At 38.2% G+C, this 66,208-nt stretch overlaps 1 protein-coding gene across 5 annotated transcripts; it reads right to left on the minus strand.

The window, feature by feature from the left end:
• Positions 1–2,430: 2,430 nt before the first annotated feature.
• On the minus strand, positions 2,431–57,087 carry TRMT11 (tRNA methyltransferase 11 homolog). Of its 5 annotated transcripts, XM_072764928.1 has the most exons (14): positions 56,950–57,087; positions 49,987–50,052; positions 48,151–48,224; positions 45,752–45,816; positions 44,550–44,631; positions 44,368–44,460; positions 43,983–44,117; positions 43,095–43,251; positions 35,336–35,416; positions 32,540–32,704; positions 31,350–31,422; positions 31,096–31,227; positions 21,655–21,775; positions 2,431–3,000 (listed from the first exon to the last, which is right to left on the minus strand). In XM_072764928.1, the coding sequence occupies exons 4-14, from the start codon at positions 45,760–45,762 to the stop codon at positions 2,869–2,871; spliced, it is 1,182 nt and encodes a 393-aa protein (XP_072621029.1). In that variant the 5' UTR covers positions 45,763–45,816; positions 48,151–48,224; positions 49,987–50,052; positions 56,950–57,087; the 3' UTR covers positions 2,431–2,868. The 5 variants fall into 5 exon arrangements, with proteins under 5 accessions (XP_072621029.1, XP_025869152.1, XP_072621004.1 ...); XM_026013367.2 differs by lacking the exon at positions 45,752–45,816 and having other exon boundaries at positions 56,950–57,082; XM_072764903.1 differs by lacking the exon at positions 45,752–45,816 and having other exon boundaries at positions 2,431–4,415; positions 56,950–57,082.
• Positions 57,088–66,208: the final 9,121 nt, after the last annotated feature.

A 66,208-nucleotide genomic window follows, 5' to 3' on the forward strand; every position in this document is an offset into this window, starting at 1 on the left:
TTCCATTGTGCTTTTCTAGGGAGACTAAAATGGTGTAGAAATATCATTTCCAAAAAAAAAGTCACATTCAATTTCCAACACATAAACATTATATTTAATTCCATATTTTTTTGGATTAGCAATACCTGATAATACTTCCAGCATAGGATGTCAGCAGTTTTTCTAACTCAAAACAACTGAGGTCTTTGATTCAAGAGCCAGATTTGCTTATATTGGCATCTAGATAATACAACCTTAATATCTAATTTCCTGATGTTAAAAAAAAGTCAAACCCCTGCTTCTTTAATTTAATTATAATAAGAGTATAAAACATATTACCTCAAAAGCTGTTTCTAAATCTCAAACTTTTAAAGCATATTTTTCATCCAATAATATAAACACATTCACTACAATGCATCTGGTATGTTAACTCATACTCGACTTCTCCTACCAAACTTAAAATAAGGTTTAGTTGTAATCGTTTTTCTTAAATATGAAGGGAATCTCCAATTTTTGAGTTTTCTTCATAAGGAAATAGTGGTAACACCAACTTACCTCCCAGAATTTTAAGAGTCTAAAATGTTTTATTGCTTAATCTTTGTATTTAAAGAATTAGTCATAAGGAAGTTAGTGGCAAACTGGCCAAAACCTAGGTCACCATGGGCAGGAAGTGGCTGAGAAACTTGTAGCAGATTTTAATTTTTTTTTTTTTTTTTTTTTTTTGGTTTTAATCTGCTTGCTGGCCACTCTGGCTAAACACACCAAAGACCATCTACTCCACTATTTCCTCCCAGATATTACAGCAAAAACAAATCCCTACCAGAACGGGTAGGAAAGAGGTTACGTCTGATGAAATACCACCAAGGTACCCATCTGGATTATATGGATATTTAATATATGCCAAAAACAAAATGATAGATTTTGTCATATTATAAACATGAAATAGGCCAGCTAACGGACCACCTAGGGTTCACACACAGATAATACTATAAATTCATACTACGGTACTATCCAAAATGCAGGCAGTTTGCTAGGTAATATTCCTGCTGAAAGGTGCATGAGAAACACACACACGACCACAACACTCCTGGAAATGATCTGCTCTAACTTCTGCCAAAAGTAATAAGATCCTGATGCCAGAAAATAAAGCCTCTTTTTACAGAATAAGAGTTGAGACCTCTGCTCTAAAATCAAAACTGAAAAAAAAAAAAAAAATAAAGTCAAAACTGGTTGAAAGTGATCAGGCTTCTTTTTCACTTCTGCGTACCAACTTTAAAATAACTGCACACATTTATACTCTGAGCCTACCTAGTGACATTTAAAGAACAGGAGACTGAACTTGATGATAAAGAGGATAAAGAATCAAAGATCAGAAGACCTCAGTTGGTAGTAGTAAGAAATAATTTGAAAATTAAAAATTTTTTTTTAAATGTTGGATGATTTTTAAGGACAAAGTGACTCAAATTAACGTTGCAACTTTTCCACAACTATGTGGACTAATTTTTTGTGATAAGTAAAAAAAAAAACCCAAAACAAAAACAGAGCAAGGCTGAAAATCTCATATTCCAAATTTAGTCAGCTACAAAGTTGCAAACTCACCCTCCATATAACCTCAAAAAAATTTTAAATAAGATGGTTTACAACAGAAATACTGAAAATAAATTATCCTTGAATACTTTTAGATTTTCCCCAGTGTACCACAAATCACATCCAGAAACCCAAACAAAACAATCAGTGAAATGTCTGAGATCTGCTGCTGAAATCCAGGCTTGCAGGATCAGAAAAGGAGAGAGAACTACACAGACGGCTCTCTCTCTCCTTGCTTGGGCAGCACTGGTCTTTTGGAGGTCCTAAGCCATGCAGACCCAAACTGGGAGTGCATAAAAGCCAGCAGTAACACTAAAACAATAATAAGAGCATAAATAAAAATAGGCTATGGTTAGAGGGAGAGGATCCATTTACGGCCGCCCTGCTGAGGTACATTTGACCACCGAGAGCAGGAAAGCTATTAGCATCCTGAATTAATGGGTAGAGTGGTTTTCAAACAAGATATTTTCATGATGGACACAGTGTAGACTCAGCAAAGTTTCTCCTTCAAGAAAAATACAGCTTCTATTTCAAAGAGCTCTGATTAGGCTTAATACCATTAGGGAACCATCAAGGACTTGTGTTGTTGTTACTGCTTTTAATATCGGTTACTTTCTAAACCAAAACTTGTGGGTAGTTAACTGGACCAACAGTCAAGGTCTAGGAATGCAGGAGCAAGTCCAAGGTACAGACAGGCTTCAGATGTGGACAGGCCTCAAGGAGTTGGGGAGCTTTTCAGGTTGCCAGGTCCTAGCCTTTCTCCTCCTCACAATTATCACCGTCATTACATACTAGTCTGGAACTTAAAAATGAAAATTCATTTCCTTCATCACCTCCCCCTGAAAAGCACTGAATACAACACAGTTTTAGGAATCTTCAGTAAGCTTTATTAGTGGTACTGTACATCTGTTACAATCAGAAACCAAATTAAACGAACCTACCGAATGAGTAAATTCTTAACCAAGGTTAGTTAGTTGCTTAAAACATATTCGGCAGGTTATCTGTTTTAAAAAGTCAACAATATCAGTTCCCCTTGCAAATTAATTAAAAAAATATAACTGTTTTCAATTTCCATAATACTTGGAAGTGCAAATATAAATTAAATAAGTCTCAAAGACCACATACAACAAAATCATCTATAAACAAAGCTAAATGTAAAAGAATTATTCAATTTACTTTGTAGCTTTTATTTCACTATATAAAGTTATTTAAAACTATGTTTTCTGTATCATACATGGAAGTTCACATCCAGATGTCTTTTCCATTAAATCCACCCTTTTTCCACTGTCAAAATCTTAATTTTCACTCTTGGCTAGATTTCTCTTCCTTGGCAATTCTTTTAGTAACGCCACTGAAATACTTCTCACGGAAGGAATTATGACCTTGATATGGGAGAAAGTGATCACTTAATAGATGTGAATACTGGTCCCGGTCCTGGTTGGTTGGGAAACACAGAAAAGAAAGATGTTTGAGTTATTTCTTTAGTTAGCTAGAAACCAAGGCAGTCATTCGATTGAAGCAAAATCCCGCCCTCTGGTGCACATTTGTTTTTCTTTCTTATCTGAATCAGAACTACCCCATCACTCTATATCTGTATCATGCTTGAGTATCCAAAAGTGTTTTCATCTGCTTCACCTCATGTGATTCACACAAAAATCTTCTGCACAGAGAGAACAAACATTTCTGTTGGAAAAAAGAGATCAGAGAGGGCAAAGAGAATCACCCCAGGCAACCCAAGTTGAGACAATCACATGCATCTTCAGATTCACAGTTCAGCACAAACTGAAATCACCTGCAACAAGAATCATCACACAAGGGAGCTTCTACTCCAAAATATGTAACGACAAGTGATTGCACTTGTATGAGGTCATACAGAGATAAAACTGTGGAGGTATATCCGCATTCAATTCATGAAATAAACTATTCTTGGCAACTTGCAGTAACCACAGCAGACGAAGATAAAAGCTAAACAAGTGGTTTCCACAATTTTAGGCTTCAGAGACAGGGAAGGCCTAGGGCTCAGACTGATGTTTGGACACTGGAAATGTAAGTCTGGGGGGAGAATGTTCTATTTCAGCTAAGAAAATTGAGGGCTAACGAGCTTCTCATTCTCAATTTCACCAGCGGTCTCAAACTGTGATAAGAATCTAATCAGAAATAAAATCTCCCTTCCTATGTACTTCTGTGAATTCAGACTTCATTGCATGTAAATTGATGTGGTTTTGAGAAAAGAGGTGAAGACACAATTAGAAAATACAAAGCCTAATTTTTTATCACGGTTTCAGTATCAGAGTATCTACACATATATCTGGAATGCAATATCTTTAAAATATTTTTACATTTTTCCTTACTCCTGTATGAGATGAATATTTTGTCCTTTTCTTCATATCTGATAAAAGCACAGGTGTAGCCAAAATAAGATTATGCCAGCTGACTTATTTATTCAGAAACAATTTCACCACACAATTATTTTTTTAAAAAATCACGCAAAATCCAAACGATTAAACATGCCCAGATTTCCTGATTTGCTACAAGAAAAGAAAAAAATGTCTTCCCTGTGGCCCCCGCCTGCCATTCCATCCATGCAAGAGCCCGTGTTCCACTTCACTTATCCACACGATTCTACTTCCCACCCCTAGGGGTTTTTGTTGGTGCATCGCTCTTGCTCTCTTTGCTGTGAAGGCTTCATTGTCTTGTGAGTTTCTCTATTATCCTTGTCATGGTCTCGGGAAGAGGCAAGACAGCCGCGTTGTCAGCCCACCATGTGGACTGGAACCCCTTCCCATGCTCCTGCTGCCCGTGCTAGCTCTCCATGTGATGAGTACTTCAGCCAGCTCTGAAGGGAATTACTGAAAAGAAAAATACAACCCTAGAATATTCTAAGGAGTAACAACATCCATTCCTCAGCACAAGCAGAAAAAAACTTCCACGCCTGAGGCACCTTAACTGCACGACCCAATAGCAGGTATAGGGCCACTGGTGCCAGCCAGTGTTCCAAGTACTTTACATACACTGACTCAGTTGATCCTGACAATGACAGTGTAAGAACAGTACAGTAATTGTCTCCATTTTACAGATAAGGAAACTGAGGCACAGAAAGGTTAGCCAACTTGCCCGTTGCACAACTCTTGAGTAAAGAAGCCAAGATACAAATACATCTCCAGAGACCGAGATCTTAACCTTTATGCTGTACTGCTTCTTACCATCGTGCCATTAAAAAAATAAGCCAAAAATAAATTTAAAAAAATAAACCTGAGAATAAAGGTAGAGCATCAGATTTAAAAAAATATCACTTAAACTTTATGACACTAAGCATATCATACACTCCCGTAGATGCGTGAAAACATGTGAACGATTACTATATAATCTCCAAAAGGTAAAAGATACATCTTATCTGGTCAATCCTTAAAGAACACCAAATGAAAGGTGGCACTTACTAGGTATTTATTATGGGCCCCAGACTATACGGATGTTTTATATAAACTCATCAGCTCTAAGCCATCGGCACACTACTGGCACTCCCTACGGATGAGGCCCCGGAGAACTAGCTGGTGAGTGGCAGAGCTAGGATTCAAACACAAACACAGGTCTACTCTCAACTGCAACGTACCGAGGTTTTCTCCCAAAAGAGCTAACTTCTCCCTCAACTCAGGAAGGAGTATTTCTGGGGATCCAGATGGTTAGCGAGGCTTTGACAGCTGAGCTGCCTCCCCACAAAGCAACACAACTAGATGAGAAGTACTACTAACTTAGTTCCGGCAACTATGAGGATTATTTCAGTGACACAGAGTTTTTATACCAGGAGGACATGCAGGGAGCCACAAGGATGCCTGAGGGATATCACAGTCCTGGAGTAGGGTCAACTTCAGGAGGGCACTGTTCCCGGGACAGCATTCCAACTTCCATCAAAGTCTGAGGGGGCCTCTGAAAGGAAGGGGTATGCCCTCCTCTACTCCCCGGGGTATCCTAATTGCTTCGAACCACGTGAGGTCTCCAGAAACCATGTCCACTTTCTGAGCTACCTAAGCTTCACCCTGGCAGACGTCACTACTTGGGGGTATGGGAAAGCTCAGTTAAGATGCCCACCTCTCTCCTCATAGCCCCGCGAGTCACTCTCCGCCTACTCGTGGAAATCAGAAGCCAGGGGCCGATACCCGGCGGTCACACCGAGTCAGACCTCAAACCTTCCACTCTGCATCCCCAGTGTCTCAAGGCCACTTCTCTTGGCCCACCACTCAGTACTGCAGTGTTAGCTCCCCGGCTCTCCTTGCCTTTTTCCCCCCTGAACGGTCAGTGGCCCTGCCTTCAGCGACTCCCTCTCCAGCCTATTTTCCATATTGAGACCAAACTCAACCTGTTCAAACACGAATCTAATGTGCCGGCTTTCATGTCTGGCTAAAATCCAAATGGCTTCAGACTCTCCCCGACTCTGAGGCTTTCCCCTCCATGTCTGCGAGTCAGATTCACCTACACATCAGTCTCTGGATGTCCTCCCGGGTTCCTCCTCCACACGGGAGGAATCACAACACGGGTAGGTGATAAGGGCCTTCCCAGCTCTGCCTCCTGTCCTCAATTCTCTTCTTCTCGTGACTCCTCCAGGCTGGGCATGATCACCTCCATGTCAAAATGCATTGTGGACTACTTTAGGGAATGTTCTAGAGCTGCGGTGGTGAGGAGGAGAGGATAGAATCCAGCGTGCAGGCTTAGGGTAAGACGGCTGAGGACGGGCTGGAGACCGACTCAGGCTCAGCTGCTAGTGGGCCTAGACCACCTATGCTGCCAATTGCACAGCTCACCCAGTGAAGCCCAAGTAGGGAACAAAAGCTGGAGCACAGTGGGAGATAGGCTTCCTCACAGACCAAAGAGACAGCTGAACAAAATTGCTGGTCTTTGACCTAAAGGACATAAATAGGACAAACTGGTGATAAAAAGCAGAGAATATGACGATCAGAGTAAGAGACTGGAAATGAACAGCAGGAGCCTGGAAAACCCAAAAGTAATAACTAAAACCTATGGTAATTAATGGTCATCAAGAAAACACGAACTACTGGGGCCCCTGGGTGGCTCAGTCAGTTAAGCATCTGCCTTCGGCTCAGGTCATGATTCTGGGGTCCTGGGATTGAGTCCCGAGTCAGGGTCCCCGCTCAGTGGGGAGTGGGCTTCTCCCTCTCCTTCTGCCCCTCCTCCCCACCACCTGCTCATGTTCTCTTCATTGCTCGCTCCAATAAGTAAAATCTAAAAAAAAAAAGAGAGGAGACATAGAAAACATGTACTACCTTGTCATATTTGAGTAGTTTAGACCTCAAGACTTCCTCAGAATAGAGGAAAAGCAAAATAAGCCCCTACCAGCCTATGTTCAGTGTGGTAGAGGGACCCAGTGGCTACTGGAAAAAGTTAGGAAACGCTATAATCTTAGAGATGCAATCTCTGGGAAGAAAAAAATATCCTATTTTCTTTATCTCTCAGAGAGTACAGAATAATCAGTGTGAGGTGTATGTTTGGGTCCTGTGCTGGAATGCCTTCTTCTACAAGGCTGACTGTGAACTAAGACAGTTGTAACAAAAACTCCCGGAAAACCCAAAAGCTCCAAATCTCTTGTGCAGTAAGAGATCTGGCAAGAGCTACTCCACTACTTTGCAGAAGGTAAAGAGCGGAAGTCCTGCTCTAGCTCTCGGGTAAGGGAGACACTCTAAGGATGTCAGCTACTATTTTCATCTAAGCTGAAATCTCATGGTTCATATAACATGTTCCACGTGAAACATTCAATATTATCTACAGTCTACCACATATGATCACACACGTCATACGTGTAAATATCATACACCTATGAATGCACATTTAAAATATATCCCTTCCGTATGAAATCTATTTGCAACTATTCAGAATCTGTTACCTTGATGCTGAAGAAAATTGCAAACTTGATATGCTTTTTTTCTTTTTTTCTCTTTCATCCTATCTTTAGTTTATCAGGGCTCACACTTGAGACAGTGATATTCAACTCTACATATTTTTCATCACCTTTTCGTGACTCTTCTCTATTCACATTCCCTGCTCATCTGAACCAAGAATATCTGCAGATATTTTTTCCAACTCCGTATCTCAAAGGCCAAAGTGTTTACTTAAAAGGAGAAGAGTATCCTCAAGCAACACAACCCTTGGCGTCCCTCATACTCAAGTTTGCCTAGTGTTTGCTGGTTTCCCTAATACTTCCAAATCTGCCTATCGCTATCAATCATTATATCACTTATGCATCACAAAACCTGCATTCTGCCAATTTTTAGTAAGCAAGAAAATACTTCGTGGAAAATAAAAACACACAAGGAATTAGGAAGTGCTTAGAGAGAAAACTATGGTAGTGAATGATTACAGATGATCTTTCCCAGATTTCATGACTACTAGTTAAATTTTGGAGCATGTTAGTAGTTGAGATAGGAATAAAATATTAAGATTATTAATTACACTATTTTTTAGATACTCACCATTTTAAGAATTTTATTACCGAAGTATAGTGCATATACAGTGTTATATTAATTTCAGATGTACAACATAGTGATTCAACAATCTCATACATTACTCAATGCTCCCCACAATAAGGGTCTGTCACCATCAGTCACCACACAATACAGCATTACTGACTATACTTTCTACGCTGTACCTATCTTCATTGCCATCATTTATTTATTTTGTAACTGGAAGTTTGTACCTCTTAATCTCCTTCACCTATTTTGCTCATCCCTCCTACCCACTTCCCCTATTAACCACCAGTTTGTTCTCTGTGTTTAAGAGTCTGTTTGTTCATTTGTTTTTTAGATTCCACAGCTAAGTGAAATCATATAGTGTTTGTCTTTCTCTGACTTATTTCACTTAGCATAATACCCTCTGGGTTCATCCTTTTTATGGCTGAGTAGTATTTCATTGTACATATACACCGTATCTTTTTTATTCATTCATCTATTGACAGATTCCCAGGTTGCTTCCATGTCTTGGCTATTGAAAATAATGCTGCAATAAACAGAAGGGTGCATATATCTTTTCAAATTCATGTTTTATTCTCTTTGAGTAAATATCCAATAGTGGAATTACTGGATCATATGGTATTCCTATTTTTAATTTTGTGAGGAACCTCCATACCGTCATCCACAGTGGTTGCACCAATTTACATTCCCACCAACAGTGCATGAGGGTTCCTGTTTCTCCACATCCTTGCCAACACTTGCTATTTCTTGCCATTTTGATACTAGCCATTCTGACTGGTGTGAAGTAACATCTCATTATGGTTTTGATTTGCATTTCCCTGATGATGAGTGATGTTGAGCATCTTCTCATGTGTCTGTTGGCCATTTGCATTGCATGTCTTCTTTGGAAAAATGTCTATTCAGGTCCTCTGTCCATTTCTTAATTAGGCTGCTTTTTTTCTGGCATTGAGCTATAGAAGTTCTTTATATATTTTGGTTATTAATTCCTTATTGAACATACCACCATTTTTTATGCAAGTTTCTGCAAGAAAATCTGTACTAGTCTCAGATGGCTACATAATGGAATTATACTGCTTTCAAACCTATCACTTAACCTTGTAAGACAAACAGCATAAATATGACAAGAAATATACAGGTTCTGATTCAAGGAAGCAACTTATATTTACAACCATATGTTTTACAAAAGTCAATTATCTTCTGCATCTTTTCCTAACATATCATTATCTAAATTTTGCAGATATAGAAATGGACACTGAACGAGTTAAAATAATCTGCCACAGATCACACAGCCAATGAGTAGCATTTGCAGAACTACAGCCCAGATGAGACTTCAAAACCCATGCTTTTTCCATCACACTTCTTTTTTTAGTAGAAATTATATCGAAGCAATAGCTAAAGAGTTAACTTCCTACATGACAGATTAGTGGGTCACTCAAAATGGAGTTTGACAGTTAGAGGATATTCCTCACAAAACAGGAACATTACGGTAGCACATATTTCTGATCTAAGCTTTTAGACAGAACCCCCTTAACCACTGTCCCACCCAGCCAATTTCCTGTCCTATCAGTACTGCTAATTCTAAACATAAACCACTCGAGGAATTTTAACAGACTTGCCAAAAAAAACCAAAGGAAGCCTTACAATCGGTGGTGTACTTTTATGTGTACACTGCCCTCTGCTGACTGAAGTAGATAAAGCCTTCTCCGTAGGATTTGCTGATGTGAGTTGATGGTTTAAAGGACCGCGGACCACATATCTGACACCGTACCTCACCGTTTGTCAGTCCTGCTTGCTGTAAACATCTAGTCACAGAGCACCAAAATGACCAGGATGGCCACTTTCCTACAGGCAACATTAGCACTTATTCACACCATTTCATTTTTTAAAGAATAATATGGAAATAAACAAATACATATCTACCTTGGTGACTCTAAAGTATTATCATTGGCATCCATGTCCAATCTAGAACTGCAAATTATTCTCTAATCAAAGAAAGAAAAAGGACATAAGCTGGATCTTGTTCAAGCTATTCCTCATTCAAGCTAATTATTTTTACAACTCTACAACAAAAAAGAGTAAGAAAAAGAATAAAAAAGACATTAAAAGGAAAGTACTCCAGCCCCTTATAATTTAGTAATTTTTAACCTCCATGGGAATAAATTTTCAAGAAAAAAAACAAAACTGTATGTTTTGCAGTAACATTTTAAATGGATACTTTAAATGGAACTAATGATATCCCAAATTATACTGTGAGCATACATACATGTATGAGTGCTTCTCAAACTGAGCATCATAAACTGCTCAGACTTTAAAGGAACTATATAGATTCTTCACTGAGAACTCCACATAGGTGAAACTATCCTCATTACTGCTTTCTCTCAGAAACTTGTCATTCTTTGTTATCTCCTCCTTAAACAGATGGAAGGTGTTACGATTTTCCACGATACGGTGATTCGGCTGCCTTTTTGGTTTGCTTCTCATGAGAAATGAGGCTGAGGTATCATGGGATTCAAATGTTTTTGTTTAACACTGATTTCTGAGGATTGATGTCAGGGTAATGACAAAATTCCGTGTACTTTCAAACAGAAAACTTGCAGCAAACCGTAACTATTTGTTCCTACTCTTCCTTCAAATAGATGGTTTAAATATTGTTGAATTTGATTGTTTTTATTCAAGGAGGACCCCAAATAATCCCTGAACAATTACTATTCATTCTGTAAGTATTTGTTGAGTTGAGCAAAACCGTCAAGATCTGTGAATTCACAGGGCTTATATGCTAGTGGAAGACAAGACATTAAAGAATATATACCCAAACATGTACTTATTAATTGTGATTAAACACTGGGAAGAAAGAGTTACCATAAGAAAATGAAACACTCGGCTAGACAGGGTGAAGAGTATGAACAAAAAGGCTTCCCTAAGAAGTAATATTTATCTGAGGGCTAAAAGAGGAATTAAACTCACAAAAAGAGAAGGGAAGAAAACACTGTAGGGAACACAACAAGAGAGGAAACACAACGTGAGAAGACTATAAGGCTAGACAGAGAGGATGACACTCCAGGAACCTCAGACAGGCCAGTGTGGCTACGACTTGGTAAACAAAAGCAAAGGTGACACACAATGAAATGGAAGACACAGGACAGAAGTAAACCAGGCTGGCCTTGAAGCTTATGTGAAGGAGCCTGCATTTCATTCAAAATTCCACAGAAAGTTGCTGATGAATTTTAAGCAGGAGAGCTTCACTCGGTACCTATAGTATTCTAGACTCAGATGTACTACCAATGTGCCATGAGACCACAGGCAAGAGCTCACCTACACACATTCTTAAAGACACTCTGGCTACTAGATAGGAAACACAATGGCAGGAGAAACTGCAGAAGCAGGGAAAGCAGCTGGGAGACTCCAACAGCAGTAGCCCAGGAAAGGAGCACTGCCCCACGTGCTCCAGGCAGAACAAGGAAAGGAGAAAAACATGTGCAAGAAAACCATCACCCACTCAGGTATCTCAAGCCAGATTTCTGGAAGTTACTTAACTCCTTCACCCTCAGCCCAGTTATCCAATCAGTCAAGTCCTGTCATGTCTACCTCTCCCAAAAACTCTCAATTCTATTAATTCCTCTACAACCTCCAATTCTACCTTTCTTAGTTTACAGCTTCATCATCTTTGCATGACCATGCCAGGAGCGTTCACATTCATATCACATGTCTTTCCACAACACAAACTGGCCTGCATAAAACACGAACTGTTGCCACTCTCCTAACGATACCCCCTCATGGTTTGCCATCACCAAAAGGATAAACTTAAAGTTCTTTGGTATGTAAAGACCTTCAACCTAGGCATTTTTTTGGTGTTCAGCTTCGATTCCAACCATTCCTCCCCCAAAATACTTAGCATTTCAGTGATGCTAAAATGTTTAGGGACCCATGAATGCTCCACAACCCCTTTCATGCCTCTTTTCCTTTGCTTGAAATATTGGCTTCCTCTTGACCTTGACCACTATTTTCTCAGGTAGACACTCTCTGATGTTCACATAGCACCTTGCACAGATCACTACAGAACCAAACACGAGGCTGGACTGGTTTGGGTGACCATTTCTCTCACTCAGCAAGGTCTCTAAGGATAAAGACTATAACTTGGTCTGTTTAGCCTCAACACCTTACACAAATGGTCCCATAAACACATGCTGAGTGATGAAAGCCAGGGCTTTCTCCTCAGTGAACATGTAAACAAGTCAGGGAAAGAAAACATACAAAAATATGAGAAGTACATGAATGTAACAATCATTAAAAGATACAGTTTTAGGGGATCCCTGGGTGACTCAGCAGTTGAGCGTCTGCCTTCAGCTCAAGATGTGATCCTGGGGTCCTGTGATCGAGTCCCGCATCAGGCTCCCCACAGGGAACCTGCTTCTCCCTCTGCCTGGGTCTCTGCCTCTCTCTCTCTGCATTTCTCATGAATAAATAAATAAAATCTTAAAAACAAAAAAAGATACAGCTTTCTCAATTCTCATAGTGCCTTTTATAAAATTTCACCCGTCCTCAAGACCTTACATTAAAATGTTTATTCACTCCCAGGAAACATTTACAGCCTTCTTAACAGACTATAAGGGAGTCATCAGGTATGTTTCCTCAACTTCCTTCCCCCTTACCCCATCCACTTCTACAGACTGGATCCCCCCAACCCTAGCCTCTACTATAAACAAGCCTCCGCTTTACCTCTTATACCACCTCCATTCACATTCTGACTAAAGCCAAAGTTCTCTCTCACTGTGTCCTTTTACTACCAAAAGAGTTACTTTTATACAATTCCCCCAAAATATCTTTTCATCAATGTATAACATGTATACCTTTTATAACAATGTATAAAATTACCATTTAAAAATAAAGAGGATTTCCCCAAGGGAAGTGTCAGTTTGGAGATGAAGCTGTAGAAGTCTACAACCATTCATAAGTATTCCGAATGGCTTCTATTATAATTATATGTCAGGTTTAAGTTGTCCTTTTTTTCTTTTTTCTTTCTTTTTTCTTTTTTTTTTTTTTTTTACTTACTGACAGTTCCTGATAATGAGATAATGATTTCTTCTACTTCACTAGTATTAACCTGAAGTCATTTATATTCTCAGAGTGACAGTAGTTTATACAAAACAGCAGTTTCATTGCAAACAACTGAGTACAAATGGCTTATGAAACTTATTCTGTGATAAGTGAAAACCAATGATGCTATCATCACAGCAAAAGTCACCAAACTAACAATGCTCATCTAACTTTATCAAGAAAGACTCACTTGTGTATTGTTGAAATGGATTAAAGCTATGATATACATTCTTACATAAGGTGAGAGGAAGAAGGCAAAGAGATGGAAGAGTAAAACAGTGGATAGATTCTCCTTGTAATCAGTTGAGAATGAAATGAAAGGTAAATGACAGTGCTGAATATAAGGGGCCTCAGTTCAGCGTCAGGGTAATTACCCATGTCCAGCTTTTGTTTAAAAATCCTGCTCCCCTTATCAAACCTTCCCACTGTTCTACATCTGGTACTGGACAGTAGCTATAGAAACCACTTGTGCTAAAGTTATACAACTATAAACAGCACTAGGCCATTTCCAAACCAAGGACAAGCAGGTCAAAAGTCTGGCATCCAATACGATGAAGAGAAACCTCTAGCATTATTCTTAATGGTAACAAGGTAAGGGTAGAAATCTTTATCCCTAAATTAGGTATTCGTATATAATCTGTACTTTAAAAAAAAATTTTTTAAATATATTAAAATCTTCACTGAGTTTTGAAAATGAATAACATTTAGTGGTTCAACTTTGACATCAGGCACTCAGCACATAATTTCTAACTGTAAAAAGACCATCATGGATATTCATGCTATCATGATGATACAGAACTAGAAGTACTTCCTACATGCTCTCCACTAGAAATACATGAACTTCATAAAATTCAAAACTTAATCTCAAATATTAAAAGAATACAGGGCTAACACACCAGATAAAAATGTAATACAACTTATTAGTTAATATGTCCAAATATTTAATTAAAACTAAGTAAGTAAGTAAGTAGCAAAGGATGAATATAACAGACCAAAATATGCACCAGCATACATATTCTTTTGCTTTAATTTGGAGACTATTCTTCTAGTTGACTTTTCTAAGCTGTCACAATCAGCTTTAATTAAAAGAAAAATTAACAAAAATACACATGGATTTCCATAAAGATCTGATACAAGCAAATTACTTGGTTTACAGATCAATTCAATAGCAACAATACTAGAAAGGAAAGCAAGAAAGTTATCACTATAACAGTCAGATTACTGGTTATACCTGCAGGAAGAAGTGTTTATGATCAGAAACAGCCACCAAAAGGGGTGCTTCTGAGGTACTGTAATCCTAACCTTGGTGGTGGTTACACAGATGTTCACTTCATAATTATTCATTAAGCTATACACTTATGGGTTTTTAAAAATTTTTATTTATTTATTTATTTATTTATTTATTTATTTATTTATTTATTTAATTTCTGCCTGCCTGCCTGCCTGCCTGGGAGACATAGAGACAGAGAGAAGCAGAGAGAGAGAGAGAGAAGCAGAGACACAGGCAGAAGGAGAAGCAGGCTTCATGCAAGGAGCCTGACATGGGACTCAATCCCGGGTCTCCAGGATCTCACCCTGGGCTGAAGGCGGCGCTAAACTGCTGAGCCACCAGGGCTGCCCTACACTTATGTTTTAGGCAGAAAAAATATATGCTTAAAAACTTCAGGGCTGTATTCTTGGTAGGTCATGGTGGGAGAAGACATATATGTTCATGTTTGGATTTGACAAGTACCAGAAAGATAATTCTAAGTTAACCAAATCATAAATAAAGAAAAAAAAAAAAAAAAAAAAACAAGTAGGAAATCTGCCATTCAAGAATTTTAAAAGAAGCTCCAGAGGATCATGCAGACTCCATATTTAAACTTCCCATTTCCCTAAACCATTCATACTTTGCAACTCCCAGATCATACCTTGTATTTTGCAACTGACCTCTAAGATTCTATAATATGACATGAGTACATTAAAGACTGTTTTATTATCACAGCTCAAAAATACAATCATTATAGCTAGAGCATAATAACAGATGCTCTGTCACCTTCAGAGAACTGCATTTTTCCTGCAAATAAAAGAGATATGTACTAGAATCCAGATATCTTAAATGATTACCTTCCTGGAGCAGGTAGGCGATAAACGCTTGCTTCTTCTTGGTTTACCAGAAACAATAATTTAAAACCATTATGAACAGTATTAACTTACAAAATACCCAGTTTGTTTGGCAAAATCGGTTAGTTGCAGATGTATAAAAGAAAAAGTCAGGGATCCCTGGGTGGCGCAGCGGTTTGGCGCCTGCCTTTGGCCCAGGGCGCGATCCTGGAGACCCGGGATCGAGTCCCACATCGGGCTCCCGGTGCATGGAGCCTGCTTCTCCCTCTGCCTGTGTCTCTGCCTCTCTCACTCTTTCTCTGTGACTATAATACATAAATAATAAATAAAAATTAAAAAAAAATTTTAAAAAAGGAAAAAAGAAAAAGTCAAATGATGACCCTTTAAGATGTAAATTCAAGGAAAAGTACCATTAACAGCTAAAGCAAGCCATTCAGGACAAGGTAACCTGAGATAAGTAGATAACACAGTTCTTAAAACTTAATTCAACATGATATGCTGCATCACCAGGCTCCTATCTACTCTTTCTACTCTTATAAGCCTTTTTCAAAGATCTCAGGTCAAAACATAATTTATAGATAATACAAATGGTTTCCTTCTGACTTACTACACAAGTAATTTTTTAAATGATTCTTTCTGGGTCTCTGTCTCTCATATATACACATTTTGATGGTAATGAATACCGAATACCGTACTCTATTAGGACCTCCATTAAAGCCCATATCTAATTACCATGTTCTTACTTAGTGTCACCCCAGTCTTACTTTTCTCACTGATAAATAAAGTAGCATCTCCATGAAGTTGCATCTCCTGCCCACTAAGCATGTTATATGACTGAAATACTTCACACCTCATCTCTAATCTTTCATAGCTCTAATAAAAAGGAAAATATCCACTGTCCTGGCATGAGATAGGCAAAAAACAAAATATTTCAGAAAGAAAGGTCAGCCAGGGGAAACCACCTTTAATTCAAATAGTTGCCAAAACAAGTAGCAGCATTAATCCTGAGAAGAGATAAAACATAACAAAATAGGCACAAGCATTATGTCACCAAACCACCAGTTTATGATTAGCAACGCTATCATTCTACCATGTAAACTATTTATCACAAAGACTAATTTCTTCTACTTCAAGTCATCCATAAGTCATTTTCTCAAACAAGTGACCTTGGAGTCTCTTCTCTCCCTTCCTCATTTAAAACATGTTACAATGTTAATGGTTCTTTCTCCGCAGCCTGGGCGGCTCAGCGGTTTAGTGCTGCCTTCAGCCCAGGGCGTGATCCTGGAGACCAGGATGGAGTCCCACATCGGGCTCCCTGCGTGGAGCCTGCATCTCTCTCTCTCTGTGTCTCTCATGAATAAATAAACAAAATCTTTAAAAAAAAAATGGTTTTTTTCTCTCTCCACAGCTTCAAAATCTTTTGGTCCTTAAGTCAAATCCCTCAGCTTTGGTCACCTTCTATTCTGATTAATGAAGCATTCATCAGCTTCATATTAGTGGACTCTTTATTCAGTCCAAATTTTAAAAAATTAACATTAATTCTCATCACCTGCCACTATGACCTCCCAATATTCTCTATTTTAAATCATCTGAACCATATTGGCTGGCTGTAAAAAATAATTACAACTGACTTCATAACTTTAGTCTAAATTAGTGCCCATATAATACCAGAATTCAACTTACCTAGACTTCAGCACTTCTCAAATCACTCTAAGGTAGCATGTCAGATAAGCCACAAAACAAACAGCACATGATGGATGGCCTGTGTAGTGCAATGGCAACCTAAGATACATTTTTTTTTTTTTACACTTAAACATACTACAGAATCACCTTTAAAAGCTGCATGAATGTTTAAAAAAAAAAAAAGATTTTAAGGAAATCTCAAAAATGACTACTTTGGGTACTCTTTTGTCCAAGTGCATGATTGGAAAAGGCGGACAGTACCGTTTTAGGTGATTTTCACCAAAGATGTAACTATTACACTCATATTCTGATATGTTCTGGACAACTCTGGAAATCAGCATTTTTTTCCCAACAAACTTCATATGAGAAAAATGTTTTATAAGAGTAACCACTGTGACCACAACTATATATAGCAGCATCAACTACATGTTATATCAACAGGAAAAATGAATTCAAGTAAAACAAATCCCATTCTACCATGGCCCCATGAACAATGAGGAAAAATGATTTTTAAAAGAAACTAGAAATATGCCACTCAAGAATATCTGCCTTTTAACCTTGGCATATTCCAAAGGCAGAAACTGTCTTGGTAAAGAGGCAACATGATGCATTAAAAAAAAGGTCAAAGAAAGAGTTTCAAGTACAAAGAAGAGTTTGGTCTCTACTCAGCTACTTCCTAGTCTCTAAAATTAGCAAAATAACACAACAAGATAGGCATGAAAGCTTTGTAACAATAAGCAGCATCAAAGCATTAATCATCATTCCCTTCTCTTTCACACTCTATCAATAGGGAATAATGGCTCCTCTTATAAGGCATTTTCATTAATAGGGGTAGCAAAAATTCTCTTCTTTACTACTAATGCTCAATAAGCAAGTCTAAAAACTAGAGCAATAGTAAAAAGACACAAAATTTTATAAAATACCTACATTCTTTATACAGTTTTCCCATTTATAACTTAAGGTTACATTTTACATGGTGAGAGGGAGAACACTTTATAACAATGAATCAAGTGGGCCAAAAGTCATACTGAATTTAAACCTAACAAGTGACAAACCAAAAATGCAGAGAGATAGTACACCAGAGTGTAAAAATCTACAATTAATAGTCTTCCATTGCCAAAGTCAACAACGCTGAACAAGGCCAAGAGTAATTTGTTAGGGGCGTATGAGAACTGTTTGACAATTCTGTGTCATCACTTGCATTATAAAGGACTGAGATCTTGCTGCAATTATATACAGTCCTCTCCATACAAACAGAAGGTAGAAATGAGGTGATTAATTCAAAACCAAACATGATTAATTTAACATGACGAAGTATTTTCGGTTACAGTATACTGCATACTGGTTAGAACTCACTGATTAAATTTGAACTTATATAAAGTGAAGACTTTCAAAAAATTATTTGAGCACTAGAGTTTTTCCTTATTTTTAAATCAATTTGAAAAGGACCAAAGTAAAATAATAAAAACAAACAAGAATTAACATTCTCTTTATAGGTTTAAAAATATCAAAAACTAAAAATAAAATAAAAAATACCTAAGGTGTGTGCCCTTACTTAGCATTTTTATGCTATCCAAATATCTGCCTAGTGAAATATAATAAATATTATAAACCTGGAAAAAGTACCAGAAAAAAGATTTTTCTTAAATAAATTAAAGGAAAGCAAATGCAAAAATTGTTGACAACAGGTTTCAATTCTGCCATTAAGATAGAAATGACTGCTTTAGTATGTGGCCCCGTTAATTACTGGAGTCCTTTCTCTATATTTTCTTCGAACATGACAACCATCATATGGTGCAAGTACTATTTATGGAGGCCACAAAATAAAGAATTCTGATGTCATTCATTTTACTAATATAAGACAACTACAAAATCTACAGGTACTATTTCTATTTTTTTACATGTATTACTCATGTGTCTGGCATATGTTATTACTAACTCAAATAATTACATTAAGTGCTGTGATTTCTAAGAGCTGCAGTGTTACTAAGTTAAATTATCAAATACTTTCTTCAAAATATTAAAAGACAAACATACATGAGAAGGAACTGACTGGAAGAGCATGAAAAAAGCATCTCTAACATGCAACAGAAGCCTCTTATTCACTGTGATAGATATTGGTAATTTTTAGTGTTATGGACTGAATTGTGACTCCCCAAATATTCATATACTGAAGCCCTAAACCCCAGTATGACTGGACTTGGAGACTGAGCCTTAAAGGAGATAACTGAAGTTAAAATAGATAAGGGTGGGGCTCAAATCCAATAGGACTGATGTTTCCGTATGGAGAGAGAGAAACCAAGAGTATGTGCACACAGAGGACATAGCAAGAAGGTGGCTGTCTGCAATCCAGCAAGAGAGGTCTCACCAGAAACCACACCTGCTGGCACCATGACCTTGGACTTCTAGCCTCATGAACTGTAAGAAAATAAACTTCTGTTATTTAAGCCACTCAGTCTACAGTATTCTGGTATAGCAGCTCAAACAGTCTAATATGAGTTAATTGAAAATGTCAGTAAAATCAGGAAAAAACATGAAAATGTTTTGTAAATATGCTGAACATCTTAAGTTAAAAAATTGTATATTCACTTATAATCTGTTGATATAGAATCAAGACCCATAAAGATTTCCAGCTTTGGCTTCTGTAAAATGATGCAAGAACTTAAAGACTCCTACAGAGCAACTGGGGTAGAGAAACTTAGATTGGGCTAACTTCTTTCCAATCTTTTATAGTCATCTCTCCCACCCCCAGTCCAAGAGTCTTCCTAGCAACTGAATTTAACCTATTTCTCTGAAATATTCCACTTAGCTTTTATAGAAATGACAACTTTATTCTCACACTCACATTTCACTGGTCAAGCTAGCACTTAGTTAGACTACATAATTACCATAACAAACATGGCTTAAACAGTTCCCACAACAAACACAAATGACTCCGCAAACAGGCAATTGAGCTGGTAGGTACAGAAGCCTCCAGACACAACAGAGATCAAGCAACTCTTCCAATCAGCTGGAAGTATATGTCATGTTACAGGCATAAATACTGGTGTTTTAGGACAAAAATGGCCAGTACTGGTTAATCAACTGAGTTTGAAATGGAGGTTAGTTAAAAGGACTTCTACTGTATATCCAAATAAACGTTGTCCATCCAAAAATGTCACTTCTGAAGGTTGTCATTGTGTCAAACAATTTGGAAACCCCTCTTTTATCATTTTAAATTTCTTAAATGTTTTAAATATTTAATGGTAGATCATCATCCTTGGAACAGGTTGTGATTTCCAAGGAACAACAATTAAATGACCAGTGTGCTAAAATGTGAGCACCAAAGTCCAGTAACACAATTTGAAGAAAAGCAAGATGTCACTGTACAGCAAAATAACTGTTTAATATTAATACATTTCTTTAAATGTAAATCTAAAAGTTTCAAAATACTGAATAATTAAGACATAAATATAACGAGTACAAAATGCCACCCCATGGATATCATTTGAATATAAACTTGTTTTAAAAGTGATAACCAGACACTTATGTTAATTATATCGCCTACACCTGTATATAAATACATAAATACATATACAACCACCCCTGAGTGAACATGATTCAACTATTTATATACATAAATGGCTTAAGCTTTCTGAAATGCCCTGATATTGGAGCCTGATTACCAAAGAAAGTTTACATCATATTGAATCTTACTCAGTAATGAAGATGAGCCATTAAGCTTTGGGCATAAAGAAGTGACATAATGAATGCAGTGCTTTAGGAAGAGTCATTTAACAATTAAGAACTAGAGATGTGAAAAATGGAAAAGAGATCATTGACAAGGAGATGATCAGCACAAACCAGGTATGTGGTAATAAGGGTCTACGTTACAGACAGACAGCAAATGAAAATTAAAAGCACAAAAGAAAACAAGAATTATATAATACTATATTCAAAAAGCACCGTATGAATATTAGTTTTCATTACTGTGAAAGAATCCATAAGCTGTGAATTAGATGAAAAAAACCATACATGGAGATAAATATCACAAGATCTTCAGGCAATAACACTGTTCTTTTCTGCGTACTCTACAGATCAAAAACAAAGATGGGGCTCGCTCAAGTTTAGTGAACTTGGGAAAGCTGCGGTTGTCAGTCCATGTTAGTACAGCCCAGGGAGCATTCTGTAGATTTAATTAAGCTCCATTACGAGGCATTATTCATATCAATTCTGACCTGGATATGAAATAACCAATGTTTTGTTCTTCTCAAGAATTGTGTGTGTGTCAGAGGGAGAGAGAGAAAGAGCGAGCGAGCGAGCACAAGTGCTAGGCCCTAAGATGACGGCCAATTACTTTCTCCATTATATAAAGTGATATTTTTCTCTTGAGAATAGTATGCAATCAAGTAGGTTTTGCTTTTGGAGAAAAAAATAGTCTCTAGTAGACTGCTCATTAGACAACAGTTGTTTAAGTGTGAGTGTGTGTCTGTGTTTTTTAACTGTGTTCATAGCAAAGATGAGAAGTGAAGGTGAGCTTCTATTTCTATGCTGCTACCCAATTTCTGTATCCAACTCCTACCCTCTGAATCCCACCAAATCCCACAAACCTCTTGAACTTCTGCCTCTTCCTGAATTCGACAGCTTTTTAAAAATCAAGGACTTAGCAATTCCAGACTCCATTACAGGAAAACTACAAAAATCTCCTTTGGATTCTTCCAGAATTTACCCCAAAGATACTAGGATAATTTACCTCAAATTTCTTCACCTTTTCCATTGTTATCAAGCGCCTCGATGTGTGACTGGAAAGCTTCTGCTCACAGTTGCTAATAAGTTTCAGGCAAGGGTGCCAGGGTACCATCTCTTCAGTATATCTGAAGAAAGAACAGCTGACTTTTAGGAGCACTCACATGCACACCCCACACAGGATCGTCACAGGGTTATCCAATGCCGTATGGACGTCCCCCCATTTTATTTCACATAGACTGTCCCTTTAACCTATGAATAATCTGTATTTTTAAAAAGCAACGTATTTTAACATTACCACATCTGAAAAAAGTAGTTTATTTTTTTTAAAGATTTTATTTATTTATTCATGATAGACAGAGAGAGAGAGAGACAGAGACAGAGACACAGGCAGAGGGAGAAGCAGGCTCCATGCCGGGAGCCCAATGCAGGACTCAATCCTGGGTCTCCAGGATCACGCCCCGGGCCAAAGGCAGGCACCGAACCGCTGAGCCACCCAGGGATCCCCTGAAAAAAGTAGTTTAAATCATTTTCCCTGTAGAATGAGTATGAGAGAAAATGCAAGTATGCTCTACGGAAGAATACCAAGCATTTAAATCACAAAAATACAAGACAATGTCCACGCTAAAGGATTTCACAAGAGCATATAGGACAGAAATATATTCCACAACTCCTTGACATTCATGAGGGACTGATTCATTTGGAGACTTTTATTAATTCCCAAAGAATAATGTCCAATCGGCATATACTTTCCCTATAAAATGAAGTGTCCCTGCAAAATTTTAATGGCACCTTGAAACCGCTATTAACTTTGTAAATACAGGATCAAAGTTATGTATAAGATTATTCAAATAGGCTACCAATAAAATAAACACTACATGGTCACCTTAACCATGAAATAAAATCAAATCCACGATAATGAACAGTGGTGACTGCTGCTATGCAACTCATGTGCTACGTGAATGGAGAGGAGGACACCTGGAAAGCAGGACAGTCAGACTGCCATAGTTCAGAACAGGTTGTTGGCATCATTCCTGGCAGAAGAAACAGGTGACAGATGAGGAGGAAACAACTATGGAGCAGAATGCTGATGAACAGCAGTGGACAGGGGCTCCCTAGGTATGGGTACCATTAAGGACATTGTAAATTGCCATTTTTTATCTTTTCCTTTGGAAATCTTGATACCTTTCTACGTAGTCTCTGCAAACATTTATTGTATGGGAAATTTTAAAGCTCTGGTCCAAAATGGAAAAGGTGCCAATTAGCATCCTATAAAGGACCACCAGTCTCAGCTAGCCCGTTCCAATGCATCAACATTGTCTTCACTACCGCTCTTTGACTGACTTCTCTAGCCCCTCTGACCTTCAGTGAGCTCTCCCTCATTACCTCAACCACATGCTTGAAACCTTCATCACCCATTTATCAAGCAGCATTCATAATGCACTTCACTGTATTATCAGTGGAAAGAATTCTCTTGAAGTCATTCTCTGCATCCTTCCTTAGGGCTTTCCAGTAAGTAATGACCAGTTCAGTTTTTGTCTGATCTAACATTTTTCTAATGTTCCCTTGATAGCCAGAAATGTATTTCTCATAACATTAGTTGACATCAAATCTGGAGTCTTCACATGAAGCAATACATTCTACACCATGATTAATAGGAGAAGATATAGCCTTGACCTTAAGCTAGAAAAAGCAGGGTTTACAGATGTCTGAAACAGCAGTAGTCAAACTCAGTTATGTTCCCTTTTCTAGAGGGAAAAAAAAATCTTCTTTCCTGGCAGAGTTGACTTAAAGTACTCTTATTAAAAGTGACTTAAAGATATAGAAAGCTTAAGTGTGATATAAAGTCCATACGCTTATATCCCTTATAACTATAAAACCAAAACAAATTTAAAATCAAATCTAAAAGTACAAAACCAATGTAAGTTTAATTGATACTGATGACACAAATGATGCTAAGCTGTTGAAACTGAGTCACCAGGCATTTTGCTTAAAAGCAGAAAAACAATGGTGTCTTAGATTATCTTTTCAGCTTGATCTTTGAGTTTAAGAATGAAAGAAAAAAAAAAGAATGAAAGAACATCATTTGGGTCATCATTATCATCAACAAGCTTGTTTATAACCACTACCCTATTATACTAAAACCAATCAATTTAGCATAATTCTTACCATACTAAGAATTTAAAAATATCAGGTAACAAAAAATTCTTTACTCTATATTATCCTAACATATTTCATACCCAACATACTGCAATGAACTGTGCAAACTGTTAAGTAGGAACCATAAACCTGTACTATGCCTGAGCCATTATGATAGTAAGGTATGCTATCTTCATTTCATTTTTATTACTATAGCCCTACAATCCAAACATCTATTTAAAACCTGAATCAGCCACAATAGGCAAGTCCAGAGAGACAGATAAGTGGCTGCCAGGGGCAGAAGTGGTAGTGATTGCTTATGTGTATGGGGTTTCTTTTGGGGTGACAAAAATGTTCCAGAATTAGAAAGTGGTGATGGTTGCACAACTTTGTGGATGTAACAAGGGTGACTTTCATGATATACGATTATATTATATTTTTTAAAAGTAAAACTGTGCACATAGGCCCCTAGTTTTTCCATGAATCAATTTTGACACTTATTTTCCTATGAATCTTACACCTCAAGCTATTTCCAAATGTCATTAGAATTTCACCTCCCATTTGAGAAAGACATTTTTGCCTGATTAGAGCACTCACTAAAAACAGTTCGAGGGATCACTTTTTCTTGGTTCCTAATTAAGAGATGAAAAACATGTTCACTGCTCTGAGCCACTCCAAAATTCATTTTACTAAAGTTTATTCCCAATGTAAATCAAACTATCATGCTATATAGGCCTTAAATTTATACAGTGATGTATGTCAATTATTTCCTGATAAAACTGGAAAAAATGTATCCCCCAAATCCTATACTGGGACATGTTTCTTTTTAAGATTTTATTTATTTATTCATGAGAGACACATAGAGAGAGGCAGAGACATAAGCAGAGGGAGAAGCAGGCTCCCTGAGAGAGGCCTGATGTGGGCGGGACTCGATCCCAGGATCCTGGGATCATGACCTGAGCCAAAGGCAGATGCTCAACCACTGGAGCCATCCAGGTGCCCCCTGGGACATACTTTATTAAAGCTTCTTTGTCAGCATTTCTATCACAAGCAGAGCAGTGAGATTTTCTATTAAAGGACATCTTTCACAAAGAAATGCAGTTTCTGGGCAGCCTGGGTGGCTCAGCAGTTTAGCACCGCCTTTAGCCCAGGGCATGATCCTGGAGACCTGGGATCGAGTCCCACGTCGAACTCCCTGCGTGGAGCCTGCTTCTCCCCCTGCCTGTGTCTCTCATGAATAAATAAAATCTTAAAAAAAAAAAACAAAAAAAAGAAATGCAGTTTCTAATCACCTCAAGAGAGTTCTCTGTTTATAATGCCAATTAGAAAACAATATTATATGGCCACGTAAAGCAGACAGCTGCACTCACTGCACTCAGTAGCTTAGCAATTCCTGTAACATCAAACACATGGGAGTTGAATTTATGCCATCCAAATGAGTATCACACAGATCCTCAGGGTCACTTGCAAGAAGCTGAAACTGAATAATAAACCCATAAATACCAACAGTTTACAGTAATTCTATGCTGTCACTCTCTATGAATGAGAAGAATAAACTACTGTGAGAGAGCACAGATGAAAGAGTAATTCTGCTGAGAAGGGTTGGAAAAGTATCACAGAGGCAGTGACAGTTAAGTTAGGTCTTGAAAGATAACTAGAATTTTATCAGCTGAGGAATGAAGAAATGTTTTATCAAGCAATGGGAACAGAATAAACAAAGGTGAAAAGATAAAAAGTGTACAAAGCAAAAAATTTTGATGCTGGCAAAAAAATCCAATATACTAACATGGGGAAAATCTATACTCGAGAAAATATGGCAAGTTTGTTGAGTAGCAATTTCTTCACTGCAATTTAAATTGCCAAATAGAAAATCCTTTTTCTATTTGAAGCTCTGACAATCCTTCACAAATAACTAAGCATTTAGGTGGCACTTTATTTTTATTATGTCTTACATTTTTCAAAATGCCCTAGTTTTAAAGAATTAATATTAAACTTGATTACAATATGTAATTCTTTTTTTAAAAGATTTTATTGAGAGATGGTTGAGAGAGAGAAAGAGAGCGCACACAGGTGCTTACATGCACGAGTTGGGGGGAGGGGGAGAGGGCAAGAGACAAGAGGACTCCCTGCTGAGCAGGGAGCCCAACCCAAGGCTAGATGGGGGACTCCAGGATCATGACCTGAGCTGAAGGCAGATGCTTAACAGACTGAGACATCCAGGGGCCCCTGTTATTTTTAAACTTGAATCATATAACAGAATTCGGTTGAATAACGAATTCGATAGTAGGACTAAGAGCCTATATTCACTATACCAAAAGCATAAAAGTTTTTTTTTGTTTTTTTGTGTTTTTTAGTATTTTTTTTTGCATAAAAGTCTTAAACTTAAGCTGGGCTAAGGTACAATTTTAAAATGAAATCTTTATTTTTAGTCCAATAAAAAGCTTTATTTTCAATACAGCATAATCAAACTAATTTTAAATTGTTTAATTCAGAAGCAAAAACATTATTTCAACCTTTTGCAGATGATTTTGGTTTTAAATTCTTAATAATATTTGTGCTATTTCAAAAGAACAAAGATTTTGGATGACATATAATACAGAAGTTAAAATAATTCATTTCCTAAAAACACAAGACAAACTAAGTTCGTTAATAAATTAACAGTAATAAAATTATTAATTCATTAGTAAGATCACGTCAGGCTAAAAGGAAGATCATCTTAGTCATAAGCAACCTGAGGTGATCTCTGTAAAAGGGCTGCTATACACTCGACCCAGAAAACCCTATAAAATTATGCAAATCAAGAGGTTCAAATATTCATATCCACTTTAAGAACACACATGAAACTGCCCAGGCCATCAAGGCTATGCATATCCAAAAAGCCACCAAGTATCTGAAGCAATGTGTGCCATTCTGTCACTATAATGGTGGAGTTGGTAGCTGTGCCCAGGCCAAACAGTGGGGCTGGACATAGCTGATGGCCCAAAGAGTGCAGAATTTTTACTGCACATGCTTAAAAATGCAGGGAGTATGCTGAATGTAAGGGTCTGGATGTAGGTTTTCTGGTCATCAAGCACATCCAGGTGGATAAAGCCCCCAAGATGCAGCAAAGAACTTACAGGGCTCATCGTCAGATTAACCAATACATGAGTGCTCCCTGCCACACTGAGATGATCCTTACTGAAAATGAGTAGACTGTTTCTAAACCAGAAGAGGAGGTGCAGAGGAGAAAAGGATATCCCAGAAGAAACTGAAGAAACAAAAACTTATGGCCCGGGAGTAAATTCTGCACAGAATAAATGCAAATAAAAGTATAAACAGAAAGAAAAAAATAAAGGGAAGGAAAAAGAGAAGTCTAATAATGAACATTAGAGAATGTGGACAAAAATTTTTCCAGGGATGAAGTCAGGGAAGTAAATACCATTGTCTTCCCATGTGAGCATTAGCCACATTCCTGGATAAAATCTTTCCCCTGACAAACATCTAAGATAAAAAAAAAAAAAATAGAAGTGATAGGAGTGTCTGGGTGGCTCAGTCGCTTGTCTGCCTTTGGCTCATGTCATGATCCCAGGGTACCGGGATCAAGACTCCTATCGGGCTCCCTGCTCAGTAGAGTGTCTGCTTCTCTCTCTCTCTCCCAGTGTGTGTGCTTGGCCTCCCTCTCTCCCTCCCTCTCTCTACCCCCTCCCCCACCTCAAAAAAATAAATCTTTTTTTTTAAATAAAGTGATAAAAATACGTATCCCTTTTCTATTTCAAATATATCCCTCTGATTATATGCATTTTGAAATTTTCCCTTGCTGTAAATTATTAAAATCAAGAAGTCATTGAAAAAATATCCAGCATCCATTTTGTAAGGTCTTTAGAAATATTAAAAATACTTAAAAGTACCTCCAATTTAATTTTGTATAAAGAGAAAGGAAAAAACAAAAGAATTACAAAAGATATTCTTAAGCACATTCAACTTCAATTATAATTAAATAATAAACTACAAAATAGTGGACAGTCAGAAATGCCAAAAAATAAGAAGTACACAGAAACTAATGAGGATATTTCAAAAGAACACAGGAACCACCTCAAAGTGACTCCCACTGATCAAATCTGAGACAATTTTAACAAAATAGTGACAGTAATGAATTATAACCCAATGAATTATATAAGCATCCATGATTCCATAGCAATATAAATTGATAAATTAGTAAACAAACAGGAGAAGAAGGGAAAACTCTTCCTTACAGTAGAATGCCAACTTAAAATGGAGAAGAAATGATGGAACAAAAAAGCACCATTGTGGTGGTTGTCAACAATGGAGTTGTCAATGTGAATAGTGATTTGATGAAAAGTAAGATATTGATGTAATCTTGGGATAACTTTCCCCATGAAACACTAATCAGAGGAGAAAATGATGACTTACAGTGGAGAAACCGGACAGAGAACCACATGACCAGATGATCCAGTTTAAGATCGCTAGTAGAGGTTAACTCTATGTGCCCCATGAAGCAATGCACAAAAAACACAGTATAATTTAGTGGTGTTCCTACCAAGGGCACTACATGAATATGATTATAAAAGAAACACCAATTGTCTTTCTCCTTCTCTCTCTGCCCCTCCTTGCCCCCTCCCTCATTTAAAAAAAAAAAAAAAAAAAAAGGAAGAAAAGACTTCAGATGGACCCTGATGGAGGGCCACCCTTTAATATAAGCCATAGATTCTATACAACTGTCAAGGACACAAAAGATAAAAAAGAATGGGGACCTATTCCAGACTGGAGAAGAATGACATGGAGCTTAATGGAGCACATTTTCTCCAATGGACCACAATTGGTAAAATTTGAATAGGGTCCCTAAAATGGGCAGTAGTGTTATCAATACTGATTTCCAAACTTGGAGGGTTGACTGCTATTTGACAACAATGTTCTTATTTCTGAGAAATAAAATGAAATATGTAGGGGTGATGGGGCATCATTATCTGCAACTTCTCAAATAGTTCCAAAAGAGATGAATGATAATGGGTATGTGATTAATGTAATGGGGGGGGGGGGGAGAAGATACAGTAAGTACACATTAATAGTTGGAAAATCTGGATGAAATATTTTTTTCTGCTACATTTGAAACTTTTATTTAAGTCTGAACCTATCTGAAAATAAACTTAAAAATTTAGCCCTGAAACTTGAAAAAGAAGAGTAAGCTTCTCTCTCTCTAAAATAAATAAATAAATCTTTAATTTAAAGAGGCAGTAGGCACTTGGGTGGCTCAGTTGGTTGAGTTCAATGATCTTGGGGTCATGGAGTCCAGCCGTGCATCAGGCTCCAAACTCAGTGAGGAATCTGCTTGGGATTCTTTCTCCCTCTCCCCTCCCCTGGGCTTCTCCCTTACTCTGCATGCTCTCTCTCTCTCTCCCTCTCTCTCTAAGAAATAAATCTTAAAAAAAAAACAAAGTTTGCTGCTGGAATTCAGCTTATCTAAGGCAGGACCCACTTTTGTATACAAAGAAACAAAACTGCTCTTTTTGGAAAATATTAATAAAACTCCATCTATCACCTCACATACCAGGCACCTAAGATCTGATAGACTGTTGAATTAAGTGAACAAAGCCAAAGGAGTAAGAAAACCAAAGGCTTGCTATTAACTGTAGACAAGTCACCTCACTCCTTGGAAATAATTTTCCTTATTTCTAAAGTGAAAAGATTAAATGAGATTACCATTGGCAGCCAAACATAAGGCCAGTGTTAAGGAATCTGGGCATGAATGTGTACAGTCTTATCAGCCAATAAACAAATGTGTGACTAAAGTTAGGCCATGGTAACTTCCAACACAAGGTTTATAAAACAAAAAACATCACAGCTTCCAACTGAGGACCATCCACCATTTTGAAAAGACAGATAAGTTAACAGTCTTCTAAAATGCATTCTGTATAATTATGTAAACACAGGAACTAAAATAATTTTTTAAAGATTTTTTTTTTTCAAAATGTTAAGATTTTATTTACAAAGCTTCTTTGTTGTACAGAAAGTAAAAATGCTGTTACAGTCTCGGTGTAATTGGAAGCCACAGATGGCTGGCTCACCAATCACAACTCTCCACGCTACAGCAAGTCTGACACGAAAACCTAACAACACTTACAATTTTGTGGGGTGAAGTCCCCAAGCTTGGTGGTGAATTTCCAAGAGGGGCTAAATAGAGGAAGGTGGAATGTCACAGGAACTATTCTTTGGCTCTTTGGGTGGGTGGGTGTCCTGGGGTTTGTATCACAGCTACCTTTTTTTTTTTTTTTTAACAGCTACCAAATCCATATGAGCAGTCCAACCAATACTGAACAGTTCTTTCTTTGCAGGTTAAAGAAATAGCCAAATTTTGAGCTTGACACTGAACTGTCTTTCAAATCTAAAGACCCTATTTATTCAAGACATCTTGCGTTTCATTGCTGATGTACACAGCTCTGCTTGTATTTAATAATTACTAAATAATAAACCCAAATTAATAATATGGAACATAATCAAGGCTTTAATATATGCACAGCTTTTATCTTGATGTTAACTTTTAAAAAAGATGTACTGCATATCATAAGGTGATAACAACCAATATATATTAATGTGAGCTAGTAGTAGATGGATCACTCAACTAAGTTGTTAGAAATTACCTGTTTGTGGCCTGGCAAAACAGTCGCCAACAGCTAATGATATATCAGGCCCTGAGTTAAGAATGGGGACACAACCCAGGCTGGTAAATTTTTCCTATAAAGGGCCACACAGTAAATATTTTAGCCTTAGTGGCCACATAAATTTCTGTCACATGTTCTTCTTTGTTTTTGTTTTTGTTTTTCTTTTTAACAACTCTAAAAATGTAAAACCCAGGGCACCTGGGTGGCTCAGTTGGTTAAGGTTAAGTGTCTGCCTTCAGCTAGGTTCATGATCTCGGGCTCCCGGGATCCAGCCCCACATTGGGCTCTCTGCTCAGCAGAGTCTGCTTCTCTCTCTCCCTGTGTGCTCTCACTTTCTCTCTCTCTCAATAAACAAAATCTTAAATTAAAAAAAAAAAAAAAGTAAAAACTCATCTTAGCTCAAGTACCTTACGAAAACAGGCTGAAAACCATATATGAACCACATACAGTTTGCCAACTCTTGATGTAAATACAAAGGTGAAAGCAATTCAATCACTAAGAAGGGGCCTATTTTATATGCATACGTAGGTAAACAAAGACTATTATAAACATTAAACACAAAGGTATTTATCCTGAATACAATGAGAAATAGGGAAAAAATTATGTTGTATATACAAGCAAAATTAAAAATAAAATTACTTAATATTACATACTCTGGCGTGTACACTGGTAACCAATAGACGAGTCTTCCACCTAATACGAGGGTCTCAGCTGCAAAGTTTAACAGGTCAAAAAACATATCGCTCAGATGATAACTCAGGGAAACAGGAACATGGCTTTCTGGACTAGAAAAAGAAAACAAATTTCAAAATCAGTGAAAACCTTAAGCCTGCTAAACTAAGCTAATTAAAAAGAACAACATGCTTCTTCTCAAATTAGTGACATATCATATTTAACTGTCACTTACCATTTTTCCATCCCCTTTGGTATTTCCTTCTGAGAACCAGTTCTTCTTGTAGATTCTCTGATACCATATGGAGCTAGACAGAAAACATAAGTAACGTGAAGAGTCAAAAGTCACCTAATCACCAGTGAGGCACAGACAGACATCATGGGCCTCCAGATGGGACACTCGGAGAGGAACACATCTCCACCTATGAAATATTGCAGCCAAGAATGCGTAACACAGAACATTCTATTTAAAACACTGGGAGGGACAGCAGGCCACTGTGTTCTCCAAAAATGTCAATGTCATAAAAAGACAGACAAAGGCTGTGACAGTGTGACAAACTAAAAGAGGCCTAAAAGAGATATTACAAAATGCAATTCCTGACACACTAGACTGGATACTGTCCCAGAGGGAGAAAACAAAGAAATAAAGGGATGTTACTGGGTGACTGACAGCAGTGGATGACAAACTAAAATTAAACTATTGCCTTGATTTATTGAAACTGAAAACTGTACTCTGGCTATCCCTGTTCTTAGGAAATACACACTGAAGTATGAGGGTAAGAGGCCACAGTGCATCCAACTCACTCTCAATGGACCAAAACAAAATACATACTTTATATAAATATACATGCAGAATGAGAATAGACTATTAATAAAAAGTCACCCGGTATTTATAAAGTAGATTCATAATGACAGTGCAATGCCTTGATAATTTTTTTGTTCAATCTGAAACCACCTCTCCCTCTGCCCCTCCCTGCCTTTCATAGACAGGTATGTTCTCTCTCTCTCTCTCTCTCTCTCTCTCAAGCAAGTCTTTTAAAAAATATTTTTTTAAAAATAAAACTCTCTTGACATTTAACACTCTAATTGCACATAACATTTTGGCTCCAGTTGGCATACTAATAACCAATTAGTCAAAAATTTGCAACAAATATATGCTTCAAAAAAGAAACTGAAGAGAAAAAGAGAAGACAAGTTAATATATGTAATTTTAAAAACCAAAACAGAAAACTCTTAACTACTGAGTTAAATTGGTATCCTGCCTTATATTCACAATTTTTCTCCTTTTCACTATGTGAAGAAGTCAGGGGGGAGAATACTAGTACAACCTGATATTTTTCTGTGTGTCGATAAATTTTCTACTTTAAATGTAAATGACTTTAGGAAACAAATCCTACTCCTACTTTTGTATAAAAATAAACTTACGATCAGTGATGATTGCATCAAAATATGTGCCCTTCCTCCAGGAAGGTTTAGATGCATCTGAAACCAGGACATCAAGGTAGTATTTCTCTAAACCATATTGACGAAGATTCGCCCTAATGTTTTCATCTGGTCCTCTCCATTTCTGGTTTTTCCTACTAGCCTTTCCTAAAGGGAAAGAAAAAGGAATACAGAAACTACTAATCAAATAGAGCATTCTTATTTCTTATCGTTTAGCTAAAAGTAATGTTAACACATCTAAACCTAGATTTACTCGAATAAAACTTGCTTAAAATCTTAACTTTATTTAAACAGCTATTTTTTACTTCAACTTACTACAAAAAAAAAATATTTTGAATAGTAAAATGTACTAACTGATCCTGTTCTGTCATCTTTCAAGTAAAACTGCCTTCAAACATTCATTTAATACTTACTGAATTGAAAGCATATACAAGTAAGATACAAAGCTGTATCGAACATGGTCTCTTTCCTCCGAGAGCAAACAACCCCATGTAGAAATAGGATGAATCAGATCAGTGAAACAGAAACAAAGAAAGCTAACTTGGGAAATGCAGGAGCTCTGTGACCATGGAGAGAGGAAGTCAAATGGAGACATTACAGATGAAAAAAGTTAAAGTGGAAGTTGAAGGAAGAAGCTCAAAAGTTCTCATTTAGGAGACACAAGTGGATGATGATACCGTTGATTAAGATTGGAGAAACAGGGTGCCTGGGTGGCTCAGTTGGCCAAATATCCAACTCTCAATTTCAGCTCAGGTCATGATCTCAGGGATATGAGATCGAGCCCAGCACTGGGCTCCACACTGGGCATGGAGCCTGCTCAAGATCCTCTCTCAAAGAGAAAGGGGAAAAAAAAAAAAAGAACAGAGAAACCAAGAGAAAAACAAGCTTAAAGGAAAAAATGAGATCCATTTGAAATGTATCAATTGTGCTTGTGAACTACCTATAGAACATCCAGAAAGAGTTATTCAGTGGGTAGTTAGAGGCCAGAATATATACACTGAGGACATATCAGTATAGGCATTTAAGTTAGACCCATAAGAATGAATGACATTTTTTATTAATCTAGGCAGCATTTACATGTTTTTTCTAGAATTATTCTATTTTTATAGACTCTTCTGTATCCTGATCTACTTCACAACAGAAACAAAACTTAAAAAAACCAAAAGGGGAAGAATGATATGACTCTGCATAACATGCGCTTTGATAGGAAAACTGGTCAAAGAGAGAAGCCTAGAGAAAAGGAACATGTTATCACAGGTCAAAGAAACCCACAGGGCCTTAAGGAGATGGAGATGGAACAGTCAAAGAAGTAAAAGTACCACCCGATGAGGCCACGGTGCAGGAAACCAAGGGAGGCTGTACAAAGGTCAACACTGCCAAATGCTATAGATCTGTGGCCCTAGTAAGAGGTTTCTGTGGGCCTGGAAGCTAGAAAATAATGGGCAGAGGACAGTGAGGAGGAGGAAAGCAAAGTGGCAGCTAGAGGGGCCCCCTTATACGACGAACAGGAAAGGTTTCGTTCTTTTAAAATAGGAGACTTTTGAGAATATTTGAGAGCATAGAAAGAGATTACAAGCATATGAAACAGAGGGCATATTTAAAAGCATCTTGGATAAGCTCTGAGAAAATTCTACCTCAATCAGAATTCTATCCAAGTAGACTGAAAGGTTATAACACAGCTTTCATAAATAAGAATTCTAGTAAATTACGTAGGACAATCTCCTTAAAGTAAACATACTGCTTCTACTAAAAGCAAACCAGAATAATTCTTCTTAGCACTTTGTCTGCTCTAACATGTTGCCAAGAATATCTTTTTCTGGTTAGCTCACTTAGGTAAACTTGGTAAAATATAACCAATTCTTCTTATGATAAATCTTGCTAAATTCCTGACAGTCAAGGAAGAAAAAAGAGAGGTCAAACACAGTATGTCAAATTGTTTCAGGAAAAAAAAATAAAATAAAAAATAAATTCTCACCAATATAGTAACTTGAGAATAACTGGGTGATGAAAAGAAAGGCTGATTCTAGTTACAACAATGGAATACCAACACAAATAGTTTCAGAATCATCGATGAAATTTGACATTTTTAGTGCCATTCAGGTATATGGGAATACTTTCTTTAGTCTGATTCCATTCCATCAAATCACACATCATTAGTAAAGTGTCTAGATTTTAAAATAGTTTCCAAAATGGCTTCAAAAGCAAGCAAATGTGTCTTGAGTTAACCTCAGTCTAATGCAGAATTTTCTAAGTTACTGTCACCTTAACGGCTTCAAAGATATTTTGGTTGGTTATGAAATTAAAAATGATATGGTACTCAAGGACTAGAAATTAATCCAGTATTCGTGCAACGTTGGATTATGAAAAAAAAAATGGTGATAATCTTTAAACAGAAACAGTACATGTTATTAACACAGACATGCTGATTAGAAGATGACTAGTCTCTCTCCTACTTCTTTCCCAGCCCTAAAGTTCACAACCTTCGAGTCTGCCAATTTTTTTAAAAAATTTCTCTCAACTAAGCCTGTGGGGAGAGCTTTTTCTTATTCATCCTTGTGCTCCCCCCAGGAGATCACTTTGCACATACTGGATTGCTTCATAAAAAGCAGATACCCAACGAAATATCACTGTTTATAAAAATAAGTAAAACTACATTATCACAACTCTGTATCTTAACATAAAAGACAGATGCATAACTCCATGTAAACCCATTTATTTATTTTAAAGGCACATTTGGTAGAAGAACAAAGACTATAACAGTCTAGAACCTCTACTCACCTAAGCCATGAACTGTATTGTAGTCTATGTCTGTCCCACATACGTATGCACCAAAATGAGCAGATGCTATCAGAAGGCCACCTGGAAAATCACACAATTATGGTCTGTTAACCAGAAAGTCACAGATTCTTGTTTATTCCCCCACTTAACCCAATCCAGAGTCTTACAAACTAGCTGTAGGAAGAATACCACAGAGGAACACTGGTCCTGACCATATTTAGAAGGCTTCAGATTTAAAACCCTAAGCTGTGCTCACTACATTGGTCACAATATAGGGAATTAACATATGTCTCAGCATCATTACTTTAAACATACCACTTAGGGAAAACAAACCTTTTTTGATCAAAATAATGTATATTTAGACATTTTCATCTGATTTGGAGAGGTCTATACAAACATCTTGCTCCTTACTTACAAATGTGCATTTAAGGCTACTACACAGAGTTGGCAAAAAGTAAATTCTGACAATTGGGTTCAATTCCCACTGAAGCCTGAGTTTCAAATAACTAAAGAGGGCATAATTAAATATGTTAAGACATGACTCCCTACAAAAATTAAACTATTAGGACATGAAATAGTTATTCCTGTAACCAATGAAGCAATTGCCTTTTGTTTTAAACTATAAATATGAATTTCTGCATAACTTTACCAAGCAAGCATACACAAAAATAATTAATACAATGACTTTTCTGTTTACTTAGTGCTGTGACTGAAGTAAGAACAAATGTCCCAACACAATCTGACTGGACTAAGTAACTTGGTGGCTGTGCCCAGCTCACATATGAAGAAAAATACTAATAAAGATTTAAAAATTAACAAAACCCTTTAAAATAAAAGGTAGTATTTTCAAACTGTTCAAAGGAAAAAGAATCACAAAGTTAAATATTTTAATAACTGTGCTTTTAATTCAACTTTACCTTTTTTTTTAATCATCCAAATTAAAATGCTCTTAGTCCTAACAGCTCTACTGTAGAAAGATCTGTCAAACTGACATCAGAAATATACTCTTAAAACTATGCACAGACTCAGATATGGGACAATAACTATATTTTTTCCCTGATATCCTTTTCAAAGGTAATCTCTAAAATTAAGATGGGTAGTGCCTCCAGAGGGTCAAGGTCTGTAAATTAATGGTGTTCTTTCCATAGCCATTTAAAAACACAGTCTGGGAACATGCACTTAAATAAATAGACTTTGCTTGTGAAAAATACTGTAACTGATGACTACTACTGGAGTCCCTAAAGAAGAGGATGGAGGACTAACAAGTACAGAAGAAACCAAAACCTAGGTTCCCTCCTACTAACTACAAGAAGCATTTGTGTGAGAGGTAAGCTAGGTCAACCTCATCAGTCTTGTTCTATAAATGGAACCGTCCACGTTTCGGAAAAGATATTCTGTTGTGATGAGTTGGAATACTCACAAAAATCACTTCACCCAAATTACGAGGAATTACTACGATTCCGCCAATTAAGGCAGATACTCACCTAGAAGAACTAGTTGCCAAGGGGAAGAGAAAAGCTTTCCTGTGCTTCCTTAAACAGAACCTTATCCATTTGGTTAGAGTGAGTTTTGAGAAGACCCAATTTAGAGCACACTGCTGAAAGGAGATGAATAATCTGTTAGACTGCATCTGTGAGTTTACTTTGTGCCCTTTAAGCTTTCAAAGTTTTAAATAAAGTCAGTATATAAATTAGCTTCTCTGTACTGGTCACTGGGTAATCCCTGTTAAGCATCTAATTGTTTTCTCAAATAAATTGAAGTATTTTTTTGCATTTAGTTATACCTCAGTTGGAGTTTCCCTGAAGCTTTCTGGTGGAAGAAGGGGTGATCAAGGAGAGGTGAAATGGTGAGGGGCCAGGTAATGCGACTCACCCAATTTCCTATTATACTCTCAAGTGTACCAATACCCCAAACTCAGTGTTCTAATTTCTCTTTACTTAAATAGCAACCACTTTAAGGTCAGGGCAGTATCTTATAGGCAAAAGGACACAATAAGGCACAATTAGGCACAATATTTGCCTAAATGTAGAAACTAATTTGTGATTCTCAACATTAGAAATTTAAGAGAAAAGCCTTACAAAAAGCATAGAAATGAGAGACTGGGCTTTGGTTTTGCTGAAAAAGGAAAAAAGGAGGAAAAATGGAATACTACATACCTACAAGATCCATTTTCAAAACAAACTCAAACAAGTTACACTAATAGCCTGAGCAAAAGGATGTGACTAGAAAACAGGAATTTTACTGGATACACTAGGAAACTTAGGAAAAGGAGACTACAAAGATTGTGGACAAAAATGGGAATGAAGCAGAGATTATTACACAGACTACAAAGACCAATTACTGGTCTCCTAATTGTCTATTTTTCTCCCCACAGTCTCTTCCCAGGACCAGGACAGTCAGTTTCCCAACACCTGGCACCTGTGTCTATCATTCTGCAATGATAAAATTCAAAAGGAGCCATACTCCTTTCCTCACACTATGGATCATCTGAAGGTAGAAGGTGCCAAGGAGTGTGTAATACTGTCCTGCGTATATTCTCAATCACTAAAATAGCTCACTCACCTGAGACAGGGCAAGGAGAAAAGGAGTATCTATGAAGCCCTGTCATAAAATCATATTGCAGCTACCTAGAGCACCTGGCAGACACTTGTACCAATTATTTTCATTATAAATAAAGAATTAGATGTTTACAATTTTAACCCTCAATTTCCTTGCCTGATGTCACAACTTGCCAACAGTTGCAAATTATGAGTATCTTGGAAATTAGCCAAAGAAGGGACTAGAAAATGAGTTCATGGCCAAACTGTTCATCATCACCATTCAATATTGGCTATATCTAACATCTTTCATCAAAAAGGCATCTAAGTTCCTAACAAAATAATAATGATAACCATTACACAGTCTATTGAATGTCTACCATGTGTCAGGCAACTTCCCAAGAATTTCATGTGTATATATTTTACCTCACTTAATCCTCACAATATATTACTATCACCATTTTATCAATGATGGAACTGAGACCCAGACCAGTTAAGAATGTTGCCCAAAGTAACATAATAATTGATGGATTAAGGATTTAAAACTCACTCTATTTGTTCTTTTCTCTATACCATTGTCTCCTTTGAGGTCAGCACCAATTGAAATAAATATACACTCAGCTTACCAATTAGATAACAAAAGTAAAATTTGTTATTAAATTAAGTGATGCTGCACACTCAGTTAATAACAGTTGTATATCTAATTCACAACTCTTGTATATCATCAAGGCAGGCCTGTACCATTATAGGTATTCAACATACCACGCTCATCAGTCCTTTAGCCATGCTCACACTAGAACAGGACTTCCTAACTATTAAGAGCTGGCCCAATGATAGGTATCTTCTCTCTTAAAATGGAGATACACAACTTTTTAAAAATCTTATTAAAATGAAATCAACATAGTCACTAAAATGGAAAGGAAAGTAAATTTCTACAGCTCATAATGTCATTCTAGAAAACAATAGCAGACTAAGGAAAAAGGAAAGGCATTTAGGCAGGAAAAGATTATATCTCTCCTTTCAGCTTCCCAGAAACTTTCTACTCTATCTTATAACCTTGAGAAAATCACAAATAATGAGAAGTCAGTGGATAAAGCATTTGGAAAGCTCATGTATTTTAATTTCCTGCTTTTAAAATGGAAAAGAATTCGATACATTTGACTTTGTTTTAAAATACTAGAAAAGGAAACAAGAAAAAAATGGCATCAAATACTTTGTGAAAATCTATGGCCATGGAGGAGGACACAGGGTTACTATTTCTCCAATCCTTCAGAAGGTACTACCCATCAGTGAGACAAAAGGCCCAAGAAAAAGGACAAACTATACTTAAGAATTGTATCTATTCACAATTACATCACCAATTTCAAAACAAAAGCCCAAAAACTAAAATTCTAAAGCTATGCTTAAACTACAAACAAATTACAAAAATATATTTTAGCAGGATCTTTGCAAACATCTTCCTCTTTGTAATTTTCAATTAATTGCCCTATGTAAACAGTCACATGACCAAGACCTACTACCCAATCTAAGGAGCTTCTCTAAAGCAAATTAGGGGCAGGTCTCCTTGCCCCACATTCTGAAGGTAATCAATATTTTGACTGTAGTTAACATTTCATAATATATCTAACCTCGTACACAAAGGGAAAGAAATTTTACCTATACTAGGAACTCCATTTTTAGACCTTACAGTCTTTTCTACATGTATGTATACATATTAAACATTATGTACATGTATGTATTCAAAGAATTCTTACTTCACAGAAAAAGTTTTGGTTTTTTTTTTTTTTAGAAAAAATTTTTAAAGTCCAAGAACAAATTAAGGATTCATAAAAGGCTTATTAGCATTTGGAAAAAGAGAAATTACAGATCCATTCCCCATAGCATACAAGAAAAACTCCAAACAGACCAGAGATCTAAAGGAAACTAAATTAAAACTATAAAAGTACTAGAAGAAAAACATAGCTAGGTATGTCTATAACTTAGATATAGGGAAATCTTTTGCATGACAAAAAGAATCACTTGCAAAGTCAAAAAACATGGCAAAAAAACAAATGGCAAAAAAAATGGGAGAAAATATTTTATTTTGTGGATATATATACATACACCTCCATGCATGTAATATATGTATGTATACATCTTATATACTTAAAGAAAACAGGAGAGAGCTAATGTCCCTAATATGAAGTACTTTCAAAAATAAAGAAATGTCCACATAAAAAATCAGCAAAAGACATGAAAAATAATTCAAAGTTATAAAAATGGCCCTTAAAATATAAAAATTTATTGACTTCACTCATAATAAGAGAAATACAAAGTAACACTACACTGAGGTAACACTTTCATCCAAGAGACTGGTAACATTTCACAACCTTGACAATGAACTCCTCTGGTGAAGCAAGATTTAACAATATACATAATATTCTTCAACCCAATGAACTTCCTTTTAAGAATTTACCCTAGAGCTGTATCTCCAACATTATGCAAATATATCTACAAAAGATTATTCACTGCAGTCGTTATTTATAACTCCAAAATACAGGATACGACCCATGTCCAAGTATAGGAGACTGAATAAATTATAGCATATACATCCATGAAGTACAATCATAAAAAAAGAATGAAGATAATCCCTATGAATTAACAGAAAGTGATTTCCAGGAAATAATTGAGAAAAGCAAAGTAGTGTAAGAAATAAGTAGAAATAAAATGTACATATCTGCCTATCATTACAAACAACAAAGAAGAAGAATCAACTGAAAAAGACGTTGGTTATCTACAAGGGATGGGGGAGGAGGATGGAAGGGATATGGAAAAGAGTGATAATTGTCTCAGTTTACCTTTCATATAGCTGACTTTTGGAAGCAAACTGATCTTCTACATATTTAAAAATAAATCCACAAGGATGGAAGGAAGTAAAAATCTAAAACTGAAGGTAAATTGAAAAAAAATGAACTCCAAACTGATTATTTTAAATAAAGGGGAAAAAGAAGAAAGCACTTTACTGCTCGTTAGCTGGGGCAGAGAACTGAATACATAGCCTAAAATCATATCCTTTCAAGAGGGTTTTTGTATTGTTTTGCTTTGCTTTTAGTGGTAAAGGCAAAGCAATTCTGAAACTATTTTATATGTATTAGAGGAATGAGCAAAAGAATAAATGCGTGGATGGTGAGAGGAAACAGGATTCTCACTGTGGAAGAAGGCACATGTAAAAATGGAATGGGGTTAGGCAAGAAAGAAATGTCCCAAGATAGATAAGAATTTGTAGTATATGTGAAAATTCACAATTTCTACAATATGTGTGTGTGAAACTACGTGCACGCACAGTACATACATAGGGACATGTGTACTTGCATACACATTTATATGTATATTGTGTACATTTGTACACAAATGTCCTAGCCTGTCTGCTGAAAGGGTCGAGAAATGAAGATACCTAGCACCCAGATCTTGATCTCTAACACCATTCTCCACTAAAAGAAACAATGGTTTCCTGGAGAAATAATGGATTCCAGGGTTTGGGCAGGTAAAAGATGAGCCAAAAAGTAAGAAAGTACTCAAAAATAAAAGACAGGAACAGGTCACAAAGACAGAAACCATGCAAAAGGGGTCCACTTGGCAAATGTGGGACAATTTGAGCAACTAAATGATAAAGGAAAGTAATGAATTATAGAACACTAAGGGGGAAGAAGGGGAATCTACATGTTTATATTAATAAATACATAGAATAAAAGACTCTTGCTTATAATAGAATGAGTGTCAAATGATAACTGTGGAGGTAGTACTACTATATATTGATAGGACGGATGCAACTTACTTCAAATGGTAAAGAAAACAAAATTATGTAAATAAACAGAAAGAGAAAACAAATGATAAGGCAAATGAGGTCAAATGTTAACAACAGTTTAATCTGGGTCAAGTATATGCAAGTGTTCTCTGTTCTTATTCTTGTATCTTTACTATAAGTTTGGCATTACTTCCAATAAAAGTTTAAAATGTTGGGAGAGGTGCATAGGATAATGAGGAAAGCAAAGAAACAAAGAGGCTATATGTTGGGTGTGGGATATACAGAGACGCTGGGGGAGTGGGAGAAGAAAAACTCACTAGCAGATTAATTCAACAACAAACACAGAAAATCATTCCAACAGTTAGAAACCTCTTAACTTTGATACTCTTTCTTCCTAATCACATGTGGTCACATTCCTCAAGTTAGTTTATGATATAACAGCTGGCCAACAGACCTTAATGCAGAAAGAGGCAGCCCTAAGATAGTAGTTAAGAGCATGAGCTCTGGAGTTAGACTGCGGGAGTTTCAATCTCATGAAATTTACACACTAACTTCGGCCAAGTCACATAACCTCTCTCTTGTGCCATAATCTCCTCAGGAAGTTTTTTACTTTTTAATTCAACAATGTTTCTGCTATTGCATCAACACTGCTTCCCAAGTTTCTGATGGGGAAAGACGGCTACAGGGAGAAACGCCAACCACAAACATAATTTGTTCTGTCACAATCTGAATCACAATGAATCTAGCCAGACAAACATAAATATGAGTGCTCCCTAGGTATGAGTAAGATCCAGCAAAAATGGGGTAAAGTGGGAAAATGTAGTATTCATGGAATCAGAGGAGGCAAACTTGGAATTTTAGGACTTCTTACACAAAGTCAAGTACAAGGCCATCCAATCAAGTGTGTACAGAGGCCAGACCACAGCCTCAGCAGCCAGGCTCTAGCGGTTGATAATTAAGGCACTTTACTTATTTTCACACTTAGAAAGCTCTATAATCCAAATCAAAAATAAGACACATTACCATTTTTTTCCATGTAAGTATATGCTTATCAATGTTAAATGATGAACATATATTTTTTAATCTTGTTACTCAAGTCTTTTTCCACCCAAAAGTTTTCCTATTTAAATAAACTGTACAGCTTTACAACATTTCCACAGTGCACAGTATTGCGATGTATGGTATGCCCCTCCACCTAGTGGTTTACTTGGAGAAGCAGTCCACAAAATTAAAATCATACCATCCTTGAAGTGGCAAAAATGTTGCATACTGGGTTATTATCATAGATAAATATGTGGTTGTGTCTTAGCCACTATCACATGATAATTAAGATTATTCTGTCCAAATTTACTAATCTTTTAGCAAAAACATTACTATAACCTTGACTAACATAAATAAGCAACATGTATGCACTAGTTTGACGGTTAAATAAAAATACCTGTTCCAACAAATGGATCAAAGACAATATCATTTTCCTTCACTTTTCCGTGGTTGGCCATGATAAATGATAAACCAGCATCCATGCTTGTATTTCCAATAAAGTGCCTCTTTTTGACACTGTATGACTCAATAAGCTCTCTCTGTCCATCTGCAATCTAGATCAGAGATTCTTCAAATTAGTTTAACAACATAAAACAGATTTAAGATAACCATTCACAATAAAACCACAGTATCTCAATGATAAAAACTTCTTTCTGCTTACCATTGCTCTACACTTGTTCCTTTAAAAAATGTGATTGTGGTAATTATGGACAAATACCTTGTATTTTTTTTTAGTGTGCTGCAATTTACTGTAACAAATTCAATTTCAAACTAAATTTGAATTGAACTTGAATGCAATAATTCCAGGGGTTGGTGGTAAGTAAACTTTATCCACCTCTTTTTTCCTCCTAAAAACAATATTCTGTAACATAAGCCCCAGCTTCCATTACCCTAGGGAAGTGAGCAGGACTGTTCTGCAGTAATTTTATTTCTTTTCAGAATGTGAGCTTAGATTCGAAAACCCCACAAATAAGATCCCTTACTACCAGAGCACACCCTGCCTTTTCTCTGCTTAAAAATCAATCCAGACTTTCTGGCAAGTCTTATGTTATTTTTACCCCTTACCTAGGCCTTATATCTAACAAGCCTCTTGTGCTTCTCAGGAATCTCCAGAAAAATAAACAAAACACAACATATAACCACATATTTTCCATTGATTTTAAGTCATACAGTAGTTCTGAGTCTTCAATTGCTTTAAAATTTTACCTATAGAGTACTACACAAAGGCCTACTATTAAGCTTTTAAAGAAACAATCTGAAACAGGTAAAAAGAATACTTGCTTACCCATCTACCAAAATAAATATTATGTGGGTTCTCAGGGATGCAGTTTGGGTCCAAACCATAATCCTCCAGTACAGAGAATATATGCTGTGGCTTCTTTAAATTCACTTTCCCTTCAAATGGCAGAAACTCAAGAGCCTGAAAAAAAAGAGTGATTCTCATGTCCCATGAGAATTTTAAAGGAAAAACAGTGCTTATATAATAATACCTATCTTGTAAGTTTGGTATCAGCATTAAATTAAGACAAAACATGAAAATTATTTAGCACACAATGTGCTACAAAATAAGCACTTATCCAGAACTGAGAAATTATTACGTTATCAACAGCAATCAGACCACATTACTCTCACAGGTTTGTTTTTTTTTTTTTATTTTTGCTAAAACTTACATCTATTCGTTTGACTTTTTCTTCTTGTGTCAATGTTTTATTAAATGTGTGAATCTTTATTTTATATGTAGAATCTGAATGTAGAAATGGAACCTAAAATAAAAGCAAATGAATTCTTTTAAGCTTAGTAATTCTACAGTATCTGTAGATATACCTATATAAAAATACATTTCACTACGCACCATCTTCTCCACAGGGTAGTTTTTAAGAGAACTATATAGCTCCTCTGGAGATTTTCCATGACCCCATAATTCAAATATGGACCTAGGAAATAAATGATTAGTACTAACCTCAGTAACAAAAAATCAGTTTAACAATAATATTTAACAATTACTTCCCTACTTTTTTATGTTTGTTCCCTTAATACAATTATTGCATTTTCTAAGCTATAAATGAGAAATGTGTCCTAAAAATAAACACAAGTCAAAACCACACAAAGTTTAGCTTTACAAAGAAAGGAAATTTAACTCAAGATTTTTCCAAGTTTTCATTATTATATTTTTATACTAGAATACAAATGATGCAGGAACATCATTTATTTCACTAAAACAGGTGAAAAGCTGCAGTAAATCCAATTTTTCCCAATGTCTTCTCCACAAAACAAAAATGAGCAGTTAAAAATGTTACAATTAATATTCAGCAATTACTTATTAACATTTAGTGACTTTTATTTTTCTAACTATTACAAAAAGAGAATTCTTACTATAAAAAAATCCTCAAGCTTCCACGAATTTCAAGGAACACTTAAACAGTCACGAGAAAAAATTTCATTACAAATATTATAAATAAGAATTCATTGTAATGGACCTCAAATCTACATAGTAGCATAGTTTTGTGGACCTAATTCAAACTACTTTATAAATGTAAATAATGCTGCCATTAGGATTGAGAATATTATCCTTTGAAAACAAACTCTTCTTTCCTCTCTACTAAATTTATAGAAAAAGGACCTCTACAATAATTCTACTCTTACTTAGGCATCACTAAAGGGGTGACCTCACCTACAGAAACATACAAAAAGTAAAAAGCAGCAAACACAATTATTCAAAATAGATGTCCCCAAATTCCATGTATTCAGGACTTTTTCTTAATGTTTAAAAATAATAAGCTTGATCAATTCATTTATTCAACAAATACTTATTAAGGATCACTATATACCAGGAATTGTTCTAGGCACTAGGACACAACAAAACAAAGTTCATTGCCTTCGTGAAACTTCAGGGAGAGGATGCCTGGAAGCATCAAGTGAGGGAAAGCAGAGGTAACTCAACCTCTGAAAAGGGAAAACCTTGAAAAACAAAAATGGTAAAATATAATAAAAGCTAACACGGAATGTAACTCAAAGTACAAGGGACTGTTCTAAGGCCATTTAATATGGACTCACTTGTTCCTCATAGGAGCCCTACGCGGTAGCTGCCAGTATCTTCACCCACTGAACCAAAGAGGAAACTGAGGCACAAAGAGATTAAAATGACTATTTCAGGTCATATAGCAATTAATAAAGCTAGGATTCCAATCCATCAGACTCCAGACTCCACACATGACTACATGCACTATAATACACTGCTTCTCAAAAATTAAAAAAAAAAAAAAAGAATCCCAGACCAGGCCATTCAGGGTAAAACCGAATTTCACAGATCATAATTAACCCTAATGATGTAGGAACTAGTGCTTATAATGATAACCTAGAATCAATGAACTATGATTCCGTGTCTTCTTTTTCAGAAAGAACTTATATATTCATAAATTTCTATTTTAAATGGTCAAAATAAAGATTAGGTATATAACATGAAAAGCTTCAGCTATAATCGAACATTAATATATAATACCTTCTATGATTCAGATTTTCAGAGTAAACAGTTTTCATATATATGTGACTGAACTACTTTAATCCATAATTTAGAGATTGTAAAGCTTATATAAGCTGCAACATTTCTCACAGGTGCTATACAAAGAAGCATGGATATTAACTAATATATTTTAATGATTATGGAAGTAGTAATGAAATCTTTCTGACAAAAATTCCTTAAGAAACTATCCTTTGAGGGAAGGAGGGGAATGGAATTGGGAAAGGTGCACAGAGTCAATGGTTTCTGTAAACCACTTTTTTTTTCTTTTTTTTTTTAGAAAGCTGTATCAAATATTTCAAAATGTTGAGATCTAACAAGGTAGATACCTAGGTGTCTATTACATTTTTCATTCTATTTGTGGCATCCTGAAAATATTCCATGTTAAAAATAAATCAACAAAACAAAATTAACTATTAATCCCTAGTGTATCACAAAAATTTTTTTTGAATTTAATTTTCAATTAATGGGCAGCCCCAGTGGCCCAGTGGTTTAGTGCTGCCTTCAGTCCAGGGCCTGATCCTGGAGACCCAGGATCAAGTCCCACGTCGGGCTCCCTGCATGGAGCCTGCTTCTCCCTCTGCCTGTGTCTCTGCCTCCTTCTCTCTCTCTCTCTCTCTCTCTCTCTCATGAATAAATAGATTAAAAAAATAATAATTTTCAATTCATGCTTATAATAGTCTTTTATTTCCAGAACAATTTTTTAAAAAAGATTTTATTATTTATTCACGAGAGACACACAGAGAGAGGCAGAGACACAGGCAGAGGGAGAAGCAGGCTCCTTGCAGGGAGCCTAACATGGGACTTGATCCCAGGTCTCCAGGATCACACCCTGAGCCGAAGGCAGACTCTCAACCGCTGAGCCATCCAGGCATCCCATACTTCCAGAACAATTAATGCTACAATTAGGATTGTGAATTTTATCATCTGAAAAGGAACTCCTCCTTTGCTTTCTATTAGGTTTATAGACAGAAGATGTCTACAGTAATACAACCCTTACTTAGCTATCACTGAGGGTATACCCAACCTAAGCTATTCAAAATATACAGATAATAAAAAGTAATCAAGGAAACTATTATATAATAATATACAATCATTACATAGTAATTAGTTGCACCATTAAGGAAATGCAGAAGATATGAGCTCAAGTAGCTATTTTAAACCAAAAAGCTATTTTTATAATAAGCCTTATCTGCTGAAATCAAACTCTTAGAGCTATAAATTTTAATATGCTAACCAAAAGTAATAATTATTCAAAATATGTGGGTTTTTAGTTGTTTCTGTTTGCTAGTCATTTTTACTGAATAAATAAGACTCATTAGCAAGTTTCAATTTAAAAGATGAAGGAAGGAAAAAAGGAAGAATGAAGGAAAGAAAGAAGGAAGGTAAAAAAGGAAAAAAGATCAGACACCAAAGATAGTATCTAAAAAACAGGTAGGACACACTATGAGCAACATCAATATAGTAATCTACACAAGATACGCTAGTTGGGATTCCGCTAACAAATAAAACAGCAAAACGTACTTCATGGCAGTCTCTACTTTTTGACATTTCACACTTCAATCTGCTCACCCAACTAAAAGCCATCTCTAAGAAAAACACTGTTCGATTTTCAGTACTTTGGTTATAACTAAATGTGGCATTTATCCTATGTAAATGAAGCATTTACATCTTGTATCATATTCCTGCTTAATATAGAAGTTTTTTAACATTACCCAAAACAAGTGTTGATGCATTTCACCAGGAAAATTCCCTCCCCGGTTCAGCCAAGAACTCCCTATTCTTCCACCACCACCCAGTGGCAAATTTGGGTATCTGCAAGCTAAAGGGAGCTCCCCACAACAACCCCTTCTATCCTCTACCAACATAACAAAAGGCACAGAGAAGTAGAAGTAACGTGTACAATCTGTAGGAAAACACTATAAGTCTCTCTTACTTGGCACAAACTGTCCTTTTCATTAAGTTTCTGGCAATATCTTCAGAGGGAATGCTAAGAATCCAAAATGGAGACTGAAAAAAAAAATAACAACATACAACTTACTTGTAATTGCTTTCATGGCCTTGTGTGCCAAGGAGTCAAGGAGTCAGTAAGGAGAGATTCCTAGTTGCTACTTTTCTGAAGAACTTTTATAAATGACCATAAATGCAAATATCAGCAAATATAAGATTAAACTGAAGATCAATTTTCTATTTACTCGCTTATGTATTTTGACCAAAATAATCAAAGTTCATTTGATTTGTTTTTTAATTAATTTATAACAAAAATTTAATTAATCAATAATTAACCAAAGTATAATCTCAGATTTTTCTATTGTTCATCATTCCTTATAATTCAGCTATTTTATTTTTAACTTCTAAGTACTCTATTACTTTGAATGATCCCTCTTTTTTAAGTAGTTGTGGCCACCTGAGGGGGTAGGAAAGGAACTCTTTGAAGTATCTATGATTGAAAATCATAGGATATATTATTAAATTATCATTACCTAAGGAAAAAAGTTTCAGGTGCATCAAGGGTGATTACCAATCCTCTGTCTCAACCATCAAGATTACAGGCACTTTTAAAAAAAAAAAAGGGTTTGTATTTTATTTTTACAGAGAGAGTACTCATACGTACATGTGCCCACATGTGGGTGTAGGGAGTGGGTGGGAGGACGGACACTTATGCAAGCTCCACACTGAGCACAGACCCTGAGATTATGACCTGAGCTGAAATCAAGAGCTGGTCACTTAATCGACTGAGCCACCCGGGCACCCTGATTACAGGCACTTTTCATCCCCACACAGACAACCCCTTGTAAGAATATAGAAAAGGCAGAACCCTGACGTCAGTTTGCCATCCTCACCCAATTATGTCTATACTCTACCCCCTTCCTCCTCCCACAGTACTTAAAGTCAACCAGGAGTCCAACCTTAGCGGACTTTCAACTAAGTTGTCTCATCTTCTGGAAGAAATCCTCCCTGTCACACCCAGTCTTTCTTCTTCCAATGTTTACACTATTCTACAGAAAAATTCAAAATAATCCAAACAAAAAAGATGGCTATCTCAGTATTATTTTTATTAGAAAAATTTAAAAGCAATCTGAATGAAATCATTAAATAATGGTAGAGCTAATCAATAGAAAGTATTACACAATCCTGTTAGTAATGAAGGTTATGTAGCAACATGTGCCTATATTAATACTATCAAGTGAAAAAGAGACTACAGAAGTTCATAAGTAGTATTAGAACTGAAGGAAAAAAAGTATATGAAAAAAAATTGCAGGTAGTACCCTCAGATTGTAAGTCATGTAAAGGAAGAATTATGAATGATTTTTTCTTTTTCTATTTTCCAAGCTTCTCTAATACACAGATAAACTATCAAAAACAAAATACAAAGCTCATAAATTTATAATCTTATAATACACAATTTTAAATGTTTAAATAATTCCCACTATAAGTCTGAATTTCCACTAAATTCTGAAGTCTAATGCTAATCATACCTCATCAAGGGGAAACAGCCCTTTTTTTCAATTAAGGGACAGATACCAATTATGGTTTAAGTGTTGAATTAAAAATTCAAAACTAGTAAACTAAATGAATACTGGAAATAAATTTAAATGACTTTCCAAAACCACAACTTTTTCTCAAAAATATCTTTTATTAATTGCCCCTAGAAAGAAACAAATAACTGTACAAATATAAATTTAAGATTTGTAGTTCTTCTCTTCAAACTCAAGGTTTTATTTGTAAACATAATGCACATGATCTAATGAAAAATATAAATTCAACTTACCTTTCCATAAGTTTCCTGACTACTGATGAACTGACCTCCAAAAAGTGACAGCAAAGACTTTATTTCCTATATTAAAAATATTATAGAAAAAAAACATTTTAACAGAGGGAACTCAAAGTCTATTAACAGATATAGGTACAATAAGATTTTTTTAAGAGTACCTACCCAAGGCATTTAAATTTCAACACCAAATAAACTACAACTCTGGGTTCTGAAAAAATTTTACAGTCACAAACACAGTAATTTCTGAGAAATTTTACACAAGAAGATTGCCAAAAGCCTTGCTCAGAAAATGGAAAAAACTGGATGACAAACACTACAGATTAGTAATCCAACACTGATCAATAAAAATAAGATGAATTATTAGACAGGTAAATTGAGGACGTTCAGACAAAAAATAAGGGATTAACCAGGAAGCATCACTGTGGATTCACTAAAGAGAAGTTATTACAGCAAGTTAACCTCCTTAACTTAACAGCAAGTTAAGTTCTTTCTGGATAAAGTTATAGAACTAGAAAGAGAATAGCAGTAGCTACTTTAAAAACATCAGGAATGCAAAGTTGAAATCTGTTCAGAGAGTATTATATTCTCTGAAGCAATCACTTTGTACTGATAAATACAAAATGACTATGCAAATTTTACAATATATACCGCTAACAAATTGTGTCTCCTCGAATAACATAAAGCAAGTAGAATCCCACTCCTCTCTGTAAATCTTACGGAGGAGGTAATCCAATTAGAAATATGTCTGTCCCCTCTTCTGGGGGCCTACAATCCTCTTTTATCCCAACTAGGAAAAGGAGACTTTAACACCCAGCTCATAATGAGTATGTATGCATATGCGTGTGCGTGTGCGTGTGTGTATATTTTTTTAATCCCTGGACTTACACAGGGCTAAATTCAGTTGAATTATATGGACAGACAAAGAACTTGCATAGTCTATCAGTAAATTACTGAAGGTAACCCAAAAGTCATTTTGCAACATGAGTGACACACATATAAACAGGAGGTATCACTGGACTTGAGAGTCTGACAAACCACAATTTTATTTTCACCTCTTCCAAATAGTGGCCATATGTATGTTTGTTTGTTTTCTACACAAGCCACTTCTCTCATCTGTAAAATAGGAATCATTAGCTGCCTCATCAAGTAAGGAAGTCTGTGACAACAGGAGCACAGGACCTAGGGTGTTAGTAAAGGACTCAAGGTGATGATGACCTTGAGGTCCAGTGGCTCAAGAAATCAAGCAAGACTGACAGGAGTTTTTTTGTTTTTTGTTTTTTTAAGAGAAACATTAAGTTATAGATGAAGTTACTTTGGTCTAGAATGATTAATGTTCATTCTACACTAACACATAGTAGGAAATCAGCTTTACATTTAAAACATCAAAAATGCTGCTCCTGTGATACCTTGTTAAAAACTAGTAAGAGGCCAAAAAACCCACAAAGTCTCTATGAGTCTAAAAAAAAAAAAAAAAAGTGAAGGATTATTGAAGTTTTATGGCATAGCATTAGCTCCACTACCCCAAACTTAAGCAAAGACTTAAAACTGAGAGTAAATGTGATAAACCAAAGTTTCAAATTTATAAGCAAAACTTGTATTATACTACTCCATCAATCTACTTGGAAAAAGCAAAACACAAAATCTTTACTCTTGTAGCAACTTCACTTTCTGGTTGAGAATCTTTCTACATTAGGAACATTTATACTGGATGTAAGAATACGGCATGATCTGGGGCATGCCTCATGCATCAATTTACGTGAGCTTTTCAGTTCTTTTAGCCACTCACTTTTTCATCCATTTAGTTTGTTTCAGAGCCAGCAATAAAACCCAGGTGTCTGAACTCTAGTGGGGTAAGGCAGGCACCAACTACAACCGGCCCTGATTAATTCTACAAAGGTAAAACAGGACCACACTTATATTCCTAATCTCTCATTTTAAATCATAAAGGCAGCTACTCATTACAGTTTTGCTGCTTAGCAGTTCTAATACAGTAGATGAACTCAAAAGTGTAGACTCTGTTTTTGATGGTCTTCCCCAAAGGAATCCTCTCACTCAATAGTTACTATAAAACTAATATGTATAAACCACTGAACTATGTAAAGATAAATACATACTTATCTTCAGGAAGGTTACAGTCTAATAGAACAATACATTCAACCTAATAACAAATGTGAGGTGTAAAATGGTGAATGCTCTTAAAGAAGTAAAAGCAAAAAGGTTTTACACTACTGTTCAAGGGAGAAGAGACGACTTCAGTTTTAGAAGAAAAGTTTTCATAGAAATGGACTTATGCCCTGGAATACAGAGAGAATCTGCACAGATGGAAGAGGAATGCCACTTCTACCAACCCCAAACTAGGCTTCAGATTCAGCCCTTCTGCTGAGAACTAGAAGAACCTGGCATCTGCTTGAAGGCGTGGAGCGATGACAAGAGTTAGCAAACCAAACTTCAGAAGGCAGAAATCCCAAGGTGCAGCCACTTGCTTCCTGGGGCATCTACCAATTCCAAAGGCAGTTGTGAGCCTGGATGATCCTTTGGACAACCTAATGAAGCTAGGCACAAAAATACTGGGCCATCCATGGAGAAGAAAGGCAGCTTGATAAACCACCAGTTTGGACTGGGATCCTCAAAAGCTACACACCAGAGGAACATGTGTGAATTAGAACAGAACCAAAACTTAATACCTGAAAATAAGTTCAAGTCATGCTAGACTGTTAATGCTCCTATCTTCAAGAGGGTTTACATCATTCTGAGTCTCATATTATTTCAATTAACTTTACAAATACATCTACGATGTATTTTTAAAAATAAGCCAGCACACATATGAAAAAGAACCAAGAGAAACAACACATAAAAGCAAAAGACCCACAGGACTTCTTTTATCATAGTGAGTATGTATGCTTTCGACACTTTGTCATATTTAACATAACTATGCTTTCTATACTGAAGGGGATAAAAGACATAATTAAGAATTTTGACAAAGAATAAAAGCCTATTTAAAAAGAAACTGCAGACTTGAAAAAAGAATAAAAAAATAAACCTAAAATAAAATGAATATGGGGGTAAATCCCAGTGCATGCTGACTATGCAAAATCAATAGATTTTGAAGACTGCAATAGGGAAAACCCAACAAGACAAAAGGCAGCACAGGCCAAAGCATGAAATCCAGGGAATGAGGGGGGGACTCACTTTTGGCTGCATTGAGGTAGGAAGTGGGAAGGTGTGGGGAGACGGAGAAAAGAAGCATGCAACGGCAGGCTAATGCCAGACTAAGAAGTTGCAGCCTTGGCACAATGAGGATGCAAAAGAGAACTGAGCTGGGGATCCCTGGGTGGCACAGCTGTTTGGCGCCTGCCTTTGGCCCAGGGCGTGGTCCTGGGGACCCGGGATCGAGTCCCACGTCGGGCTCCTGGTGCATGAAGCCTGCTTCTCCCTCTGCCTGTGTCTCTGCCTCTCTCTCTCTCTCTGTGTGACTATCATAAATAAATAAAAATTAAAAAAAAAAAAAAAGAGAGAGAGAGAGAACTGAGCTTTTTTGGGAGACTAAAGTGGCACCAGCATAAGACACTGACTAAAAATAATTTAAGAAAAAGAAACAGGTAAAATGTCCAAGTACCAGGGATGCTATTCTGAAGGCTGCAGCCTAACCACTCAGCTCGCACTGCGCTGCCCGACTACAGGCACACATCCTCCTTGGCCTCCTTTTCCACTCCAGTATCCTCTAAGCGATGTACTTTCTCTACTCCAGAATTCTCCCTCTAAATTACAAATGATGACTAGTCACTTACTGGTTCAAAAAGAAAAAAAGTCATTTCCAGGCTTAAAAAGAGTCAATGGCTCCCCTTTAAAACTAAAATAAAATCCACATTCCTTGCAGTGGTTTCAAAACATTCCAAACTCTGGATCCTACCCACCTTGCTGGCCTCATTGCCCATTACTTCAACATCACTCCCCACACACCTCACATCCCAAACCACCATCATCAACTCGTGTCATGCCTTTACACTTGCTTTTGTTTCTCACTGAAGAGGGCTCTCCGGTCCTCTTTGCCCACACAACAACTCTTTATCAATTAAGATCTACTAAAATATTACTTCCTCCATGAAACCCTAAGCCCTTACACCCCCCATCTTGCCAAATCACCTGCCAAGCAAAACATCAATCCTGAATCAATGCCACACAGTCTTCCTTCAGGACTCCTAAGGCCAGTGAGGTGAGCATCACTGAAAAAATTGGGAGAATCTCGGCACAATTACAAATACGTGATCATCACCCTCAAGTGGGTTTCCAGCATCACTCTAATAACCCGTGTTCTCAATTTTTAACTTGCAGCTCCCTCTTTTGCTCTCAATGACTATTTCAAATTTAACCATTTTTCCCAATTTCTCCCCTCAACTGCTTGGTCCCTGATATTTTGATCTCTCAAGAAACAACCTTGACTCGTCCATTACTTAGAAAGCTACCCCACATCCAACCTAACTCTCCTTTGCCCACTGTCCCCTTCTAGGGGAGACCAACACCTCCCACTGTGCCTTTATATCATTCTCCCCTTCTCGTCAGCCTGTAAACTTTGCTTGACCCTAGCCCTCCCTCCATTAACCAATCTCTTACTTTCCCTTATGTTCTAGTTAAGAACAGTCTATCTCCTCTTCCTCGTTTTCCAGTGACCATTAAACCAAGCAATCTAGCTTATCACCCCACCACAAAAGTCTACGCAACAGCTTTAGCAAAATTTCTAAAACTTTACCCTCCTGATTTCCGTGCCATCAAAGTCCTTCTATTCGGACACTTGCCTATCCTCTTCATGACCTCCTCTCTTCTCACCTCCCCTCACATCAATGCTACCAAGCTCCTGTGTTTGGCCCATCACTCCTTCGATGCTCTGCTTTTTCTGAATAATTTCACTTTCTCTCGTAGTGTTCGTAGGCAGAAGCCTCCCAAACATATATGACCAGTCCACACCACTCTATGGTGCTCCGAGCATGCTCCTATATTCACTGGCCCCCACCCCGTCATCTCCACTTGATATTACGCCAACACGTCAAATTCAGCATAACCAAATTGTAAATCTTTCCTCTGCCTGTGCTCTACATTTTAAAATGCAGGCGCTCTTACATGCACCCCAGGAGTCATCCTTGACTGGCCCCTGGCCCCGTCATGGTCCATTATCCAGTCCTGATGATCTCATCACCTACGTAATTTCCTCGGCGATCTCATCCCCTTACCCCGGCCCTAATTCAGTCCTTCTTAATCTACGAACAAGACTCTTCCAACGGGCTCCTAACTGGTCCCTGATTCCAGGCTCTGTCCTCTCAAATTCTACCCTCGTTGTCGCTGCCACAGGGATTTTTAAGGAAAAAATCTTCTTTGCTTAAACCTTCTCAGCAAATTCCCCTTACAAGCTAAATGACTTTTCTCTTCCCCTCCAGACTACTCAAGGCTTTGTGTTTTCTGGCCCCTGTCTACCTCTCCTGCGCACTGTCACCCTCAGCTACATATTTCATAATCCAGCAGTAATGAATCGTAATTACAATTTACTTGTTTATGTCCTCGGTTGGCTAGGTCCTACCCGTACTTTACTGTTCAAGCGTCACGGGTTCCTGCAAGCGCTCTCAAAGGCCAGCATCCCCGCCCTCAGGCGGCCCGACTTCCCTTCTGTGCTCTGCGCCTGTCACCGCGCTCACAAGTGTCCCTAATACGTCCACACGTGCGCTCCGACCTCGGCCCGAACAGACAGGAAAGTCTCTGTCGTCGGCACATCCCCGCGTCCGGCCCGCGCAGTTCCAAGTACTCCCAAAATGTTTCTTCGAGGAATAAAGCGCTCTTCCCGACCTCTCCGTCCTGGAACGCCGCCCCGCGCTCGCGGGGGCCTCTCCGTCCTGTGACCCCCGCCACCCCCCATCCGCCTCCGCGGGGCCTGCGCACCTGCCACCTGGCCGGCGCTCAAGGCGGCCTCCCCCTCCTGTGACCCCCCCGACCCTCCCACTTCGTGGGGCCTGGGCACCTGCCACCTGGACGGCGCTCCCGGGCGGCCTCCCCCTCCTGTGACCCCCCCCCCCACCTTGCCCCTCCGCGGGGCCTGCGCACCTGCCACCTGGACCTGCCACCTGGACGGCGCTCCCGGGCGGCCTCCCCCTCCTGTGACCCCCCCGACCCTCCCACTTCGTGGGGCCTGGGCACCTGCCACCTGGCCGGCGCTCAAGGCGGCCTCCCCCTCCTGTGACCCCCCCGACCCTCCCACTTCGTGGGGCCTGGGCACCTGCCACCTGGACGGCGCTCCCGGGCGGCCTCCCCCTCCTGTGACCCCCCCCCCACCTTGCCCCTCCGCGGGGCCTGCGCACCTGCCACCTGGACCTGCCACCTGGACGGCGCTCCCGGGCGGCCTCCCCCTCCTGTGACCCCCCCGACCCTCCCACTTCGTGGGGCCTGGGCACCTGCCACCTGGACGGCGCTCAAGGCGGCCTCCCCCTCCTGTGACCCCCCCCCACCTTGCCCCTCCGCGGGGCCTGTGCACCTGCCACCTAGACCTGCCACCTGGACGGCGCTCCTGGCGGCCTCCCCCTCCTGTGACCCCCCCGACCCCCCCTTCCGCGGGGCCTGCGCACCTGCCACCTGGACCTGCCACCTGGACGGCGCTCCTGGCGGCCTCCCCCTCCGCCGCACGCGGAGCCCCGGGCGCGAGGACCGCGCCTACCCGCCCGCCGCACCTCCGACCCGCGCGCGGGCGGAATGAATGGAGATGCCGGGCAAGGCCGCGGGAGCCCGTCCTGGGCGCGGCCCTCCCGCACCCTCCGCCCAGCCTGGACCCTCCCGGGGACCGAGGGCCCGGGGACGCGGGTGCCCCCGAGGCAAGCCCCCCCTCCCGGACGCCGGCTTGCTCAGGCTGCGTGCAGCTCCCCGCCCTCCCCCCGCATTCCTCTCCCGACGAGGAGCTGCAGCGGGAGGGCGCCGCACGCTCACCGGCAAGCGGAACTCCAGGTGCTCTTGCGCCAGGAGCAGCAGATACCTATTGAGCGGGCACGGTAGCGCCATTGCACCGCGCACACTGCGGCTGCGCACGTCTCCCCCCTCCCCGCACAGGGTCCTCCCCGCGGGGGCGGGGCCGGGACCGGAAGCGGAAGCTGGGCCGAGCGGGGGGCGGGGCCCGGGGCCGAGCGGGGGGCGGGGCCCGGAGCCGAGCCGGGGGCGGGGGCGGGGGCCGGGGCGGCGTGGGTGCTGCGAGCCGCGGCGGCGCTGTCCGCTGGAGATGCGCCCGGGGAGCCGCTGGCGTGAGGGCCCGAGGGGCTCGGGGCCGGCTGCGGGGAGCCAGGTTCCCGGGGCTGCACCGGGAGTGTGCTTCCCGCTCACTCTGGAACTTTCGGGGGCAGCCTGGGGGCTCAGCGGTTCAGCGCAGCCTGCAGCTCAGGGTGTGACCCGGGGTCACGGGATCGAGTTCCGCGTCGGGCTTCCTGCGTGGAGCCTGCTTCTCCCTCTGCCTGGGCCTCTGCCTTTCTCTCTCTCTCTCTCTCTCATGAATAAATAAATAAAATCTTTAAAAAAATGAAGATAAAAAAGAACCTTCAAAGCCCGGTTCTTCGGAGCTGCGCTGCAAGTTAGCCTGCTCCCTGCAAGCTCTAAGTGCTCCAAGCTCAGGACCTGGCCCACTGCTCCAGTAGGCAGTGCGCCCTTGCACCCCTTGCCTCCCTGCATTTTTGCAGTTACTCTGCAAACTTTCACGCCTCCTGAGTGTTGTGCCCAAGACTGCGAATCCCAGAAACCACCAAGGAGCCGGCACCGATGCAAACACACGAGGGTTTATTTACAAGCTTGAGCTTGGGTCCAAGTGCACCCGACACAGCAGGGTTTTGGACCCCGAGGTGGGTTTTAGCTTAGTTTTAAGGGCGTTTTATGGGCTGGTCTAGGGAACCGCCAGGAGGGGGGGAGGAATTTCTCAAGTTCTGTTTACATTTTGATATGGGGCCTTCAAGGGCATTGAGCTCTGTTCCCATTCGAATAGGGGCTTCCTGCCCTTGGCTTGGGCTCTGTTTTTATTCTAATATGGGGCTTTCTAGGACGTTAAGCTGTAAGCTGTTTTTTTCCTGTAACTGAAGTAATGTAAATTTCAGCTCTTATTCCCAGGGGCCCTGGGATGGCTGTACTTGTGCTAACGCTGAACTTAACATGGAATGGCCTTAATTTTCTCTGCCTGCACACTGGGCCAACTGGAAGAAGCTCTTGACCCCGATCATCTCTGCTGGTTCGTTCTGCACCTCACAGAAAACTCTCCATCATCCCGAGTCGTGGACTCGGTAGTTAGGAGGTCGTCTTGCGACTCACAGACCCAGTGCACAGCTGACTCTACGTTAGAGCAATGACGGGGGGATCCCTGGGTGGCGCAGTGGTTTAGCGCCTGCCTTTGGCCCAGGGCGTGATCCTGGAGACCCGGGATCGAATCCCATGTCAGGCTCCCAGTGCATGGAGCCTGCTTCTTCCTCTGCCTGTGTCTCTGCCTCTCTCTCTCTCTGTTACTATCATAAAAAAAAAAAAAAAAGAACAATGACGGATATCGTTTCGAACTATTCACACTAGCACAGGATTTCATAGCACATAAATAGTAGCATATGCATAAATTTTAAGAATTTGCATAGCCTGTGTATATGCATTATTGCTTTTGCCTTACTGAGAGCAGTTCCTTTTGTATCCCACCACGATATTGAACAAAGCACAAGAGAAGGACGTATTCCAAGCACCATGCGCTGGGCACACAGCCCGGACTCCACAGCCGTGATTTAGAGCATAAGCTGTGGAGTCAATCTTAGGTTCAAATCTCGATTCCACTATTTACAATCCATAGGCTCTTTTTTTTTATTTTTTTAAAAATTATGTTTATTTATTCATGGGAGACACAGAGGCAGAGACACAGGCAGAGGGAGAAGCTGCTCCCTGTGGGGAGCCCGATGCGACCTGGATCCCAGGCCCCAGGGGTCATGATCTGAGGCCAAAGGCAGATGCTCAACCGCTGAGCCAGGAGTTGCTCTTAAGTAAATTTCTTAGCCTTCTTTAACAGCAGTTTCATCTTAAATGACGCAATACTGCCTCCCTCAAGGGATTAAGTGAAAAAAATATATTGTGTTTAACACCTGGCATATTGTATGGGGCCAATAAATGGGATTTAAGGAGTCTTCGCCTTAAAAAAAAAGTATGAAAATTTCTCTTAACAAGCAATCTGTCTTTGTTAGGAAAACATCTTGATAAGTCCACTTAAGATAAGGAATAAAGTGAGTCTCTGAGGAGCACAGATGTCTCTTGGCCTCAAGGCTTCGGAAAAGGCATAAAAGAACTCTATGAGGCACAAGAAGAGAAGCCAAGAGAGGCCTCATGCTGGCTCAGCATAGCCAAGCACCTGTTGGAGCAGCTGAAGTTTCACTCCCCTCCCAGGTCACACGGAGGATCTAGGATCCAGAAGGGCCTCTCACAGCCCCTCAAGGGTCAGCCCTGCTGGGGCCTGTCAATGCACTGCATTCCCTCCAGCATCCCTGAAGTGGATCTCAAAAACAAAATAATAGAAGAATTTTTAAAAATTTTTAAAAGGTGAGACAGAGAACCAATGAAATATTAGGGGAATGATGTGCAGTGCTTGATATGCCCAATCCCTCAAACTTGTCAGAATTACCAAACATTAAATTTTGATGGGGCAACGTTTTAGGGGATATCGTAGAGGTGCTGATTTTCATTCCCAGATTAATCTGATGCTGTGCAGAGACAACAAATAAGAACACATGGCATAGGAGAGCCTAGACAAATTCTGGTTTCACTGATTTTTTCACATGAGATTCCTTAACTGCCTTTAAGCAAAGGTTCATGACTAAACCCCCACTAATTCCCCACTCCAAAGATGAGTAGGAGATCATATACATCATGAATCGCAAACTATTGCATACATGGTCTGGGGGAGTAGAAATTAACCCTGCACAGACCAGTCCAAGAGGGTTAGTGTGGAACTATTCATGAGCTCAGTTAAACTGCCTTTGAGGAAGTCACGCCAAAGCTGTTCCGCAAGGAGCACCAAGAGAGTACAGACTTTGAAAGTTGGTGTTTAAACTAACATCTGGAGATTTTCAGTTGTTTTTGTTTTTTTAATTTGTACCAGAAAGGGCAAAAAAAGTTCATAGTCCATCTTCGGGGAACTGAGCCAAAGTTCACCCATGCTTCTTCATCTACCAGGGCAGACTTCTTGGAAACTTGGTTCCTCCTGGGAGATTACTGTTGTGCAAGCATCGGAGTCTCTGGTATAGGCTGCTGATTACTGAAAAAACAGAATCATTCATGGATAGCTAGGACCCAGAATTAGAGAGGAAAATTTTGAGTTCTGGTTATGACAGGCCCCTACACTGTTGACTAGTAGGGCAGAGTCAGTGAAGAAAGAAAATGAGTAGAAAGTTAACCAGTCCCAGCACCAGAAGTCGTGTGTAATGTTAAAACTGTCCATCTGTCTCAGGCTGAGCATCTAACACTTGAAAAAGGGTTGGGTATCACAGAGAACCATAGAGATTTTTTGTGCACTAATGAGGGGTAGGAAACTTCTCCACTAATATTAGGACTAGAAGATTTTTCCAATGAGTAAAAAACAAGGGGCTTTTTGAACATCTTGGAAAATAAAGCTTTATTGGAACAAGTTATAGAACAACTATGGGAACTTCACTATGATGAAGCATTTTTTTTTAATGATTTATCTGTGCATTCCTCTCCCCCAAGCACATTCTGATGGAATGGGGACAGGAAAGTTTCAATAAACATTCTCATTTGGAGAGAAAAATGGGTCGCAAACAGCAGCCACTGGTCCCTGGCAATTCTAAAACATTGCTGGATACACATTTAGAGGATGCTTACTCTGGGGGTAAGGAATATTAGCTGTGTTTTTTCTCTCCTCACCGTCCCCCCCCCCCCATTTCTTCTTGATCAATCATGCTAAACATTTATCAATCTTATTGAACTTAGCAAGGAAGCAGCTTGTAGATTCATTTATTTTCTCTATTTTTTTGTTCTATTTCATTGATTTCCATATTTTGTTATTTCCCTTCTTCACTTAATTTGGATTTAATTTGCTCTCTTGTAGTTTCCTATGGTTAAGTTTGGTTCATCGGCTTTGATAAAGCATTCTTAACTGAGTTCTATTTTCATGAAATGCCAGAAGAGTCTCCAGTATCTTCTATCTAAATGAAGACAACCCAGGAAGAGGAGAAGAGAGAACTAACACTTCGTGCTCTCAGGAAACAAAACTGAACAAGTTGGGACAAGGCACCAGTTCAAGCTTAAGCAGCTGCAGTTAATCTAAATATGAATCAAGATCTCCAGAACTGAAGAAAAGTAGAGCTTATCCTCTGGTCAAAAAATTCCCCAAAACAAATCTGAGATCCTAGTTCTAAACCAGATCTACTAATTTGCTACCTGTTGAAGTAGGTTCTGTGCATAGAAAAAATGTGAAGGAAAATGGGCTGGAGATTCAGCCTTCTGTCCTGGTCATCCTTAAACTCTAATGCTGACACAATTCAAATAATCAAAAGCCATCTATTTCCAGACAGATGCAAGATGTCAGCCTGATGGAGGTAGGCCAGAGAACAACCTATGCCATATCTTAGCAATGGCTGAAATAGAAACAGTTTTCCAAAAGGAACCTAACTTAGGGCCTACTAAAATTGGGGATGCCTTCCCTCTTTGGGCTAGTACTTAATTTTTTTGTTTGTAATGAGATCAAGACCTTAAGATATCAAAAAAATGTTTTACTCTACTTTTATTCCACTCCAAATACAAGGCCAAGCACGCCCCAGATATCATCCACACTGCTCCAGGCTTCAGCTTTGTAGCTTAGGTTGGCTTTGAACATTTTTGAACGGAATCCCATTTATTACTTTGCTTGGGCAGAACTTGTGAACCAGAGTAATGAAAGTTCACAGTGCGTTTGCCACATTTAAGCCAGGTCTTTTGTCCTTCCTCCTTCCCTCTACCCACTTTCCTTTTCTCCTTTTCTTCTTTCTTTCCTAAAATGTAAGTAGCAAACGTGATTTCTAAACAAATGAAGGCTTTTGGCAATATGCAAGTATTAAGAGTCCCAAGGTAGGTGTGCAACTTACCTTCGAGAAAGGGATCCGCAGATTCTTATTTAAGCACAATTCCCAGGATTCACCATCTCCTGGTTTTATTTGCTTCCCATGGGAGGAAAAATTATTACATGGTCTTAAGTCCTATAAAAGGGGTCTTCCTGAGAACCGACTTTTCACAGGGCCACAGGAGTTGTTTTACTCAATCCTACACATACAGATTCTTAAACTTGGCTGCAGTTTGGAATTACCTGAGGAATTTTCAAAACTAGCAGGTCTGAAATTTATCCCCCAGGGATTCAAATTTAATTTGGGGTGTGGCCTGAACATATTTTTTAAAGTTCTTCAGTTGTTAATTTGATGGCAGCCACCAGCAATATCTCACCTGGTAACCACTTAGAAATGCAAAGTCCTGCCCACCCTCAAATTTACTGAATCCGAAATTCAGGGTGGGATCCAGCAGTCTGTTTTAAACAGTCCCACCGGATGATTCTTATGCACACTGAAGTTTGAGAATAACTGTGGGAGAGGAGTGTGGATAGATAGGCTTTTAGTCCCAGTACCACAGATAAATAGCATGTTTTGCCTTCCTCTTACCCATGCTTGGAGAGAGAATTTATGTGATAAACTGTCAAAATGCTGCAATGTTTCTCAGCAGAAGGTGTAACAAGAAGAAAATATTCCTCTCTTATAGCTAGATTGAGAACCTCAAGAAAATCTCCTTAGCTGAGAAAATCTCTAGAAGAGCCTGCTTAAGTGCTTTCCTGTGGGCCACGCATGTTGGCTATCAGAAAGGCTTTATAGAGAACTTTAAAAATTCTAAAGCAAAAAGAAGAGAAATATATTCTAAAGGGAAAGGGAGAAGGAGTAGAGAAAAAGAGTCAGCAAGATGGCAGGAGCTAGATGACACTTTACCATTGCTCTCCACGTTTGGTTATTAAATGCTTGAAACACTTAGTGTGGGTGAATTCTCCAGAGACTCAAAGAGGTTTTACACCTAAATAATGGTGGTCATGCATACAGCCGTGAAGAACGTTAAGGCCAGCCTACATCTAGGTTATATTCTTGATTTTTAGATTGAAAGTAGCTGTAATTAGGATTATCGTGGTGCTCAGCTAGATTTGGGTTTGTTATGGTAACATTTTAAGGGACTCAGAGATTAAAATAAAACCTTTATTGACCAGTAATATAAATTAGTCACTGAACTAATGGGAATACAAGATAAAAAATTAGATCCTCCAGCTCATAAGAAAGGTCAAAATCCAGTGGTAAGAGATATCTCACTATTTCCCAGTTATTATATTGTGTAAGGTCCATGCCCAGAAAATAAAATATCATAGGCTAGAGCCAAAGAAACAATATTGCTGTGGTTGTGGATGGGAGTATCAGGGAAGACTTACTTCCAAGAGGAGATCACATTTTAATCCAGCTTTTAAAAGTGAACAGATTTCCAAAGCTGTGCTCCGTTTAGTTGGAATAGTAAAAATGGCTGGAATATGGGATGACAAGTGCAGGGAATGAAGCTGAAAATGCTGATGAATAATTGAGGGAAAACAGGTTTTCACAAGCAAGAAAACTGCACTATCAGGTTTTATAATTTAGAAAGAACTCTGAAAAAAAAAAAGAAAGAAAGAAAGAAAGAACTCTGATGGAGGTTGTGCTAGAAAGGAAGCAACTAGGAGCATGAAGCCCACTCAAGTGATTCTAGCAATGTTCCAAACAAGAGAAGACAAGTGTCTGAAGCACCGAGAGTAATGAATTGAGTTTTGTTTCAGGTCCCTCAAGGTAACATCATGTCTGAGGGCAAACTGTTTGGCAACTGTGAGCTAAGAGAACATCCAGACATTCATGTTCTGTATATTGAATGTACAAATGTGTTGAGAACAGACTGTAGGGTAGATATGAACAAAAGTAGAGACGGTGTGGAGGCCAACTGCAATAATCTAGGTAAGAGATGATGAAAATTTGGCCAAGATGACAGAAGTACGAGTGGTGAGAAGTAGTCAAATCCATTTTGAGAATACTGCTAAGTTTTGCTAATGGGTCTGATACAAAGTATGAGAGACAGAAGTCAAAGATGACTACAAGATTTTTGGCCTGAGCAACTAAAAGATTGCAGTTGCCATTAACAAAGATGGGGAGGGCTGAGAGGAATGGAAAGGGGAGGAGAAATAAGCTCAAGGTGCCAGTTTTATATCAGTAGGAAATATAATAAATTTACGTAAAAGATATTTGACTTGTGAAAGATATTTGACTAGACTGGTTTAATTGATGGATGATGGTTGACTGTGGATCCATCTCCACTTATGTGACTTAAAATAATTCATCATACAAGGATCTGATTCTCTTTTTAAAAAAGATTTTAATTTATTTGAGAGAGAGGTTGAACATGCAAGTAGGGGGAGGAGTAGAGGAAGAGGGACGAGCAGACTCCGCACTGAGTGCAGAGCCCAATGTGGGGCTCGATCTCACAATCCTGATATCATGACTTGAGCCAAAATCAAGAGTTGGATGCTGAGCTGACTGAGCCAGGTGGCCTGCTCTGATTCTTCCTAATCAGAGGAAGACATATCCATTTTAATTAAGTTTATTTAAGCTGAGCCAGAGATCTGTTTTTTATATTTATATTGCTAGGATAAAAGCTGATTCACAAGCAGATGAACCAACAGGTATAAACTGGAGTAGTGGGCACTTAATGAAAGTGTGGCCATCAACTTTTGTAGATGGTTTTTGGTATCAAAATCTAGAAATATATGAGCCCTGCAAGTATAAAAACTGTGCTCTTGACCTTGGATTCTTATAAGAAGTATGTCTACAACCCTGACAGTGAGTCTTTCATACATCAGGATCAGCTAATTTATTAAACATCTTTCATCTGAATGTCTGTTTTTAGTACTATTTTAGAAATTCCAGATGACCAACTGGGACTTATCTCAAGTATTAAGGATGGTTCAATATTAAAAAATCAGTTAATGTAATCCATCACATCAGCAGGCTAAAAAAAAAAAAAAAGTCACAATCATACCAATAGGTACAGAAAAGACTTTTGAACAATACCAAACATACATTTATGATGAAAACCCTCATTGAACTAGGACTGGAGAGAAACTTCCTCAACTTTGATAAAGAATTTCTAAAAAAAAGCACCAAAAAAAAAAAAAGAAAACCAGCCTACAGTTAACATCATACTTAAGCTGAGAAAATAAAAACCCACTAAAATTACGTACAGGGCAAGGATGTCTGTTCTTACCACTCCTTTTCAACATTATGCTGTAAGATTTAGCTAATGCAATAAGCCAATAAAAGGAAATAGAAGGTATACAGATTGGGAAGACATAAAACTACCTGTGTTCACAGATCATATAATCATCTAGGTAGAAGATCCAAAACAATCATTAAAAAAAATTAATGAAACTAATAAGCAATTATAGTGAGGTTGCAGGATACAAAGTTAATATGAAAAATTCAACTGCTTTCTTATATACCAGCAATGAACAAGTGATATTTAAAATTGAAAATATAATACCATTGACATTAGCACCCCCCAAGATAAAGTATTTAGGTAGAAACCTAACAAAATATGTGTAAGATCTATGCAAGGAAAACTACAAAACTCAGATGAAAAAAAAAATCAAAGAACTCAATAAATGGAGAGACAGTCCTTGTTCATGGACAGACTCACTATTCCCTGTTCATGGAGAGACTCAATATTGTTAGGATGTCCATTCTTCTTCCAACTTGATCTGTGAATTGAATGCAATCTCAATCAAAACCATTGTAGGTTATTTTGTAGATATTAACAGACTGATGCTAAAGTTTATATGGAAAGTAAAAAGACCCAGAATAGTCAACACAATATTGACGGAGAAGAACGAGATTGAAGGACTGACTCAACCCAACTTCAAAACTTACTATAATGCTTCCAATAATAAAGACAGTGGTATTGGTGAAAACAAACGGATCAATGGAACAGAAAAAAAGAGTCCAGAAATAGACCAATATAATCAACTAATCTTTGACAAAGGAGCAAAGGCAATACAATGGAGTAAAGATGGGTCTTTTCAACAAATGGTGCTGGAACAATTGCACATCCACATAAAAAAAAATCTAGACATATACCTTATAACCCTCACAAAAGTTAG

The sequence above is a fragment of the Vulpes vulpes genome, chromosome 1, assembly GCF_048418805.1.
Source record: "Vulpes vulpes isolate BD-2025 chromosome 1, VulVul3, whole genome shotgun sequence".
NCBI classification, from domain to species: Eukaryota; Metazoa; Chordata; class Mammalia; order Carnivora; family Canidae; genus Vulpes; species Vulpes vulpes.

What these genes read in the sequence shown, in the direction of transcription:
- TRMT11 (XM_026013367.2), bottom strand. Translation starts at nt 57,021, where the DNA reads ATGGCGCTACCGTGCCCGCTCAATAGGTATCTGCTGCTCCTGGCGCAA. An exon ending in GTCAGGAAACTTATGGAAAG is followed by an intron (nt 48,225 to 49,986) that starts GTAAGTTGAATT and finishes TTTTTTTTTCAG; the next exon opens with TCTCCATTTTGGATTCTTAG. An exon ending in CAATACAGTTCATGGCTTAG is followed by an intron (nt 32,705 to 35,335) that starts GTGAGTAGAGGT and finishes CTTTCCCTTTAG; the next exon opens with GAAAGGCTAGTAGGAAAAAC.